Source organism: Aegilops tauschii, chromosome 6 (genome assembly GCF_002575655.3).
Source record: "Aegilops tauschii subsp. strangulata cultivar AL8/78 chromosome 6, Aet v6.0, whole genome shotgun sequence".
NCBI lineage: Eukaryota > Viridiplantae > Streptophyta > Magnoliopsida > Poales > Poaceae > Aegilops > Aegilops tauschii.
In genome coordinates, this window is record NC_053040.3 from 89188749 (window position 1) to 89260837 (window position 72089).

Below are 72089 nucleotides of genomic sequence, written 5' to 3' on the forward strand. Positions count from 1 at the left end.
GAACAAAGTATGGACTTTGATTGACTTGCCCAATGATCGGCGAGCCATTGAAATTAAATGGATCTTCAAAAGGAAGACGGACGCTGATAGTAGTGTTACTATCTACAAAGCTAGAACTGTCACAAAAAGTTTTCGACAAGTTCAAGGTGTTGACTACGATGAGAGTTAATCACTCGTATCTATGCTTAAGTCTGTCCGAATCATGTTAGCAACTGCCGCATTTTATGAAATCTGGCAAATGGATAAACAAAACTGCATTCCTTAATGGATTTATTAAAGAAGAGTTGTATATGATGCAACCAGAAGGTTTTGTCAATCCTAAAGGTGCTAACAAAATATGCAAGCTCCAGCGATCCATCTATGGACTGGTGCAAGCATCTCGGAGTTGGAATATACGCTTTGATAAGTTGATCAAAGCATATAGTTTTATACAGACTTGCGGTGAAGCCTGTATTTACAAGAAAGTGAGTGGGAGCACTACAGCATTTCTGATAAGTATATGTGAATGACATATTGTTGATCGGAAATAATGTAGAATTATTCTGCAAAGCATAAAGGAGTATTTGAAAGGAGTTTTTCAAAGAAGTACCTCGGTGAAGCTGCTTACATATTGAGCATCAAGATCTATAGAGATAGATCAAGACGCTTGATAAGTTTTTTCAATGAGTACCTACCTTGAAAAGATTTTGAAGTAGTTCAAAATGGAACAGTCAAAGAAAGAGTTTCTTGCCTGTGTTACAAGGTGTGAAATTGAGTAAGACTCAAAGCCCGACCACGACAGAAGATAAAAAGAGAATGAAAGTCATTCCCTATGCCTCGGCCATAGGTTCTATAAAGTATGCCATGCTGTGTACCAGATCTATTGCATACCCTACCACTGAGTTTGGCAAGGGAGTACAATAGTGATCTAGGAGTAGATCACTGGACAACGGTCAAAATTATCCTTAGTGGAATAAGGATATGTTTCTCGATTATGGAAGTGACAAAAGGTTCGTCGTAAAGGGTTACGTCGATGCAAGTTTTGACAGTAATCTAGATAACTCTAAGTCTCGGTCTAGATACATATTGAAAGTCAGAGCAATTAGCTAGAGTAGCTCCGTGCAGAGCATTGTAGACATAGAAATTTGCAAAATACTTATGGATCTGAATTTGGCAGACCCATTGACTAAACTTCTCTCACAAGCAAAACATGATCACACCTTAGTACTCTTTGGGTGTTAAATCACATAAACGATGTGAACTAGATTACTGACTCTAGTAAACCCTTTGAGTGTTGGTCACATAGCGATGTGAACTATGGGTGTTAATCACATGGTGATGTGAACTATTGTTGTTAAATCACATGGCGATGTGAGCTAGATTATTGACTCTAGTGCAAGTGGGAGACTGAAGGAAATATGCCCTAGAGGCAATAATAAAGTTATTATTTATTTCCTTATTTCATGATAAATGTTTATTATTCATGCTAGAATTGTATTAACCGGAAACATAATACATGTGTGAATACATAGACAAACATAGTGTCACTAGTATGCCTCTACTTGACTAGCTCGTTGAATCAAAGATGGTTAAGTTTCCTAGCCATAGACATGAGTTGTCATTTGATTAACGGGATCACATCATTAGAGAATGATGTGATTGACTTGACCCATTCCGTTAGCTTAGCACTCGATCGTTTAGTATGTTGCTATTGCTTTCTTCATGACTTATACATGTTCCTATGACTATGAGATTATGCAACTCCCGTTTACCGGAGGAACACTTTGTGTGCTACCAAACGTCACAACGTAACTGGGTGATTATAAAGGTGCTCTACAGGTGTCTCCGAAGGTACTTGTTGGGTTGGCGTATTTCGAGATTAGGATTTGTCAATCCGATTGTCGGAGAGGTATCTCTGGGCCCACTCGGTAATGCACATCACTTAAGCCTTGCAAGCATTATAACTAATGAGTTAGTTGCGGGATGATGTATTACGGAACGAGTAAAGAGACTTGCCGGTAACGAGATTGAACTAGGTATTGAGATACCGACGATCGAATCTCGGGCAAGTAACATACCGATGACAAAGGAAACAACGTATGTTGTTATGCGGTCTGACCGATAAAGATCTTCGTAGAATATGTGGGAGCCAATATGAGCATCCAGGTTCCGCTATTGGTTGTTGACCGGAGACGTGTCTCGGTCATGTCTACATAGTTCTCGAACCCGTACGGTCCGCACGCTTAAAGTTCGATGACGGTTATATTATGAGTTTATGTGTTTTGATGTACCGAAGGAGTTCGGAGTCCCGGATGAGATCGGGGACATGACGAGGAGTCTCGAAATGGCCGAGACGTAAAGATCGATATATTGGACGACTATATTCGGACTTCGGAAAGGTTCCGAGTGATTCGGGTATTTATCGGAGTACCGAAGAGTTACGGGAATTCGCCGAGGAGAAGTATTGGGCCTTATTGGGCCATACGGGAATAGAGGAGAGAGGCCAAAAGGAAGGAGGCGCGCACCCCCCCCCCCCTCTGGTCCGAATTGGACAAGGGGTGCAGCCCCCTTTTCCTTCTTCCTCTCCCCCTCTTTCCTTCTCTCCTACTCCAACAAGGGAAGGAGGAGTCCTACTCCCGGTGGGAGTAGGACTCCCCCCTTGGCGCGCCCTCCTCCTAGGCCGGCCGCCTCCCCCCCCCCCCTTGCTCCTTTATATACGGGGGCAGGGGCACCCCATAGACACAACAATTGATCGTTTGATCTTTTAGCCGTGTGCGGTGCCCCCCTCCACCGTAGTCCACCTCGATAATACTGTAGCGGTGCTTAGGCGAAGCCCTGCGTCGGTAGAACATCATCATCGTCACCATGCCATCGTGCTGACAGAACTCTCCCTCAAAGCTCGGCTGGATCGGAGTTCGAGGGACGTCATCGAGCTGAACGTGTGTTGAACTCGGAGGTGCCGTGTGTTCAGTACTTGATCGGTCGGATCGTGAAGACGTACGACTACATCAACTGCGTCGTGCTAACGCTTCCGCTTTCGGTCTACGAGGGTACGTGGACACACTCTCCCCTGTCGTTGCTATGCATCACCATGATCTTGCGTGTGGGTAGGAAATTTTTGAAATTACTACGTTCTCCAACAGTGTTTCTTGTTTGGACAAAGATAATTACGAATGTTATTTTGGACATGGCAAATGTGCCATATGGTTGAATAATGCTTATGTGGGTGATGCTTTACTACATGATGAGCTTTATTTGTTATCACTTCGTGAAAAAGTTTATTCCGTTTGCAATGTGAAAGAACATGTTTCCGCGTCGAATAAAGAACAAAAGAAAAGAAGAAGAACATTCGACTCATCGAAATTATGGCACTGTCGTTTGGGCCATATTTCGAAAGGGAGAATAGAATTATTAGTCAAAAGTGAAATTCTACCTCCGTTAGAATTCTCAGACTTAGAACAATGCATAGATTGTGTTAAAGGAAAGTACGTAAAACAAATCAAAAAGGTGCAATCCATAGCACAGGCACACTAGAAATCGTCCACACTGATATTTGTGGACCATTTTCGGTGAAAAGTGTGGATGGATATGACTCGTTCATAACATTCACAGATGACTACTCTCGCTATGGATATATTTATCCAATCAAAGAGAGATCTGAAGCGTTGGATAAATTTAAAATATTCAAAGCTGAAGTTGAAAATCAGCATGATAAAAGAATAAAGATAGTAAGGTCCGACTGTGGGGGAGAGAGAGATCTGAAGCGTTGGATAAATTTAAAATATTCAAAGCTGAAGTTGAAAATCAGCATGATAAAAGAATAAAGATAGTAAGGTCCGACTGTGGGGGAAAGTACTACGGTTCGGTACACTCCATATGGCCAAGTCCCTGGACCTTTTGCAAAGTTCTTGCAGGAGAGTGGCATAGTAGCCCAGTATTCAATGCCGGGTGAGCCTCAGCAAAATGGAGTAGCTGAAAGGCGCAACCGTACACTTATGGATATGGTGCGCAGTATGATGAGTTATTCCAACTTGCCATTGGGATTATGGATGGAGGTGCTTAAAACCGCCATTCACATTATTAATAGAGTACCAAGCAAGTCGGTGCCCAAAACACCGTACGAGCTATGGACAGGAAGGCTGCCATCCCTACAACACTTTAGGGTGTGGGGGTGCCCTGCTGAGGCCAAAATGTTTAATCCAAACATTGCAAAGTTAGATCCCAAAACAGTGAGTTGCCACTTCATTGGCTATCCAGACAGATCAAAGGGTTTTCGTTTCTACTGCCCAGACAGATATACAAAGTTTGTAGAAACAAGACATGCAATCTTCTTAAAGGACGAAATGATGAGGGGGAGCTTGGTAGCTCAGAAAATTGATCTTGAAGAGAAGAGGGTACATGCACCTAATCCGATGATTCAGGAGCCATTTTTCTCACTACTTGTTGCAACTCCACTCATGACAACTATGGGGGTAGACCCGGAACCTATCCATCAGGAGCCGACTGAACCCGTTGTTGAGCATGAAAGGGAGGTGCAGCAGCAAATTTTAGAAGAAGTGCCAGAAGTTGAGGCACAGAATGTGCCAAAAATTGAGGCCCTTAGAAGGTCTACAAGACACAAAAAGTCAGCTATTTCTACTGATTATAAAGTTTATAACACGGAAATAGTTCATACAGAAAAAGATCCCACCTCATATGAAGAAGCCATGAGAAGCCCTCATTCATCGAAGTGGATGAAGGCAATGGAAGACGAGATGAAATCGATGAGTTCCAAAGATGTTTGGGACTTAAAGGAAATTCCTAAAGGAGCCAAAACAGTAGGCTGCAAATGGGTCTGCAAAATAAAGTATGACTCTAAAAGGAATGTAGAAAGGTATAAAGCAAGACTTGTGGCAAAAGGATTTACACAAAGAGAAGGGATAGATTACAATGAGACATTTTCTCCGGTCTCATGTAAGGATTCTTTCAGAATCATAATGGCATTAGTTGCTCATTTTAATTTAGAGTTACATCAAATGGATGTAAAGACGGCATTTCTCAACGGGGATTTAAAAGAAAATGTCTACATGAAACAACCCAAAGGTTTTATCATGGAAGGCAAGGAAAATATGGGATGCCGCCTGAAGAAATCCATTTATGGATTAAAGCAAGCCTCTAGACAGTGGTATCTAAAGTTTAATCAAACGATTAAAAGTTTTGGATTTAAAGAAAATATTGAGGATAATTGCATTTATGCAAAGTTTAAAAATGGGAAATATATTTTCCTAATCTTGTATGTGGATGATATCCTGCTTGCTAGCAGTGATGTTAGTCTACTACAAGAAACAAAGAAATTCCTATCCTCAAATTTTGACATAACAGATCTTGATGAAGCATCATATGTTTTGGGCATAGAAATTCATCGAGATAGGTACAATGGAGTCTTAGGACTATCGCAGAAAGCATATTTAGAAAAGGTCCTTAAAAGGTATAATATGCATGCGAGTAAAGCCACACCTGCTCCTATAGTCAAGGGCGGTAGTTTTGGGAAATTCCAATGTCCCAAGAACCAGTACGAGATCGATCAAATGAAAGGAGTACCATATGCTTCGGCAGTTGGCAGGTTACAGTATGCACAAGTGTGCACTCGCCCTGACTTAGCTTTTATCACCGGGATACTCGATAGATATCAAGAGAATCCAGGCATAGAGCACTGGAAGATGGTAAAGAAAGCATTGCGTTATGCACAAGGCACGAAGGACTACATGCTAATATACAGGAGAAGTGATTCCCTAGAGATAAAAGGGTATTCAGACGCAGATTTTGCGGGGGACAAAGATGATAAAAAATCGACGTCAGGATATGTATTCACCCTCGCTGGGGGAGCTATTTCGTGGAAAAGCTCAAAGCAGTCGATAGTTGCATCATCCACGATGTATGCAGAATTCATAGCATGCTTCGAAGCCACGGGGCAGGCGATATGGCTAAAGAAATTTGTACCCGACTTGAAAGTGGTAGATTGTACTCACAAACCACTAAAGATGTAATGTGATAACCAACCCGCAGTATTCTATGCTCACAACAACAAGTCGAGTAATGCTGCCAAAACAATAGAGATAAGGTATTATGTTGTGAAAGATAAAATCCAGGATCAAACTATAAGTCTCGAGCATATAAGGACAAAAGACATGCTTGCGGATCCGCTAACGAAAGACTTACCCCCCCCCCCCCCCCCCAATGTGTTCAAGGAACACTTAGCCGGCATGGGTTTAAGGGAAAGCCTTATGATTCCTGCATAGGACCAAAAGGAACAGATTTTGTTTCTGAACATAACATATGTTGTAGCTGTATGATTCTATCGGCAATTAAGCTGTGACGATGAAACATGCTCTATGTACCAATATGTGACGAAACAAATAAACTAGAAAGTATAAAGTTAAAAGTAAAGTTGAGATCAAGGAGGAGAATGTTAGGTTGATCTCTCTCCCGTTCGAACCCAACGGGTCGAACGGGCCCCTGACTCGCGCCCTGGTCGGGGGCGCCCAACCAAACCATGGTTGGTGGGCCTCTGTGACCTGTGCTATATAAACAGAGGTGGGGACCGGGACACGACTTACGAGGTTAATCGCTGCCACAATCCCCACCTACAATCCCTACCGATCTAGGGTTAGCGCAGTGCTCACGGGAAGCTCCACCGCCGCCATCCGCTCTCTGCCATCACCGACCAACTTCACCATGGCCGGCACTGGATCGAGCTCATCTGGACAAGGAGAAGGTAGGTTCACCGGAATGATCTAACGGTCCCGATCCAAAGCATTCTATCATGTGCAGCACCTTGACCTCCTTGTCGTGCGAAAACCGCACCTTGACAGCCAGTATCTTCAAACTTGGCAGCATGGCGCCATCTTTCATAGTCATCCCAGCCTGCCATTGAGGCAAATTGAACATCAGAAAATGATTTGGTTGCACAATCACGTAACGAATTTAGGTGCAGATCACGAAAGTTGCAAGATGCAGTTACCCTGATGACAGTGCCGCCAATCTCGAGCGTGTGGAGCTGGAAGTCTAAGAACCCGAGCACCTCCAGCTTGGATGCGTGGACAATCTTGACAGGCCTCCTCCGCCCGGAAAAGCTTTCGAAGAGCAGGCGCTCCAGGCAGGGGGCATCGTCAACAATGATTATATCAAAGGTGCATACCCATTCCAACACCACACGGAGGCTGCGGGACTTGATGCGGAGGCATGAAGGGTAGTTGTACGAGAGGGCAAAGGAGAGGATCTTCAGTTCAGGGCAGTGTGTGAGCAAGGCGTTGAACTTCTTGTCTTCGACCATGGAGTGGAAAAGGCCGAGCTCGTGGCGGTTTGGGAAGGCGGGCCGGCGAGCGATGGGAATGTCCGGGAAGTTCCAGACGCCTATGTAGAGGCGGCTGAGGGAGGCACATCTGAGGATATCTTCAGGGAGCGGCATGTTGATCGGCCAGGGGCGGTTGTAGAGGATGAGGTCCTCGATCTTCTTGGCGGCGAGGCTGGCGACCAGGCGCTGGAGTGCGTACTCCTGCTCGTAGAAGGAGGTGCGGGTGACGCGCACCGCTCGGATGGGGCCAGGGTGAGCGGCCACGCAGAGCGAGATGCCGCGCACGGCATCGAAGACGCTGTGCCCTTCGGCGGCCTTGAAGTGGGCGTCGTCGCCGCCCACACGCAGCGGCAGCGCCAGCGGGTCGAGAGGACCATGGTGCGCGCGGCTTCCTTGGTGGGGAGGCGGGACATGATGTTGGAGAGCAGGTTGCGCGGGAGGCGGCTGAAGTGGTCCTGGCCATCACCATCCTGCGCTGCTGGAAAGACAGTAGGCCCGTCGGCGCCATCGTCCTCTGAGTCGGAGGAGGTGAGGGAGAAGTGGTCGTCATCGGAGTCGGAGGAGTCGTCGGCCTCGGGCGCGGGGACCAAGGGTGGGGGAGGCAGGAGATGATCAGGCTGACGATGCAGCCCATGCCGTCCTGCGCGGACGGACCCTCCAGTGCCATGTTGTTGAACTGCTCCTCGATGTCGGCGTAGTTCATAAATTCTCCTCCTCCTCCACGTGCGGCAGCGGCCATGGTGGACGTGGCGGCAACCGGCAGAGACCGGCTAGGATTTTGTCAGGGTTCTGCGAGGCGAGCAAGCCTGAAGAAATGGGACTGGTTATCTAAACCAATTTGCTAACAAGATAGTACTCCATCAAGATAATTTTGCATAGATTCTGCAGGGCCAAAGAAAATCTCAAGTGCAGAAACTTAGATTCTGCAGGGCACAAGAGATTCAGAATCTGCAAGCCGTTCTGCATGGCTAAGGGAAGGGATGACCTGAACTTCTCTTCCCTGAATGTAGCACCTGAACATGCCCAAATCTACCTGGCCATCTGGGCCTTTTAAGCTTACCAAAGAGAAAGAAAATATATCCATCTAAGACTTCCATTTGCACAGAACAAAAAGCGCACTCCCAATCCTCAGAAGTTCGACAAAGTAAAACATGACATTAGATTTTACTCTGGTAGCAATCTGAAAACACAAAAGAAGGTAAAGAAACAGAAGAAGAAAAGTGGTTATGTCACAGCAGATACTATGCTAGAGAGAGTTCCGAAGTGAGGACGAGTTAGCATGGTTCTTTTAGTTTCGTGTACCATGTCTTAAGCTGCCACTATTCGACATGCTCAGTGCAGTTTACTGAACAAGATGTTTAATATCAATCTGAGAATTAGACATTTAATATACAAAACTTGGAAGAGATGGTAACACATCCCAAACTCCAAAGCAGAAAAGTTTCTTTCACCAAAATTAAGCTTGGGCATGAATCAATGTAAAATGCTTGCTTCTTTTGAGTACTCCCTCCAACTGTACACACAAGGTAAAAATACGTTTTCTATGCAACTACCATCAACATTTGCAAAATTTTATTTATACCATCCATTATTACAAGTAACAGCTTTGTGACCAAGATAATACAAGAACAGAGGCTACAAAGGAAAGCTGGCCAGGATATAAACTTCACCTCAACAAAGGACATGTGGTAGTATATACTTTACCTTGGCATGCACTACTGCTACTAAGATATATCAAACAGACTAGACATTGATGTTTTTTTTTAACAGAAACAAGAAACAAATTCTAGTTAGCTACTTCCTTGAGAGCACATTAGTACAGGCAAAAGAGGCACACTTCAGGGCCATCAAAGGGCACAGCCTGTTTGATGCACAACCCATCAAACTCTTAACTTCTATACCATAGAAACTGAGAGAGAATGAGTTTAGGCTGCTGTTGCATGCTCTCTGCAACAGAACTAGTAGTAGCAACTAAAACAAAGTCATTAGTGAAAAAATAGCACATCTTTAGCATGAACTGAAAGTAGTGAGTGTTAGTTTCGTTCTAGGCATATTAACAACATGTTCAAAGTTGTTTGAGCGGGAATATAATTGAATCTGCCTGATATTTGGCAGAACAGCAATAAATTGAAAGCTTATTAAATAAAACAATTGTAGTGTCAACAACACCAGACAATCTTTCTAAAGAGACACTGGTCCGAGTGTATTTAGCTTTTGAAGGACAATTTTTTTGAAAAAAGTATCCGATCCTCCAGTATCTAGAACTAATTAAATTACGGCCCTTAAAGATAGAACAGAACAGCAACGCTTATTTGCACCACATGTTAATATTAGAACATGGTATCTTCTATCAATAATACACAGTTGCTGCATATCGATCGCTAGGTTATCTACCATGGACAGTTCAGTGTACAAAGGCTTGAGCACAAAGTTCAATGCCGAAACAGACTAAAGTTTTATAATAAAGTAATGAGGTTCAATTCAACACAAGTCAAAGGACTGACCACTAGATTTTGTTTTTGAACCAAAGACCGTAGAACAATCGTTCTACGGTAAGACCACTAGATTCATGTGAGCACACAATTTTAAAATCAGCACAACTGCAAAACCTACACATCGACAGCCACCAGTGAATCACATTGTGAATTCAATGAACTTGCAGTTGAAAAAAAGAAAGATTGGCTGCCTAGGAGTAGTTTTTCCTGCAGGTCGTTAGTGTTACTAAAATTGCAGCCCGCTCCGGCAGCCTAGATGCAGCGACGAAGGGAGCAGGAGCATGGGTAGAAGCTGAGGTCGGGAGGATAGAACTTGGGAGGAGCCCAGGAGCTCGTCGGTGTCGGTGCAGCGTCGTGCTCGCGGGAGGCAGCCATGGTGGGAGGAGGCAAGAAAACCTAGGGGAAAGGAGGGGAGGGGAGGAACCCCCTGGGGGGGGGGGGGGGGGGGAGGCAGGCAGCCGTAGGAGGACGCCTGTTAGGGAACTAGATGTCTCTCTCGATTACAAGCCCGAATTACAGTAGCTAGCCCTGGTTACAAGCACGAACTGGGATACAGGAAGAGGGAAGCGAGAGGAAGAAGAAGAGAGCCGCCGCCGCCGGGTTCGTGATCCTCTGCGGATGCCTCGTCTGTCCCTTGGCCCTCGTACTTGTAGTCGTTGTTGTAACGGGCCGGCTGGGCCCAGCCCTTCACTAACAGCCCAACATAGCAAGGGGGCTGACATCCCCTCCCCCTTAACAGCCGGCCCGACAGATGTTGGACACTCGAAGAACGATACGTTTAAATATCTTCGGGACCGAGTCTGGGAAAAGATCAAAGGATGGATGGAGAAGTTACTGTCTTCTGCTGGCAAGGAAGTTTTAATTAAATCCATAGCACAAGTGATCCCCGTGTATTCGATGCCGTGTTTCAGATTGCCAAGGGGTCTTTCTGACAGTATCACTTCGATTATTCGACAGTTTTGGTGGGGTTCTAAGCAAGGGAAGAGGAAACCTAGCTGGGTAGCATGGGATATCTTAACCATGCCGAAGCAATTGGGAGGCCTGGGTTTCCGAGACTTGGAAATTTTCAACCTTGCATTGTTAGCAAGGCAGGCGTGGCGCACACTCACAGATGACACATCTCTCAGCGCTCGAATCCTCAAGGCGGTGTACTTCCCGGAATGCTCTCTACTTCAAGCTGAACTTGGAGCACACCCTTCTCAGATATGGAGGGCGATATTGGATGGGCGCGATATCCTAGCACAAGGTGTGGTGCGCAGAATAGGAGATGGTGAATCAACGGAAATATGGCAACACAACTGGCTTCCTCGGGACAGTTTCAAGCGCCCTATAACATCTCTGGTCCCAAATCCTCCTGAGAGACTGGCACAGCTCATCGATGGTACTTCTGCTTGCTGGAACGAGGGCTTGGTTCGAATGGTGTTCACTCATTTTGACGCCGAGGCAATTCTGAAAATCCCGCTGTGTACGCGCCGAGTCGAGGATTTCTAGGCGTGGCATCATGATCCTAGAGGAAGATTCAGTGTTCGGTCTGCCTATCACATGATCCTCAAGACAAAGCACAGCAGAGAGGCATGGCTAAATGAGGAGGGCGGGACTTCACATGAGTTCAGCGAATCCAACAACTAGTCTATGATCTGGCACATCCAAGTCTCCTCAAAGCTTAAGATGTTTCTATGGCGTTTAGCCAGGCAGTCAATGCCAACAGGAACTGTTTTGGAGCACCGTCACATGGCAACAGAAAATACTTGCCTACTCTGCGGAGCCGTGGACACATGGAAGCATGCTCTGATCTCATGTCCCATGTCTGCAAGTGTATGGGCGCTGGCCCCCGAAGAGTTGGTGTATCATATGCTAGAGCGGGGAGAGGAGAACCCGAAGGATTGGCTGTTTGCAATTCATGAAATATTATCTAAGGAGCTATTTGATCGCTTGGTGGTCTCACTATGGGCGATATGGGGAGTCAGGAGGAAGGCCATACATGAGAACATCTATCAATCACCCCATTCGGTGAGTAGTTTCATATCTTGTTACTTGGGTGAGCTGCAGCTGGTAAATGCCAAGAACCCTGGCGTGATGGTGCATAGAACCGAGAACCCAAAGAGGTGGATACCCCCGACTGGGGGCAATGCTAAGATGAATGTTGACGCAGCTGTGTCTAGGCAGGGATACGGGTCGATTGGGGTGATATGCAGAGACCAAACAGGTATGTTCATCGGTGCCTCCACTTTTGGTTTCAGACACATTATAGACCCACCGACTCTCGAAGCTCTAGCAATCAGAGAAGCACTGGCACTGGCGGATGATCTATATTTGCGGCGGATTGAAGTGGCATCGGATTGCAAAGTGGTAGTGGAGGATCTGCAGAAGGATAATTCGGCGAGCTACGGTGCAATTGTACATGAAATAATAGCCCATTCCTCATCTTTTGATTTTTGTAGTTTTAGACATGATTTTAGGAGCTCCAACTATGAAGCTCACAACTTAGCGAGGCATGCTTTATCTCTCGGTGGTGGCCACCGTGTTTGGTTAGGCCATCCCGGGAACCTACCTTCCGTCCCTGTAAACATTGTGACGAATTAATAAAGCCTCGCGACGTTGTCTAAAAAAACAGCCGGCTTGCCCTCAAGCCGGTAGCGGGTATCTGGGGACGGGAGAGCGTGCACGATGCATGCATCGTGTGTTGCTTCTTCGCCGACTCAAGGACCCTGCATGATCCAGTTGCCGACATCCCTCCCTCCGTGAGACTCGGCTTGACCCCAAGCCGACATCGCCGAGGATCGCCTGGGTCCCATGGTGCTCGATGTTCCTGGGCTTGGTTGGAGCCGCGACGGTAGCCGAAGTCAAGGTAGACTGCAATGATGGGGAGGTAGTACTTGCGGCCGATGAAAATCCCGTCGAAGAACGTGGTGATGGCGTAGTCGTGGCTAACACCGCCGCGGTCGAAGCCGAGGTAGCACTTGTGGTGGGTGGAGCTTTGCGCAAAGATGGCAGCGACGGTGATGACACCCGTCCCTTCTTGAAAATGCCCTTGAGTCGATTGGAGTCCAAGCAGTCGATGCAGTGAAATGCTGCTCATGTGGATGAGGAAACAGACAACTAAGATGATGATACACATCCCTCCTGCAAAGACCTCCCGACGAGCCAATTCCAGTGACAAACGCAATGCGAGCCCTCCAGGATCCCAAGAACCGCCCCGTTGGTGGAGCGGAGAAGCTGAATAGAGTTTAAACAGGAAGCAGATGTTGTTGTAGGCATCAAGTTGCATGTTGAAAATGTCCAGCAGACACGCCAGGAATAGCACAAGCTCATACGACACATGCTGTACTGGAAGTTCTCTAGTTAGACTATTGCTGGTAGCATTGCAGTCTGCTACTCCGAATCGACCATCCGGTCCAGATGCTTGCCAAACAACCTTGCTGTTTTTACTGCTCCCATACTTCTCTAACCATTTGCCAAATAAGCCCGAGGTAGTGCACACACACTTGCACTGAGTGTTACCAATCTGTACGCTTGCATAAGTGGGAATCACCCAGGGCTGCACTGAAGCATCTACAGATATAGCAGGAGTACCTAGACTTGCCATTTGTCCAAAATACGCACCAGGTGGTCTCTGATTGAAAGAGAGTAGCAAACCTCGGTCGTGATAAGTTCTCTGCTCACACTTGTGAACAACAACAGCATAAGTTTCATCCAATTTCCTATATGCTCGAGCATCTTGGAAAAGTGCCCATACTAATGGATTTTTGTCCTTTGATGCTCTCTTTTCTGTAGGTAGCCCGATCAATAGTATCCAATCTGGTGTACGTTTGAAGAAGCAGCACTGAAAATTGGTCAGTATGGCAAGCTGAAGTTTGGTTCTTGAACCACCATCTAATTGTTCAGGTTTGCATTCTCTAGCAAAACGCCCACTCCCCTTCAATTGCTCTTGGCTAAAAAATTGCCAGTGCATTGGCACGCTCATTACCCTTGGATAGAGCTGACCACACATGCAGTGCTCGAACCCCACATGTACTGTTCGGCAATTGCATGAAAAAGATGCCCATTTTATCTTCAGCTGGGTGGTGTCTTGATTGAACTCGAACAGTGGCCATGGTTTTGGTCGTAGCTTGGTTCCATGATAACTCTGCAGCTCAGTTGAAACAAGGAACCTACGGGTACAAGAAGTTTGTCGAGCTTGAGCATGAAACTCATAGTATGACTGCAAAGAATATATAACTGGCACCCGTTCTGCATCAGTGAATTTCACAGTGTCTTTTTGTTGCATGAGCTGCTGACTCGGAGTAGGAAGAGATCTTGGCACCAGAGGGATCCAACAAATAACCTTCTCTAAAAGAAATGTTCTCTGCTGCGCACTTTGCAGACACCACCAGGATTCTCTCATGATATGTAGATCACTAGAACCAGGAGCACTAAATTTAAATTCCCCTTTTGGTAGTTCAAACAAGACCTGTACTGCTCTGTAGTTGCCTGAACATGTATTGAAGGTTCCACTGCTGTCTTGCTTAAACTCTTCGGACTAGTTGATGGCCACATGAGCAACCTTGGATCATCAGGTATATGGTGCCAAATTTCATCAGCTTGCAAATTGAAAGTCTCTTCTATGGAAATCAGCTCACAAGAAACTGAATATGGCTCATGCGGATAGCCTGCATCCAAATCTGACTTGAACGACGGCCACGGTCTAGGCCTGAACAGGAGTGCCATGTGTTTGACCCTCACTCGTGTAGGTGACGGCCATGGTTGCCATTGTAGTTCATCCGCTTGCAATTCTTCTATGGGCAACACATATGCGATGATGTCCTTGGTGCCATTGCCCAACATAGATGGCTGGTCGGGGAAGGTGTTGACAATGGCCGTGGGCGATGAAGGAGTAACGGCTAGGTGGAGCACTGACTTGAAATGGTTGGTGTCGCGAGGGAAGCATTTCATCGAACACCCGGTCAGCGTCGGTGCAGCAAGGTCGTTGGGGACGATGAGGGCGACGCGGTGGTCCACCTTGTTCGTCGCTCGGGTGGAGGTGTTGACAGAGAGGGCATTGAGCTCCTGCACGCCGGCCTTGGGGTCGATGTCGGTGGTGGTCTTCACGGGAGAAACGACCTCGGCACTAGAGGGAGTGTTGGTGCCGATGGGGGCCGTTGCCTGCACCGGAGCGAGCTGCTTGACTGCTTGGTGGATGGGGTCGACCGTTGGCTCGAGGTGCACGGCGGTGGCGACGCCATGGACCTCACCGACACTGTTGGTGGTGTCGACCTTGGTCGAGCACTCCGTCGAACATGTGATGGGCACCATCGCGATGCACACCGGGGCTGCATCATGGGCGACCGGGGGGATCTCCTGGGCCTTGGTGGTGGAGCTGGGGACGTCGGGGGCGGGCGCCGACGAGGCATGCGTCGTGGTTGAGGCCGCCGGATCGACAAGCGGGCTGGCCATGGGAGGGTCACCCACCCGTGCAAGCCCCAACACTGAGCTCACCTCCTCCGCCTGAGCGCATAATCGCTTGAGATACCACAACAGCTGCTCATTGGCAGACATTGCATCCCACTCTGGTGGTTTGACAGACGGCATGGCGTCGTCGCCGGTGGAATTGAGAGAAAAATTGAGGGAAATTGAGTGGGAAGGGTGGTGCCTGGCTCTGTATACCAGATGTTAAGGAAACTAGATGTCTCTCGATTACAAGCCCGAATTACAGTAGCTAGCCATGGTTACAAGCACGAACTGGGATACAGGAAGAGGAAAGCGAGAGGAAGAAGAAGAGAGCCGCCGCCGCCGGGTTCGTGATCCTCCGCGGATGCCTCGTCTGTCCCTTGGCCCTCGTACTTGTAGTCGCTGTTGTAACGGGCCGGCTGGGCCCAGCCCTTCACTAACAGCCCAACATAGCAAGGGGGCTGACAACGCCGGCGTCGAGGAGGCTGCCGGCGGCGGCGCGTTCTTCCTCCGTCTCTTGCTTCCCCGAGCTCGACGGGCCCTCCTAAACGAGAGCTCATGTTCGACGCTCGTTAGCGTCAAACAGGGGAGTTTTCGCTGAAGGTTTCGCGCAAGCGGGCCGGCCCATTCCTAGGAGTCGAGGGAACATAATAAAAACGGAAAAAATACCATCGTATGATGGAGTCGAGCTGTCGACCTCACCCTGGATAACAGCGTTGCCAACCACTGCATCAAGGGACTGGGCAAGTCTTTAATAACGGCGCCACCCTTGAAGTGCTATCTGCACCAGCATATCGATTTTTAATCTTCCTTAAAAAATAATAATGTTTTTTTGAACAAATTTCAATACTAGAATTTAAAACGTATTTTTTAAAAACGTGAAAATTATTCAAACATGAATACAATTATGAATTCAAACATTTATTGCTTCTTTTATGTACGATAAACAAATTTTAGCTATATATTGAACTTTTTGTAATATACGCTGAACAAATTTTAACTGCACATTGAACATTTTTGTCATAAACACCGAACAATACTTTAAACGCATTGAACTTTTTTGTGATATATGATGAACAACTTTTAAAAATACATTGAACATTTTGTGTAATATACGCTGAACAATTTGAACTACACATTGAAAATTTTTGTGATCTACGCTAAACAAAATGTAAATATATGTTGAATAATTTTGTGATATACGATGAACAATTTTTTGAATTGTGAACAATTTTTTAAAAAGTGAACCAAATTTGAAACTATGAACAATTTTTGAAATCATGAGCAAAATGAAAATGTTTTTGAAAACAAAGGATAAAATAAAAACGAAAAAGGATAAATAAAAGGAAAGAAATAGAAGCAGAAACAGAAAAAAAACACAACAAAAAAGAAAAAAGGAAAACGGAGAAAACCAGAAAACCGGCAAAAAGGAAGAAAAAAAATTGGTTGAAGGATCCTTCTAGAAGGTTCCCAACACCATTTTGCCTGCTTTGACGCTGGAATTGGGCCGGCCCGTTTCGCGGTGCGCTCTCGAGCGCTTCAGCGGAAGTGCAGTATCTGGACGCTCGCGGGCGTCAAATAGGAAACGCCCTCCTAAACGCGCACCCCCGCACCTCCCGCACGCGATTTTAGCCAAGCCCATGTGCGAGCTGGGGTGCCCCTCTTTGTTTTCATTTCTTCTTCTTTTTTTTGCTTTTATTTTTTGCTTCTTTATAAAAAATTCGGGATTGCAAAAAATATTCACGAATTTAGATAAAATGTCATGTATTTAAAAAACTCAGGTTTCAAAAAATGTTCATGAATTTGAAAAATGCTCCCGGATTTCAAAAACATTGAAAATGGTCCGAATTTCAAAATAAATTCACATTTGAAAAATATTCATGAATTCAAAAAATGTTTCACGTACACAAAAAAGTTCTCTGAATGAAAAATATTCACGAATTGAAAAAATGTTCATGAACTTCAAAAAATTGTTCCCAGATTTCAAAGAATGTTTATCGATTCAATAACTGTTCATCAATTTAAAAAATTCTCACGAATTTCAATTTTCCCCCTAATTTAAAAAATGTTCGTAATTTAAAATATATTCATCTACTTCAAAAAATTATTAATTTAAAAAAATTCTCCCGAAATTTAAAACTGTCCATGAGTTCAAAAAATATTTCGGATTCCAAAATTATTCTCCAATCTAAAAAATATTCCGACTTTAAAATGAAAAATAAAATAGAAGAAAAACAAAAGCGAAAGGAAAACATATAAAAAAGAAAAAGAGTGAGAGAAAGGCACGTGATTTCGGCAAACCCATGTGCGAGCTGGGGCGCCCCTGCTTTTTTTTCTTTCTTCTTGTTTTTTCTGCTTTTGTTTTTTCGCTTCTTTAACAAAATTGGGATTGCCAAAAAAATCACGAATTTAGGTAAAATTTCATATATTTCAACATAATGTTACAAATTTCGGAAAAACTCACAAATTTTAGAAAGAAAATCAGGTTTCGAAAAAATTCATGAATTTGAATAATGCTCCCAGATTTCAAAAACATTAACAAATAGTTCAAAATTTTAAAATTGGTCCGAATTACAAAAAATATTCACATTTGAAAAATATTCATGAATTCAAAAATTATTTCACGTATGCCAAAAAATGTTCTCTGATTAAAAAATATTCACGAATCGAGAAAATGTTCGTGAATTTAAAAATATTGTTCCAATATTTTAAAGGATGTTTGTCAATTCAAAAATTGTTCACCAATTTGAGAAATTGCTGACGAATTTCGAAATTTCCCCCAAATTTCAAAAATGTTCGTCGATTAAAAATATATTCATGTATATAAAAAAATTCATAAATTTCTCCCAAAATTAAAAAAAATCATGAATTCAAACAATATTTGGAATTCCAAAATTATTCCCCAATCTAGAAAACGAATTTTAAATGAAATAGAAGAAAAAACAAAAGCGAAAAAAACCGAAAGGAAAAATATATAAAAAAGAAAAAAGGCGAGAGAAAGGCGTGTGAAAACCCGAATATGGGTCGGCCCATATCTGCGCAGCTAGGGGGTGCGCATTTGTAGGGTATTCCCTGACCTACTCGGGAAATAGGAGCCACCCTCCTCGAGGGTTGTGACTCGCGTGGATTGAAAAGGATTCACGCGGATCACGGGGCTAGGTCGTCTAATCCCTGCGTACCAAATGGGTTGACGAGGTTTTCATGGGTTTCTGGGCCACGCGGGGGTTCTCATCATATTGTTGTGAACTTGTTGACAAAGGGTTTTTTCAACAAAAAAACTTGTGGATCCCTTAAAAAAACTTGTGGACAAAGGGAAAAACAATTCCCCATGAAGTTACCCTCTCGTTTGTACTCCAAAGGCAATCACCATCATAGTGAGGGTTTCTAATCATTTCCACCATATGACTTCGTCGGTGATCTGCAGGAGAATAACTTCGAGATGGCATCGCAGAGCTCCTCCTCCGGGGGAGTGAGGGGAGAGGTCTCCCTTGAGGATATGCTACACATTTGGATCTCCTAGATGGAACTAGATGACGTCGTCGTGAGAGAAGAAACGACGGGATTTGCAGAAGCAATACAATGGCTAGAAATTGGTGAGGTTGTCACAAAGAAATCTTTCAAGCCCGCGGCGTTGTTTGAGACGCTCGAGTTTGTAGGGAGGCAGGGGACAACGTGTTCATCTTCTAGATGTTCCGCTTGGGGCCAAATCCGCAGACCACGATTCTAGTTCCTGTTGGTTTAACGATTGTCCTGATATGATCAGGTCCATTAACTGTAAGAATGAATGAGAAGGAGCTGCCCATTTCTTAAAACAACACGACGATGCCACCGCTTGACAAATCATCTTCGATTGACCAATATGTACGAAAGAACTAGGGATTGTGCAAGTGAAGAATAAAGAATGGAAGACACATGAACTAACACTCAAAAACTGTTGAATTTGTACTCACGATTGCAGAATGACACATAGCAACCAGTCAGTCCCGAAAGATGGTATGATTAACAGGTTTTTCATCACCGGACAAACATGAACACAAACATCCAGGTCTCTAAAATTTCAACATAGGTCAAATATAAGCCATACAATGTAAAACTTTTATATTTTGAAGGAAATCTGGAGGGCATGGTGTCTGAATTACAGATTAGACATCATGGCACATAGGAGACACCAATCAATCCCGAAAGATGGTGTGTTTTGTTCTTTCTTTTGATCACTTTCCAGCCAATTAACTAGACATAATATTGAGGAAAAACATAAAACAACATTATTCAAGAACAAAAGGAAAGCAGATGAGAACCAAAGACCAAAACATAAAGAGAAAGAAGATGAGACTCATATATGCCCCGAGACATCCAAGGAAGGATCAAACAACATTAGCTCTCAAGCCTGGCTGGGCGAAGCAAATGCAAATGTTTTGAGAAACAAGCCCTAAATAATCATCACAGGGCACACATTGCAAATGGAACTAAAGCAAATATATATATGTCCAGGATTGGATCAGGCATCCAAGGAATGATCAAACAACATTAGCTCTCAAGCCCGGCTGCGCGAAAGCTCTTAGGCGGCAACTACGAATGTTCGAGAAACAAACCTTGATTTTATCATCATTCGTAATGCAGGAGCATATTGAACATAGTATGTTTAGAGTGCTGGAGCTCATTGAGAAACACAATATTGACCGGGAAAGATAACAAGGCTCAGATATCCAAGGAAGGAATTAGCAACATCAGCTCTCAAGCCTGGCAAGGCGAAAGCTCTTAGACGACAACTACAAATGTTTTGAGAAACTAGCCTTAAATTTATCAACATTGCCATACTTTTCCGGTAGCAAATTGACTAACTCGGATGAAGTCCTAGGTTCCTATCAATGCGTAAATGCTAATTTTTGGCCCACCTATAGATCCCCTGGTAAATGCTTGTAGCTACCAGAGAAGGACCATCAGACCCAACACTACAAAAAAAGACACATCCGTGACACTTTGGGCTGAACGAATTTTTTTCCGGTCATGCTTATGACACTTCTATGACGATAATTGTGACAAAACCCGGTATCATCATAGGTGTGGTGGGCTCCTACTTCTTTGACAAAAAATCATGACAGAGAATGGGCTTTTTGTCGTGAGCGGGCCGGAGACGCAGTTGCATGACATTCTTTGGGCTGTCCATGATGGAAAAACCATGGTAGAAGTGAGGGCAAAAAAAATATTGGGGAGTTCCCTGTTACGGTGGGTGGTTGGGGCCGAGCGATGCGCATTTCTCTCGTACACGTACGCGTGTGGGTGCGAGTGTTGGGCTCTAGCTGAACTCGAGCGAGGCGTTCGCCTACTGAACTCGAGCGGTTGCACTGCAGGCTACGCGTTACTTAACCCGAGCGATCGATCGATCTGGCTGTTAACTGAACCCGATCGAGCGATTCCTTCGCTACTGCTGCTAACTGAAGCCGATTGAACCTGCTGCCTCTTGATGAACAGTGAGCGTTGTTGGGGATTGGATGAACAGTTCTCGATGGGGGTTGGATGAACAGGATCCCGTGGTAGTAGAGGTTGTTGCCGCTGGATGAACAGGACCCCGATTGAGCCGGTTGGGGGTGGATGAACAGGACCCCGTGGAGGGCTGGATGGACAGGACCCCCGTGGAGGACTGGTTGAACAGTAGCCGGTGGAGGGCTGGATGAATAGTAGCCCGTGGAGGGGTGGTTGAACAGGACCCCGTGGAGAGGGCTGGTTGAACAGTAGCCGGTGGAGGAGCGGTGGAGGCTGGATGAACATGAGCCCGTGGATGAACAGTAGCTGGTGGAGGCACGAGGGGAGACGCCGTGGATGAATAGTCGCAGGTGGAGGCTGGAGGAGGTCGACGGTAGATGAACAGTAGCCCGTGGAGTCCCGTTTTGCGGTACGCCACACCCCTCCCGATGAACAGGACCCCGTTTCGACCGTAGCGCTCCAACACAAGTTCGTTTCCTCCATTTTGCGGTACGCCACACCCCTCACGATTAACAGGACCCCGTTTCGACTGTAGGAGGTTGAAGAGAAGTCCGTTTTCTCCGTTTTACGGTACGCCACACCCCTCCCGGTGAACAAGATCCCGTTTTGACCATAGGCGGTCGAACACAAGGCCGTTTCCTCTGTTCTGCGGTACGCCAGGCCTCGTTTCGGCTGTTCTGTCCAAGCCGGTTGGCTCCCGATGAACACGACACATTCAGTTGCCTCCCGACAAACACGACGACGCAGTTTCTCTGTTCCGACCCAGCCATGTACACGAGCCCTGGCCGTACGTCTGTGCGAGTAGGCGTTCGAGACCCCGCCCGTATGTACGTACGTGGTCGTATTTACTTTCTTGCACCCTGGTTGTACGTATGTGTACATGCTACATGCGCGCCTCTACTACGACACGTGCCCTTCCTTACTCGGCCACGGTTAATCGTTGCAGCCCGCAGACAGACCGATCGATCAATATGTATGTACACGTTCGCGACCAAAATGACAATGCTACGTACGCTTCGACCAGATGGGTCCCGACTGCCAGGGAGGAGAAGGAGTCACTTCCTTGCGTGCGAAGATGTAGCTGGTGGGTTCTAGCAGTCAGGGGGGAAACATTTTTTTCACGAAATACGGTGGCCCGTCCGGTGGGTCCCTACTGTCAGGTGGAGGAATCATTATTTTTCGCGTAATAAGGTGGCACTTCCTTGCTGCGCCCGTGGACCCAGCTGTCAGCCTCTCCACGTATAGTACTTTTCCGATGGAAGTCGTTCCTTGAACACATTGACCACGCCATGCCGAGAGCACCAGGGCAGTGGATGACGGCGAGGCCTAGGAATGGGACGACGCGGAGCCGGGAAAGACGCGGCAGTGGATACCCACACAGAGGGGAGTACGAGGGTTCACTGGTTCGGCTGCGGTGTGATGCTGTCGTCGCCGCAGAATAACAGGGGTGTGCACTACTGCAGGATGCTGCTAACGCGACACTACGATCAGAGACCCTTTGATGAAACTGTGTGCGATGCCGTAATCGCAAACAGTAGTGTAAAAAAACGTCAAAAAAGGTGCAAAACGTTTGCGATGGAGGATGCATCAAACACGTTTCAGGTTTTAGTTGCTTGTGTGATTCAGGGCATACGGTTCAGTTAAATTAACCATTTTCGATGAGGAGAAACAAAAGAAACGGACAGCCAGATGAAGGTGTGTGCGATGTACAGCATACGGTTCATTCGGATGAACTGTTTGTGATTAGGCAACACAAAAGAAACGGTCAGATGAAGGTATGTGCGATATACGACACGCGGTTCACTCGAGCGAATTGTTTACGTTGACACAAGAGAACAGAAATGATTCAACTTATCAAGACGTGTGTGTTGTGCGATGGGATTGCATACAGAACAACAACATATAGAATAATCGCAGCGCCCCCTTATATAGGGCCCGATGGATGTTGCCGAACCGGCCCAATGAGGAGAAAGAAATGCCGCGCCGCACCTTATCCCCAACTTCCCCGATCTCGCCGCCGGCCCGCCCTGCCCAGCACGCCGCCCGCTTGCCGTCCCCGACGCGCCGCCGCCCGTGCACCTTCCCCGGCGCGCCGCCGGCCCGCCTTCCCCAGCTCGCCGCTGTCCCCACCTCCCTCCGGCGGCAGAAGCGCTGCCGCCCCCATCTCCCTCCCCGGCAGACGCACCTCCGCCCTCAGCTCCCTCCCCGACAGACGCGCCGTCGTGACTCCACCTCCTGGCTGGGCCGCCGCGAGCCTCCACCTCCCGGCTTCCCGGCGCCGCCCCGTTTGCCTCCTCCCGTGGCCCCGCTCAATCCAGCCCCGCCGGCTTCCCCGTGCGAGCCAACCAGGCCAGACGGCCACCCCCGCAAGCACTTGGCCTCGGTGTTTGCTTGGTGGAGACTAGGAGCAGCGACAGAGACGCCGCCCCGAGGCGGAATCCCTGCGTCCGCTTGGTTCCGTCCACGGCAGCACATCACCTCTCCCCGTCATCCACCTGCCAAGTTCATGTCGACAGGTGACCTCTCTCCGAACGCGCACTGACCTTCCTCCTCCTGTCGCTTCCAACTCCCATCTTAGATGATTGAACTCTGTCGCATGGAGTAGTAGAACTGCCGGCGTGTCCTGCTCCCATTCCATATTTGTGCGCCTTGGCTTCTAGCGGTGCCACGATGAGAACCAACTCATCATATTTTGCAGGGTACTGGTGAAGTTCAGAATGAATGTGGATTAAGGTTCAGGATGTGCAGTATTTGTTTAGTACATTCAGAGTGTTTTTTCCCTGTTTTTCATTTCTTAGCTTCTTCATAGATTATTAGAAAATTTCCGTGACCAACATTCCATCATCTGAAGCTTATAGTCTCATGTGCGTACTAAAAAAACACATTTTGATCAGTATACTCTGCATCCGTGTGAAATTATATGAAAAGGGATGAACGGTTTGGCTGTATTACCGGTTCAAGTTGATTTCTCCCTGCAGATACTTCAATTTGTTTTCCCAAGTATTCAGTTCTCTACATATTTTTTATGATGATGCATCTCCCTGGATCAGTGCCAGACTTTACAAACACGGATGCTTTCAAAAATAACAAATAACATGTTTTGATATAGCATGGTGTCAGTTTCTTAGACAGCCATCTCAATTTCTCTGGCAGTACACCCCTCCCCCTGCACCTACAGCCTCTGCTGCTACTTCTTCACCTTCGTTATAGCTAGCTTATGGTGCTTTGTTTCCTTCCCCCGCAACTTCCATTTCAACCGTTGAAGCTGCAGATGGTGCACGACATGCAGCAGTGTCGCCCCAACAGGCATGCAACACCGACGACGGCAGGGTGTGGCGTGCGTCTGTCCGGCATGCTGGGCGTGGTGCCGAGGGGGCTGCAGTTTGAATTGGGTGGGGGTTAAAGTTCAGGTAATGCTATTGTCTGGTGGCAAAGGACCATGCATGCTGTTTTGTTACTGAAAAAACGCGTGACGAAAAGGAACAAGATTTTTTCAATGAACTTCTACTCTTATTCTTTTCCCCTTCGGCTTTCTCTGGCATGGTTGTGTGCATGCGTGTTATGTGCGTGAGTACGCTACAACAATTTTCGTAAAAGAAGCATTTTCAATTGGGCAAAAATAGTTGATGGTAGTCGAAGTTCAGACATTTGTATTGGCGACGTTCAGTAATTATAGAATGAGAAGTAGTGCCCTTCTTGAGGAGCAGTGTAGTGCTCGACAATGGCCATGAAGAGCTAAGTGTTGACTCTGTGCAGATATCTATATGGGGCGCATACCCTGTGTTTGCTAAAATGCCACCATGAACAAGAATACTGCTTCCATCAGTTTCGAGTACGTGTGGTCCTCTGTTTTTTATTCTAACGAGAAATTCTTGATGTGTTCTATTTGCAATGTATTTCCTTAGTTCACTACTCGTTTCTTGTAGTGGGGCGTCCACTTATGATGTTCCACGAAAACATTTCTAAAGCTATCTACTAGTGCACCTCCTTCCCCCATCCTGTTAGCTGCTACTGCACATTGAACCTGCTTGACATCGCGGCTCCTTGCTAGCTGCTGTTGGTGTGTGTGAAACGTACAAAAATGTTTGGTGTTATGCTTTGGTAGAAACCTTTCTAATCAGTCAAGTTTAGCACAGATTTCAGGTCAAGGGAGAGTTTGTAAGACAGTATGAGCCATTTTCAGTTTAATTAGAAGTACAACACCGCAGAATTTTAGTTCAACGAGTTGTTGGATTTTGCCCTTTTGGGGTCTTCGCACTACACTTGGCCACTTAAAAATTCATACATATGTGGGCAAAGTTATATATTCCTATCATGTGTACGTGGTGCAAACAGTAGTTAAACTAGGATATATCCTGCTGATGTACTTCATAGTTTGTGCCAGAAAACTATAAATTTTATGTTTTCTGGTTGGAAAAGGGGCGCTCTCTGTGTGCTTGGAAAAGGGGCGCTTTCAGATTTTCCCGTATACTAAAGAATAAAGTCAAGAAGTTCAATTTAAAAACCGGAGTAGTTCAATGTATATAATGAAACTCAGGTTCTCTCGTGAACAGAGAATAAAACCAAGAAGTTCAATTTGAGAAATGGAGCAGTTTGATTTTTTTTTTGAAAAATCGTATTTTTCTGGTTACTAGAGAATAAAACTAATAAGTTCAATTCGAAATAATGAAGAAGTTTGATGTTTCTAACGAAACACCATTTTTCACATTTCTAAAAAATACACAAAGAAGTTCTAATAAAACAGTAAGAGCGGTTCGATGTCTATAAAAACTCGGATTTTTTTCCATTACTAAAGCGAAACAGAGAGAAGTTCAAATTGATAACCGCCGGAAGTTCACGTACTGCATGGTCTGCATTTTCGTATCAGAAAAGAAGAATAAAAGGCAAATTCTAACTATTTTGTTGCTCGAAGTTCAAGTGACCTACCCGAGAAAGTTCAAAAATTCTTGTGAGAGAGGTTCACCATGTCTTTGCATGTTCAAAAACACACACAAAAATGTTGTTTTGGTGTCTTAAAATAACCAATTTTTAAAAGTTAGATTTTCCTCGTTTCTAAAAAATAAGAGAGAAGGCCAACTCAAAATAACACAGTAGTTCAAAAAAAGTATATAAAAAAGGATTTTTAAAAAAAACTACAAATTTTGAAATAACCGACAAGGTCAAAAAAACATAGAAGTTCAAATTTGAAAACCCTAGAAGTTCAATTTGAAATAACCGAGAAGATCAAAAAACCTAGAAGTTCAAATTTTAAAAACCTAGAAAATTGCTTGCTTATTTAAAACCATATTTTTTCTAAGAAGTTCAAAGTAAAAAAGAGAGGTTCAAAGGTTAAAAACTTAGATGTTTTCTCATTACTAAATAATAAAATGAAGAAGTTAAAATTAAAAAATAAGGAAAAACTAAAAAAGTTTTAAAAGACTTAGTAGTTCAAAAAATTATTTAAAGAAAACATTTTCCATGTTTCCAAAAGAAATTAGAGGTTCAAATTTCACAAACATAGAGGTTCAATATTTATTACAGAACCAAGAAAATCAAATTAAAATTACAAAGAACTTCAACTTTTTAATAATAAAGGGGTTATATAAAATCCTAGAGGTTTGAATTTAAATAACCGAGAAGTTCAATTTTTAGTACAAAACCAAGATGCAAGTTAAAAAATCTAAAAATAAGAAGTTCAAATTAAAAAGATGAAGAAGTTCAATGCTTGTTACAAACCCAAAAGGTCATTAAAAAAAGCATCTCAAAGAATTTTATAAAAAAAGATTTTCTCTATTAAAATAAACCTAGAAGCTCAAATTTAAAAACGGAGCGGCTCAAGGTCTATCAAAAAGTAGGATTTTTTCCGTCACTAAAAGAAATAAACCAGGAAGTCCATATTAAAAAGATGGAGAAGTTCGATGATTATAGAAAACTCAGATTTTCCTCGTTATTAAAGAATGGAAACAAGAAGTTCAAAAATAAAATAACAAGAAGTTCAACTATTAAAAATAGAGCGCTTCAAAATTCATAAAAAAGATTAAGAAAATCAGATTAAAAATTGATAAAAAAAACTCAAAATATTTTCACGTAACCGAGAGAAGATCTGGTTGATAACTGCCAGAAGTTCATGTACTACACGGTGTGCTTTTTGTATTAAAAAAGAATAAAAAAGGCAAAGGCTAAAAGTTTTGTTGTTATAAGTTCAAGTCCTTCGTCGGAGAAAGTTAAAAAAATATTGTGAGAGATGTTTGTACAAAAGGAATATCATTTGTGTAACACTGACGAATGGATGAGAAAATTACAAATGAAAATACGTCACAGAAGTTCAACTGAAAATAATAGGAAGTTCAACTACTACAGTGGATGAATTTCAGATGAAAAACTATTAAAATCATCGCGGGTATGAAAAAATGATCAACACGGGAAAGTTGCGTTTTCACAGCAGCTTTCCATTGGTATATCACTTGCTCAATTCCGGTGAGTGTTCCAGTGACTGGATGGAGAGCTACGGGCAAAAAAAACACATGAAAAACAGAGGGAAGTTCAAGTAGACATGCCGAGAAGTTCAGGTTCTTCACGCGGTGCATTTTTTAAGAATCTGTTTCGCGATAAAGGCAAAACAAAGGATCCCGTCATTTTTGAAATTCCTTGGAAACGTCTATGAATCAGAGGAAACCATCAACATGAAAAAGTTTCGTATTTTCCTTAGATTTTCAACGGTATATTATTTGCCCCATTCGATAAAGTTTGTAGAAATTACGGCGAAAATACGTTTTTAGCCATTTTAAAATTGACTTAAAACCATAAAGGATTGGGAGAAATAATAGATACAAAAAAGTTTCACATTTCCTCAAGCTTTCCAACGCCACATCGTTTGCTGCATTCGGACATACGGTTAAAAAATTCGCTCGAAAATACAAATTTGCTAGAACTTGTATTGTTTTCCAAATTTCTTTTAAACCATTTAAAATTAGAAAAAACTTTCAACATGAAAAAGTAGTGCATTTTCATAAGCTTTCCAACGCCATATCATTTGCCTCAATTGGATTAGCGGTTTAGAAATGCCATCGAAAATACGAACTCGGATGTTCGGTTTGCGAAATTTTACGATTTTCCAAATTACTCTTTAACCATAAGGAATTAGAGAAAACTTTCAACATGTGGAAGGAGCGGTTTTGCAGCAGCTTTCCAACGCTATATTATTTGCGTCATTCCGATAAACGGTTTAGAAATGCGATAAAAAATACGATTCACATTTTTTGTATGAAGGAAAAACGGTTTTCAAAACTGCTCTTAAACCGCTTACATTTTGCCAAAAATTCAACTTGGGTCATGATACTGGTGTCCATAGCTTTTCAACGATATATCGCAAGCCCCATTTGGACACGTTTTAGCTGAAGTTCAACCTTGTACTCGGGGAAGGTCAGACGCGTTACTCGGGAAGTTCATGTTGTGATCAGAAAATTATTCTGATCCCGTGATCCGAATAGTGTTTATATATATATATATATAATATAAACACTATATATATATATATATATATATATATATATATATATATATATATAATATTCTGATCACAACCTGAACTGCGTGAGTAACGCGCTTGAACGAATCCGACCTTCGGGCTATCTTCGCAACCGTGTCTCCCCGCGCGAATTATTCTAGTTAGTTGTGTTCTATATGATGTTAGTGTAATCTAGAAATGTTTTTTAGCAACTAAATATCCGTTTTAAATAAAAATCTCGCTCGTTGACGGATTTTGCTCTCTGGTTGTGATGAAATTGCGTTTTTTGCAATTTTACTACCTGAGTTGTTCGACCTGAACTTCTCCCAGTGCTAGGTTGAACTTCCGCCAACATTGCCTAAATGGGGCTTGCGATATACCGTTGGACAGCTATGGACACCAGTATCATGACCCAAGTTAATTTTTTGGCAAAATGTAAGCGGTTTAAGAGCAGTTTTGAAAACCGTTTTTTCTTCATACAAAAAACGTGAATCGTATTTTCGATCGCATTTCTAAACTGTTCATCGGAATGAGGAAAATAATATGGCATTGAAAAGCTGCTGTAAAACCGCTCCTTCCACATGTTGAAAGTTTTCTCTAATTCCTTATGCTTAAAGAGTAAGGTGGAAAATCGTAAACTTTCGCAAACCGAACAGCTGAGTTAGTATTTTTGATGGCATTTCTAAACGGCTAATCCAATTGAGGCAAATGATATGGCGTTGGAAAGCTTATGAAAATGCGCTACTTTCTCTTGTTGAAAGTTTTTTCTAATTTTGAACAGTTTAAAAGTAATGTAGAAAACGGTACAAGTTCCACCGAGTTCATATTTTCGAGCTAATTTTTTAACTTTACGTCCGAATGCAGCAAATGATATGGCGTTGGAAAGCTTGTGGAGATGCAAAACTTTTTGGTATATATTATTTCTCTCAATTCATTACGGTTTTATGTCAATTTTGAAAATGGCTAAAAACGTATTTTCGCTGTAGTTTTTACAACTTTTATCGGAATGGGGCAAGCAATATATCGTTGAAAAGCTACGGAAAATGCGAAACTTTTTCAATTTTGATAGTTTTCTCTGGTTCCTGGCCGTTTTCAAGTAATTTCGAAAACGGCTGGATCATTCATTCTGCCTTTATTGTGAAACAGATTCGTCGAAAATGCATCGCGTGAAGAACCTGAACTTCTCGGCATGTTTACTTGAACTTCACTCTATTTTTCACGTGCATTTTTTGCTCGTAGCTCTCGATCCACTGCTCGTAGCTCTCCATCCACTCACCGGAATTGAGCAAGTGATATACCGATGGAAAGCTGCTATAAACACGCAACTTTCCCGTGTTGATCATTTTTTCATACTCGTGATGATTTTAAAAGTTTTTTATTTGAAATTCATTCATCGTAGTAGTTGAACTTCCTGCTGTTTTCACGTTGAACTTCTGTGACGTATTCTCGTTTGTAATTTTCTCATCCATTCGTTAGTGTTACACAAATGATATTCCTTTTGTAGAAACCTCTCTCACAATAATTTTTTTAACTTTCTCCGACCGAGGACTTGAACTTACACAAATGATATTCCTGCCGTTTTGAAGTAAATTAGAAAATGACGAGATCATGATTTCCGCCTTCATCGTGAATGGAAAAGCACTGCGTGAAGTAGTTGAACTTCTCGGGCATGTCTATTTGAACTTCACTCTGTTTTTGACGTGTTGTTTTTTGCACTGCTTGAAGTAGTTGAACTTCTGGGGCATGTCTGTTTGAACTTCACTCTGTTTCACTTTCTTGTATTTTTCTTATATGAAATACACACCATGTAGTACGTGAACTTCCGGTTGTTATCACTTTGAACTTCTCTCTGGTTTGAGATAGTTATTTTAAAACACAAAAGAACATATTTTTATGTATTTTGGACATCTAAATACACGGTAAACCTCTCTCACAAGAATTTTTTGGACTTTTCCTCGCCGAGCACTTGAACTTCTAGCAACTTTTTTTTCATTTATGGGTTGTTGTTTTTTTCGTTTATGGGTTGTTTTTAAAAGTGCAAACAATGGTGTTGTGTTTTTTTATTTTTTGAACAGGTAAATCCTAGGTTTTAATAAACTCCGAACTTCTCTGTTATTTCATTTTGAACTTCACCTTTTTATATTTTGAGTAAAGAATAGTATTTGATTTTTATACAGAAATACAAGGTGAACCTCTCTCGTAAGATTTTTTGAACTTCTCCGGACATAGCACTTGAATTTCTGTCACGTATTTTTGTTCAACATCTCTCACAAGAATTTTTGAACTTTCTCGGGCCGAGCACTTGAACTTCTAGCAACAAAACTTTTAGCCTTTGCTTTTCCATTCTTTTTTTTCATACAAATGCACACCGTGTAGTACTTGAACTTCTGGCAGTTATCAATCTGAACTTCTCTCGGTTATGCGAAAATATCTAAGTTTTTTATAGACATTGAACCACACTACCTTTTTTATTTGAACTTCATTGTGTATTTTTTTAGAAATTTCAAAATTGGAGGTTTTTTAGCAACATCGAACTTCTTCGTTATTTGGAATTGAACTTATTGGTTTTATTCTTTAGTAACTAGAAAAATCCAATTTTTCAAATAAACATCTAACCGCTCACTTTTTTAAATTTGAATATCTGAATATTTAAAAAAAGGGGGAAATCCATGTTTACAAACTTTTTATACTGCTCGATTTTTTTAATTTGACTTTCTTGGTTTTGGAATAAACATTTTGTGAACTTCTATGTTATTTAAATTTGAACTTCTCTATTTTTTAGTAAAATATAGAAACACCATTTTTTATAAACTTTTTGAAGTGCTCGATTTTTTATTTTTGAACTTCTCGGATTATTCTATTGTAACGGGGAAAATCACAAGGTTGTAATAAACATCAAACCACTCTGTTATTTAATTTGAACTTCTATTTTTTTAGGAACCGGGAAAATTTGTTATTTAGTTTTTCCGAACTGGTTAGTTATTTTAATTTTAACTTCTTTGTTATTTTTTTCAATAATAACAGAAAAACATTTCTTATAAACATCGAACCGTTCTGCTTTTTTATGTGAACTTCTAGGTTTCTTTGAAATGTGAATAATCTGATTATTTTAAAAAGAATATCAAACCAGTTTGTTATTTTAACTTGAACTTCTAGATTTTTTTAAACAGGAAAACCAAATTATTTAGCACTTGATCCCCTTTTTTGTCACTAGCAAAGTGTTCATTTAGATACTATTGTCTTGTAGGTATTAACACAAGCACCTTGTGTACTGTGAAGGACATCCATGCACAAGGCACTCGAATCAGAATAGTAATAAAATAATTTGGATGCAAATCAAGTGAAAAAATAAATGGTTGATAGATAAGGTCATGCGTCCATTACCCACAATGAAATAGTACTAATGAGTACAAAGTAATTTCACAAATCTGTACCATAGCATGGATCTCCCGTGGATATGTTTAGTGGTAGTACTCAGTGAAGAATGCATAACAAAAACTGTAAAAAGAGATTAACAGTGGTTAAGTGACAAAGATGCAAGCTTTTTCCATGATTGCACTGCATGTTCAGAGATTTTTCACCAGCAGTGTGCTGCTGTTGAACCTTTGGCATTCCTTATATAAATGAGCTTGAACCCCTGGAAACTTGTGAGATATGAACGCATCTCTCGAAATCCATCGACTGGTTAAGAACAATTCCTGGGATCCTCCCACATGGTGCATAAAAGTTGGCCTTCAATCTCAATAATAATATTATAGGAATCCTTCTTCAATCACCATCAACATGGTTAGCCCTGTAGGTCACCTACCAATTTAAGATTCTGAACATACTAGCTTAGGCAATATGTGCACGAGCTACTGAAGAAACTGAAGATTGTTGGCAAACAACATAAGGCAGTAAAGGTTGTTCTTGAACTTCTCGGTTTTTTTATTCTGAACTTGCGATTTATTTACTTTTTGCAGGGTGCAGTGCGACTGCGGGTGCTAGGAGGCCGGGCTTCGCTCCCTCAGGTAGCTGCGTCCTCCACTGCTTAGGACAGCAAGCAGGGGAGGAAGGAGGGACGGACCTGAAGCAAGCACCAGTAAGTTTTTGAATATAGTGGACATCCTACTTATAAGCTCAGGAAAAAAAACATCAGACTATGTACGTCACAGTGCAAAGCAAAGGAAAATCAAAGTGAACGCTTAGTTACAAAAGTTTCCTTACAAGCATTAACGCCAAAGCGAGGAAATAGCTACAGACTCACGTAGCAAAAGGGCAAAACACACGGGAACATAAGCAGTTTACACTGACCTTTTGTATGTTCACTATGTGCAAAAAGAACAGAAAAATTAAAGTAAGTTCTCATAAGCATAAAACAAACAGGTAGAGGGCACACTATCAATTGGGGAAATTTCTGAATCTTCTGTACACAATCTTGAACAAAGAATGAATTACTGATTTTTATAGTACAAACTTCTGAATCTTATTCTGGCACATTAGCACCTGTACATACTTGAGATTTAGGAGAGAACGAACGAGTTGAACAAAGAATTAATTTTCACGTACAAATTTCCATATCTTCTGTATATACTTGAACAAACAAGACAGCAAAAAGACAGAGAGCATAACACCAGCATTTATATGTGAGATTTAGGAAAATGAACTAGAAAAAGACAGAGGCAGATTACAGACGCGGTGACAGAGGGCTGCTGGATGGCATATAAGGCGGAAGAGGATGTGCATGCCTCTAGCTCCCGCCGGCCGGGACGTCGCGTTGACTGTGGTGCAAAAGCTCGGCCTCCTCATGCCGTCTTTAGTAAATACATGAACCTGCGTGGCAATTATATTTGAACTTCTTTGCACAGATTTGTTGCTTCTTTGAACATGCACATAGTTTCAAAAACCAAAACCATAACAGAGTGAGAGAAAAAGATAGTACGGTCCATCAGGAACTAGTATAAACATGTACATACATTTATAATGAAAAGTGCATCGCTATCTGAACAAGAAAATTCCGAATTTATATAGAAAAAATCTCTGAACTTTTCTTCCTTAGTTATGTCTGAACTTCAATTCCAAAAAAAGAACATAACAAGACAATTGGATCCATGCGGGCAGGCGTATGTGCTCTTCAATTTTTGTAGTAGGCTGCCAGCGAACGGCCTACTGATGCAACGTAGAACGGTTGCGGGTGGTGTTGGCAAACTGATCGGTCAGAATGAAAATGAGATGGGGAGACGAGCGAGGGAGGGGTCGGGGCACTGACCTGGAGTTGCCGGCGCGGGAGCCCACCTTGGCCTTCATCATGCCGCAGTCAACTAGCAGCAACAACCACCGATTCAAATGATAAGGACCCCGAGAAGCGCTTCATGGTCAGCTACAGGATTTGGCACACGACATGGGGCTAAGTTGGGATGACGACGACAGGTGCTGGGGCCTACAGGTACACAAACTGGACAGGAAGAAGTATAGCTGAACTTCAGACATCAAAATCACTTAGAGAACAATAAAACACTGGAAAGGGTGAACAAATCGATGTTTTGATTTGGATACAGTTTTAGGACAGGGGGAGGAAACAATTTCAGACATCAAACGAGGTCACCTGTGCATGGCTCCTCGAAGCGGAGAAAGTTGCAAGGTGTGGCAGGCGCTCACACAGGCGGACGTGCACGGCCTGAGGCGGAGAAGTTGAACGGCCTGGATGCTACGGCGCCGGCGGTGGGTGGTGGCGCCGGCAATAGGGGCAAGGAATCCGGCGAGCTCACGACCCCTGCCATGGCGTCCATCAGGCGTAGAGGAAGATGGAAGGAGATGGGGGAGGCCGGCGCTCGGTGGCTGCGGCGGGGCCGTCGCCAGGGCTGATCGAGGGGGACGGCGACGACCGGTAGGTGGTGCCGTCGTGCGCGGCAGCGTGTGCAGGACGATGGCGCCCAGATTTGGAGAAGAGTTGCGGCCGCTTTTCTGGTTGGAGGCGGGGGTGCAGCGCGTCGCCGCCGGTTGGGCGCGGGGAGCGGCGGCAGCGCCGGTTGGGCGCGGGGAGCGGCCGCGTCGCCGGTTGGATCGGGGTGTGGGTTTTTTTTCGGGAGGATCTGTATATAGGCGTGTGTGTGTCTCTCTATATATGTGTGTAAAATGTTTGGGGCACCTAGCTGGTTTTTCATTAATGCCTCGTGGATTCAAACTCATTAAATTTTGCATGCAAGATTTTCCATATGTGATACTAGCATGCATGCATTTGTTTCCAAACAATACATCCATCCATAACTTCCCTTGCATGCATGATCGTCCTTTGATTCTGTCCAAAATAAATATATATACCTTAATAGAGACGACATGCTTGATATAACCAAGGTATGGTAGATGGAAATGATATACCAAAGAAATATACAAAATCAAAGGGCATACGTATGGAGAACTGATGGAGATACATGGTACATTGGGCTCAAAGGATATACGTAGGTGTGACATACTCTCCACTATCTATGAAGAACTGATGGAGATATACATGATGTTGGGCTCGATGAAAAAAAATACCTACATATGTCTGGTCTCATACTGTGGGTATATAATACCTGTAATTTTCTTAAATGTCTTAAACATCTGTGGGTATATGATACCTTCAATTTTAAAAATATTTACATTGAGTCACAAGTTTTTGTATGGACGTTATATTCTATTCCCGCAAAAAATGGACGTTATATCCTAATTACTAGATAGCCATTTTTGTATGATATATTCATCGTACGTATCACATACTCTCTACTGTGTATAAAGAACTGATGGTCATATCATTTTTTATTTATTGTGTTGTTTAATAATTTCTAGGCATGTCGATAGTTTTGCTAGTTTTCTTGTTATATCATTTTTTTTATATTTTAAATATGGCAACTGTTCTTTATATATTTTAAATATGTCACACTTATTTACTTTTATAATGTAAAATGCATTGGATATGACATACCCACAATATTTTAAAATATTTGTGGGTATTCGATTCCTTGGAATGCTTTTCTAAAGTGACAAAAAAACGCATTGCATTTTTATACCATAGTTTTCTAATAGGTATCTGATAATAAAAGCGGAAATGTTTCAGCCACGAGACAACTGTGGGTATGTGAAATTTATGGATATGCATGAGATATTTGGTCTAATATGTGAACTATGAATTATTCTCCTTAAACACATCATTACCATTTTGTTTAAATTAGATAGTATTGAAAAAATACATCCCACATAACGGTACCATATACCTCCTATTAATACACGCACGAAAAAAAATCCATATACCTAAGAACATGAATGTATACAAATCATGAGGCATTTATTTTTGATTTCTCTCTCCTATTTCTATTAATGACTCCAAATATGCAACGTCACCATGCATGTTATTCTCTTTTCTTTTTCAATTGTTCTCATGCATGGTGTGCATGAGCCTTATTTATGGTATCCAATTAACGATTAATGCATTAATACACATAGCCGTTGCAATAGCACACATCTAAATGCAATCGAACGGTGGAAAGGCAAGGAGCCTGGGCACCTAGGTGTCCCAAACTGCCGTCTTATATATATATATATATATATATATATATATATATATATATATATATATATATATATATATATATATATATATATATAAATGCATCCTACTACCGGGTGTAGTTACACCATTTCTTATATACTACTATGTGGTAGTATATACTCTACTTTATTATTTTTAGTATATTTATATATTATATTTAAGATACTTCAAAGTAAATTATATGGAAAAATTGCAAGTGAACCCATAGTTTTATTGTATTTGTGAAATATGTACATATTTGTACGCGAAATGGAGTATGCACAAAATATGGTACATACTACCAAAAAAGTAGTATGTATACTACCTAAGCATTCTTATATACTACATACTACGCGTACATACTCTTCGATGTGATAGATACTACCTAGAACGTATGAAACAGAAGTGGGTGTAACTACACCCGGTAGTAGAAAAGATTTGTCCTATATATCTATATATATACACACACACCCACTTATAAAGACATGTTTGCATAACCAAATTAAACATCCACTTACATAGGTGGCTACTACAACCATGGCATTTGCAAACACCAAAGTAAACTATTACATGCATAATTACAAAGGTGGCTATTACACACATGACATTCCCACACACCAATAAAGTAAATTATATGTTACATGCATGATTAACTAGCATAAATGATCATCTGATCATCATCTTCTTCTCGTGACACTTGCTCTGCTTGTGGCTCGATCCGGGCTCGTCGATTTGGGTAACGAGGCACTTCCTCATGTCAACGATCCGCCTGTGCATCTCGTAGCATGTGTACACGCTCTTGGCCACAAACATGAGGTGAGGTTCATCCAGTTGCCGCATCCAGGCCCTGTGCCAGGATACTGGACTTGTTCTCTGGGCATCCTGCTTCATCTTTTCGTAGTAGGGGTCGATGACGGCCGAGGTGAGTTCAACCAGGGAGTCCTTCTTAGTGCTACCCCAGACTGTGTAGTGGTCACGGATTTCGACAAGGTTCTTGCAGGCCAAGCCCGTAACACTGAGCGCTTTTACATCGTTGGTGGTATCCACCGTGGCGAACTTGTAGTCAGTGCTGTTGACAAACCAGTTGAAACGGTCGCAAGGCTCTGTGGCCATGCAGTACTGGTAGATGAGGACATGATGGCGCACGCACAATTGAGCGACGGCAACCTTCTAATCTATGCCGGGACGACCGGCGGTGTACTGAAGGTCGATGCCGACCACCTTGTACTTGTCTCCAGCAAGCAACTGCTCAATGCGGTTGATGTAGTCATCCACCATGGCCGAGTCGATGGTGTACAGAAAAAATGAAAATGTTTTTGAAAACAAAGGATAAAATAAAAACGAAAAAGGATAAATAAAAGGAAAGAAATAGAAGCAGAAACAGAAAAAAGCACAACAAAAAAGAAAAAGGAAAACGGAGAAAACCAGAAAACCGGCAAAAGGAAAAAAATAAAAAAAATCGGTTGAGGGATCCTTCTAGAAGGTTCCCAAAACCATTTTGCCTACTTTGACGCTGGAATATGGCCGGCCCGTTTCGCGATGCGCTCTCGAGCACTTCAGCGGAAGTGCAGTATCTGGACGCTCGTGGGCGTCAAATAGGAAACTCCCTCCTAAACGCGCACCCCCGCACCTCCCGCACGCGATGTTGGCCAAGCCCATGTGCGAGCTGGGGTGCCCCTCTTTGTTTTCATTTCTTCTTGTTTTTTTCTGCTTTTCTTTTTTGCTTCTTTATAAAAAATTTGGGATTGCAAAAAATATTCACGAATTTAGATAAAATGTCATGTATTTAAAAAACTCAGGTTCAAAAAATGTTCATGAATTTGAAAAATGCTCCCGGATTTCAAAAACATTAAAAATAGTTCAAAATTTTGAAAAATGGTTCGAATTTCAAAATAAATTCACATTTGAAAAATATTCATGAATTCAAAAAATGTTTCACGTACACAAAAAAGTTCTCTGAATGAAAAATATTCACGAATTGAAAAAATGTTCATGAATTTCAAATTTTTTTCCCCAGATTTCAAAGAATGTTTGTCGATTCAATAACTGTTCATCAATTTAAAAAATGCTCATGAATTTCAATTTCCCCCCTAACTTAAAAAATGTTCGTCTATTTCAAAAAATCATTAATTTTAAAAAATTCTCCCGAAATTTAAAACTGTCCATGAGTTCAAAAAATATTTCGGATGCCAAAATTATTCTCCAATCTAAAAAATATTTGGACTTTAAAATGAAAAATAAAATAGAAGAAAAAACAAAAGCGAAAGGAAAAACATATAAAACAGAAAAAGAGTGAGAGAAAGGCAAGTGATTTCGGCAAACCAATGTGCGAGCTGGGGTGCCCCTGTTTTTTTTTCATTTCTTCTTGTTTTTTCTGCTTTTGTTTTTTTCGCTTCTTTAAAAAATTTGGGATTGCCAAGTGCAAAATATTGTTCAGCTGGAGACATTAACAAATAGTTCAAAATTTTAAAATTGGTCCAAATTACAAAAAATATTCACATTTGAAAAATATTCATGAATTCAAAAATTGTTTCACGTATGCCAAAAAATGTTCTCTGATTAAAAAATATTCACGAATTGAGAAAATGTTCGTGAATTTCAAAATATTGTTCCAATATTTCAAAGGATGTTTGTCAATTCAAAAAATGTTCACCACTTTTAGAAAATGCTGACGAATTTCGAAATTCCCCCAAATTTCAAAAACGTTCGCCGATTAAAAATATATTCATGTATATAAAAAAATTCATAAATTTCTCCCAAAATTAAAAAAATCATGAATTTGAAAAATATTTGGAATTCCAAAATTATTCCCCAATCTAGAAAACGAATTTTAAATGAATAAGGAAATAGAAGAAAAAACAAAAGCGAAAAAAACAAAAGGAAAAACACATAAAAAGGAAAAAATCCGAGAGAAAGGCGTGTGAAAACCCGAATATGGGTCGGCCCATATCTGCGCAGCTAGGGGGTGTGCATTTGTAGGGTATTCCCTGACCTACTCGGGAAATAGGAGCCACCCTCCTTGAGGGTTGTGACTCGCGTGGATTGAAAAGGATTCACGCGGATCACGGGGCTAGGTCGTCTAATCCCTGCGTACCAAATGGGCTGACGAGGTTTTCATGGGTTTCTGGGCCACGCGGGGGTTCTCATCATATTGTTGTGAACTTGTTGACAAAGGGTTTTTTCAACAAAAAAACTTGTGGATCCCTTAAAAAAACTTGTGGACAAAGGGAAAAACAATTCCCCGTGAAGTTACCCTCTCGTTTGTACTCCAAGGGCGATCACCATCATAGTGAGGGTTTCTGATCATTTCCACCATATGACTTCATCGGCGATCTGCAGGAGAATAACTTTGAGATGGCGTCGCAGAGCTCCTCCTTCGGGGGAGTGAGGGGAGAGGTCTCCCTTGAGGATATGCTACACATTTGGATCTCCTAGATGGAACTAGATGACGTCGTCGTGAGAGAAGAAACGAAGGGATTTGCAGAAGCAACACAATGGCTAAAAATTGGCGAGGTTGTCACAAAGAAATCTTTCAAGCCCGCGGCGTTGTTTGAGACGCTCGAGTTTGTAGGGAGGCAGGGGACAACGTGTTCATCTTCTAGATGTTCCGCTTGGGGCCAAATCCGCAGACCACGATTCTAGTTCCTGTTGGTTTAACGATTGTCCTGATATGATCAGGTCCATTATCTGTAATGAATGAATGAGAAGGAGCTGCCCATTTCTTAAAAAAACACGACGATGCCACCGCTTGACACATCATCTTCGATTGACCAATATGTACGAAAGAACTAGGGATTGTGCAAGTGAAGAATAAAGAATGGAAGACACGTGAACTAACACTCAAAAACTGTTGAATTTGTACTCAGGATTGTAGAATGACAGATAGCAACCAGTCAGTCCCGAAAGATGGTATGATTAACAGGTTTTTCATCACCGGACAAACATGAACACAAACATCCAGGTCTCTAAATTTTTTTCAACATAGATCAAATCTAAGCCATACAATGTAAAACTTTTATATTTTGAAGGAAATCTGGAGGGCATGGCGTCTGAATTGCAGATTAGACATCATGGCACATACGAGCACAACAATCAATCCCGAAAGATGGTGTGTTTTGTTCTTTCTTTTGATCACTTTCCAGCCAATTAACTAGAGATAATATTGAGGAAAAACATAAAACAACATTATTCAAGAAGAAAAGGAAAGCAGATGAGAACCGAAGACCAAAACATAAAGAGAAAGAAGATGAGACTCATATATGCCCGAAGACATCCAAGGATGGATCAAACAACATTAGCTCTCAAGCCTGGCTGGGCGAAGCAAATGCAAATGTTTTGAGAAACAAGCCTTAAATAATCATCACAGGGCACACATTGCAAATGGAACTAAAGCAAATATATATGTCGAGCATTGGATCAGGCATCCAAGGAATGATCAAACAACATTAGCTCTCAAGCCCGGCTGCGCGAAAGCTCTTAGGCGGCAACTACGAATGTTCGAGAAACAAACCTTGATTTTATCATCATTCGTAATGCAGGAGCATATTGAACATAATATGTTTAGAGTGCTGGAGCTCATTGAGAAACACAATATTGACTGGGAAAGATAACAAGGCTCAGATATCCAAGGAAGGAATTAGCAACATCAGCTCTCAAGCCTGGCAAGGCGAAAGCTCTTAGGCGGCAACTACAAATGTTTTGAGAAACTAGCCTTAAATTTATCAACATTGCCATACTTTTTCAGTAGCAAATTGACTAACTCGGATGAAGTCCTAGGTTCCTATCAATGCGTAAATGATGATTTTTGGCCCACTTATAGATCCCCTAGTAAATGCTTGTAGCTACCAGAGAAGGACCATCAGACCCAACACTACAAAAAAAGACACATTCATGACACTTTGGGCTGAACGAATTTTTTTCCGGTCATGCTTATGACACTTCTATGACGATAATTGTGACAAAACCCGGTATCATCATAGGTGTGATGGGCTCCTACTTCTTTGACAAAAAATCATGACAGAAAATGGGCTTTTCATCGTGGGCGGGCCGGAGACGCAGCTACATGACATTCTTTGGGCTGTCCATGATGGAAAAAACATGGTAGAAGCGAGGGCGAAGAAAATATTGGGGAGTTCCCTGTTACGGTGGGTGGTTGGGGCCGAGCGATGCGCGTTTCTCTCATACACGTACACGCGTGGGTGCGAGCGCTGGGCTCTAGTTGAACTCGAGCGAGGCGTTCGTCTACTGAACCCGAGCGATTGCATTGCAGGCTACGCGTTACTGAACCCGAGCGATCGATCGATCTGGCTGTTAACTGAACTCGATCGAGCGATTCCTTCGCTACTGCTGCTAACTGAAGCCGATTGAATCTGCTGCCTCTTGATGAACAGTGAGCGTTGTTGGGGGTTGGATGAACAGTTCTCGGTGGGGGTTGGGTGAACAGGACCCCGTGGTAGTAGAGGCTGTTGCCGCTGGATGAACAGGACCCCGATCGAGCCGGTTGGGGGTGGATGAACAGGACCCCGTGGAGGGCTGGATGAACAGGACCCCGTGGAGGGCTGGTTGAACAGTAGCCGGTGGAGGGTTGGATGAACAGTAGCCCGTGGAGGGGTGGTTGAATAGGACCTCGTGGAGAGGGCTGGTTGAACAGTAGCCGGTGGAGGAGCGGTGGAGGCTGGATGAACAGGAGCCCGTGGATGAACAGTAGATGGTGGAGGCACTAGGGGAGACGCCGTGGATGAACAGTCGCAGGTGGAGGCTGGAGGAGGTCGACGGTGGATGAACAGTAGCCCGTGGAGTCCCGTTTTGCGGTACGCCACACCCCTCCCGATGAACAGGACCCCGGTTTCGACCGTAACGCTCCAACACAAGTCCGTTTCCTCCATTTTGCGGTACGCCACACCCCTCCTGATCAACAGGACCCTGTTTCGACCGTAGGAGGTCGAAGAGAAGTATGTTTCCTCCGTTTTGCGGTACGCCACACCCCTCCCGGTGAACAAGATCCCGTTTCAACCATAGGCGGTCGAACACAAGGCCGTTTCCTCCGTTCTGCGGTACGCCAGGCCTCGTTTCGCTGTTCCGTCCAAGCCGGTTGGCTCCCGATGAACACGACGCATTCAGTTGCCTCCCGATGAACACGACGACGCTGTTTCTCCGTTCTGACCCAGCCATGTACACGAGCTCTGGCCGTACGTCTGTGCGAGTAGGCGTTCGAGACCCCGCCCGTATGTACGTACGTGGCCGTATTTATTTTGTTGCACCCTGGTTGTACGTACGTGTACATGCTACGTGCGCGCCTCTACTACGACACGTGCCCTTCCTTACTCGGCCACGGTTCATCGTTGCAGCCTGCAGACAGACCGATCGATCAATATGTACGTACACATTCGCGAGCAGAATGACAATGTTACGTACGCTTCGACCAGGTGGGCCCCGACTGTCAGGGAGGAGAAGGAGGCAATTCCTTGCGTGCGAAGATGTAGCTGGTGGGTCCTAGCAGTCAGGGGGGAAACATTTTTTTCGCGAAATACGGTGGCCCGTCCGGTGGGTCCCTACTGTCAGGTGGAGGAATCATTATTTTGCTCGTAATAAGGTGGCACTTCCTTGCTGCGGCCGTGGACCCAGCTGTCAGCCTCTCCACATACAGTACTCTTCCGATGGAAGTCGTTCCTTGAACACATTGACCACGCCGTGCCGAGAGCACCAGGGCGGTGGATGACGGCGAGGCCTAGGAATGGGACGACGCGGAGCCGGGGAAGACGCGGCAGTGGATGCCCACACGGAGGGGAGTACGACGGTTCACTGGTTCGGCTGCGGTGTGAGGCTGTCGTCGCCGTAGAATAACAGGGGGTGTGCACTACTGCAGGATGCTGCTAACACGACACTACGATCAGAGATCCTTTGACGAAACTGTGTGCGATGCCATAATCGCAAACAGTGGTGTAAAAAAACGTCAAAAAAGGTGCAAAATGTTTGCGATGGAGGATGCATCAAACACGGTTCAGATTTTAGTTGCGTGTGTGATCCAGGGCATACAGTTCAGTTAAATTAACCATTTTTGATGAGGAGGAACAAAAGAAACGGGCAGCCAGATGAAGGTGTGTGCGATGTACAGCATACGATTCACTCGGATGAACTGTTTGTGATTAGGCAACACAAAAGAAATGGTCAACCAGATGAAGGTGTGTGCGATATACGACACGCGGTTCACTCGGGCGAACTGTTTGCATTGACACAAGAGAACAGAAACGGTTCAACTTAACAAGACGTGTGTGTTGTGCGATGGGATTTCATACAGAACAACAACAACACACACACACACACACACACACTTATAAGGACATGCTTGCATAACCAAATTAAACATCCACTTACATAGGTGGCTACTACAACCATGGCATTTGCACACACCAAAGTAAACTATTACATGCATAATTACATAGGTGGCTACTACACACATGACATTTCCACACACCAATAAAGTAAATTATATATTACATGTATGATTAACTAGCATAAACGATCATCTGATCATCATCTACTTCTTGTGACACTTGCTCTGCTTGTGGCTTGAGCCGGGCTCGTCGATTTGGGTAACGAGGCACTTCCTCATGTCAACGATCCGCCTGTGCATCTCGTAGCATGTGTACACGCTCTTGGCCGCAAACCTGGGGTGTGGTTCATCCAGTTGCCGCATCCAGGCCCTGTGCCAGGATACATGACTTGTTCTCTGGGCATCCTGCTTCATCTTTTCGTAGTAGGGGTCGATGATGGCCGAGGCGAGTTCGACCAGGGAGTCCTTCTTCGTGCTACCCCAGACAGTGTAGTGGTCACGGATTTCGACAAGGTTCTTGCAGGCCAAGCCCGTAACACTGAGCGCTTTTACATCGTTGGTGGTATCCACTGTGGCGAACTTGTAGTCAGTGCTGTTGACAAACCAGTTGAAACGGTCGCAAGGCTTTGTGGCCATGCAGTAGTGGTAGATGAGGACATGATGGCGCATGCACAATTGGGCGACGACAACCTTCTGATCTATGCCGGGACGACCGGCGGTGTACTGGAGGTCGATGCCGACCACCTTGTACTTGTCTCCAGCAAGCAACTGCTCAAAGCACTAAATATGGACTTGACTCTGAGATAGTCGCTACTTTATGTGAATCCTTTGCTACTCATGTTGATCTCCCTAAGGTGAAGTGGTTTAAATATAATCCTCCCATTGAAGTAAAAGTAGTTGCACCTATTAAAGTTGAAGAAAAGACTATCACTTATAATGATCCTGTCGTTCCTACTGCTTACATTGAGAAACCACCTTTCCCTGTTAGAATAAAGGATCATGCTAAAGCTTCAACTGTGGTCAACAAAAGCAATATTAGTACACCCAAACCCCCTGAGCAAATTAAAGTTGAACCTATAGTATTGCTATGGTTAAAGATCTCTTAGCTGATAATATTGATGGGCATGTTATTTACTTCTGGAATGAAGCTCCTAGAATTGCTAGACCTGATGCTAAAAATAAACATAGACCTGTTGTAGGCATGCCTGCTATTTCTGTTAAAATAGGAGATCATTGTTATCATGGCTTATGTGATATGGGTGCTAGTGCAAGTGCAATACCTCATTCCTTATACAAAGAAATTATGCATGATATTGCACCTGCTGAGTTAGAGGAAATTGATGTTACAATTAAGCTTGACAATAGAGACACTATTTCAGATGTTGAAGTCTTGTGTGGGAAAGTTAAATATCCTGCTGATTTTCTTGTTCTTGGTTCCCCACAAGATGACTTCTGTCCCATCATATTTGGTAGACCCTTCTTGAATACTGTCAATGCTAGGATAGACTGTGAAAAGGATGTTGTTACTATTGGTTTGGGGGATATGTCTCATGAGTTTAACTTTGCTAAATTTCGTAGACAACCTCGTGATGAGGAATTGCCTAGTAAAGATGAAATTATTGGTCTTGCCTCTATTGCCGTGCCTCCTAATGATCCTTTAGAACAATATTTGCTCGACCATGAAAATGATATGTTTATGAATGAAAGGAGGAAAATAGATGAAGTATTCTTTAAACAGGGGCCTATTTTGAAACACAACTTGCCTGTTGAAATCCTAGGGGATCCTCCTCCACCCAAGGGTGATCCCGTGTTTGAGCTTAAACCATTACCTGATACTCTTAAATATGCTTAACTTGATGAGAAAAAGATATATCCTATTATTATTAGTGCTAACCTTTCAGAGCATGAAGAAAAGAAATTATTGAAAACTCTGAAGAAGCACCGTGCTTCTATTGGATATACTCTTGATGATATTAAGGGCATTAGTCCCACTCTATGCCAACACAAAATAAAATTGGAGAAAGACGCTAAACCAGTTGTTGATCACCAACGACGGTTAAATCCTAAGATGAAAGAAGTGGTAAGGAAAGAAATACTAAAGCTTCTGGAGGCAGGTATAATTTATCCCGTTGCTGATAGTCAGTGGGTAAGTCCTGTTGTAACACCCCAAAATTTTTATTTGGTTTTATTAATTTTCTGTTTATGGGAAGGAGGTTATTTTTTTTAAACCTCTCCTTCTCAAAAACCTTTAAGGCAAGTATTTTATGTTTCTTTCTCAACTTTTACTTTGGTCTTGAGGGCTTTTTCATTTTTGTGTTGACTCAACACAACTATTTTCTTTGGGAAAGTTTTTGAAATCCTTTCTTTTCAAAATAACCCTATGGCTTATGGATTGATCCTTCCCCTTTCAAAAATTATCTCTTGCCATGACCTAGGTTGTAATCTCCCTCCCAAGAGCCATATTACCACTTTGTGTCAAGTCTAGCTTCAAATCCAGCAAGTTAAACTCCCCCTTGGATTTATTTCCATTTATTTCAAATCAAAAATCTTTTCTGTCTTCTATTTTGGCCCTTAGAGATTTACAAAGGAACCACTAGAATTCCTTTGAGTTTTGATTCCAAACAAGTTTCCCTGGCTAGTCCTTAGAACCCTCAACCAAGATCCATGAAGATCCACTGGTCCACAGTTCAAAATTTGCTTGCTGCAAGTTTGGACCAGATTTGTGATTTTTGGTGAAATTCATTATCTTTCTTCTCCAAAAATTCCGAGAAAAATCATGAGGCCTCCATATGCATCAAGAGACCTCTCCACCAAAGATCAACTCCAGAAAAATTTCCCACATGCCAGAATCATTTCGTCGAACAACTGGCGTGCACTGTTACTGTCAAGTTCAGAGTTTCAGTGATCAGTTTCAGTCGTAAGTGTCGTTTTCTTCAGAACCTCACGTCGATCTCGCCAGTAACTGCAGTGGAGCCTTGCTCCCTGTTCCCCCTTCTTATCCACCACGCCGCACGGTCGCCTGGACGGTTGCGAGCGTCGGCGGTGAGCTGGCAGAGGTGCATCACCTCCGTGAGCGGCGGCAGCAGCACTTGCTACGGCTGCCAGAGAGGCGCAGCGAGGGACGGCGCCGTCCAGCACCGCCCAAACCACCAGAAGCCTCCGCGTGGCCGTCCCCTTCCCTGTGCGTGCTGAAAAGCCGTCGTCGTAGCCTGAGTGGCGCAGGGCGCGCCCACTGTCGCCGACGAGCCCGTGAGGCCGTTCCGTCGAGGGCTGGAGTATCGCCCAAGTCCGACCGAGATTAATTGTGAAACAGAGTCAGTGAACCAATCCGCTGCTGCCTCGTCCCCTTAAACCCTGGTCCGACCACTGCCCCGCCGTAATCGCCCGCCGGAGATATCATGTTCACGGCAACCGCCTCGAATCGGCTATAAAAGGAGGCCCTGAGCTCGACCTCGACCAAGCACCATCACTCCACCTCACCAGAACCACGCCCAGCCACTGGGGAGACCTCGGGGAGGCCTTCTTCCCCGACTCCGGCAGCCCTGACCCGCTTCGGGACCCGGCAAGATTTGCTCAAGTGCGTGCACCCCCGCCTCTCTAAGCATGCCAGTAGCCTCCTAGTGCAACCACTTCTCTAACCCGCGCCCTAATTTGAAGGTTGCAGCTCCCGTCGGAGAGTATCATCCTCGCCCGAACCACCGTCCGCCGGAGTTGAGGCCACCGTCGACGTGGTGCTCGCCGACGACCAAGTCCACCACCCACCGACGCGGAAGGACACCGTGAACCCTTAGGTACCCTCCGATCCCCTTGCCTCGCCGTGGATCAACGCCGGCGACCACCGCGAGCCTCGGCGCCGGCGAGCTCTGTTTCAAAGTTTGAACCTGACGGGTGGGACCCCCTCGTCAGCCCATCTCTTCTTATTCGAACCGTTTTCTGAAAGCGCCTTCGGGCAAAGTACGTTTTCCTTCTGGGCTGGCGTATTTCTAAGCGAAACGTTTCTGTTTTTATAAACTAGCCCCTGGAAACTTTCTGTTTCATTACAGATGAGTCCCTGGACTAAAACCTTAATAACTTTTAAACAAAAGATAATTTTGAGTTGATTCTTTTTCTGTCATCTTTGTTTTTCTGTCTAGTTTTTTTAATATTTATTTGAAAAATATTTGGAACAACTTTTATGCACACTCGGTATTTACGTTAATATGCGATTTCTTTATACCGTAGATACCGGAGCAGGTGACGGAACCGCGAACTTCGCCGAGCTAGACTCCAACTACTCCGAACCAGGCAAGCATGTTTGAACCTTTGATATGATGAGTGTTTTGCATGTTGCTTGTATAGTTAGTGCATGGCATGTTTATATGAGCATCATTGAGTGTTATATTGCATGCAAGGCAACTACCAGTATGATTCGAATCTTGATGTGATCTTTTGATGGGTGATAACACAATCATGTGGTGACATGAAAGGTGTTAAGATGGTATTGTTGAAGCATGCCAGTCTTATGTCAATCGTTAGGCTCCCGTGTTAATGTGGATCAAGCCACATTACCGTCTGTTCCCTTTTGTGCTACCACATGTTTTCTGCAAAGAATACGGTTTAGTAAGCTGCAAACCTCTTTCCTCGTACACACCAAAGAGAGGGGCCGGGATGAGGGTTCCATGGCCTTGGATTAAAGCCAGTCATCCGGTCAGGGGGCATGGGTGTTTCCGGTTGGGACCGAGAGGGGGGCACCCCTTAGAGCGCGCGATATAATTTTGATCCCATGCTACGCGAGGTTGTAGCCTCCCCGTCTTAAGGTTTTTCTTGAACGTTGCCTAGGGTGATTCCTGGCAACGGGATGTGGAGTGGGTGTGTACTGGTTAGATGTGTTTCTCCTAAAATACCGTAAACGGAACTAGTCCCTTGTGACTACTGAAATCCGTTGGCTGTGGTTAAAAGTACAACTCTGCAGAGTCAAAACCTTCCGAGTAATCGTGTCCATGGTCAAGGATCTTGGTCAACATATCCATATCAGTATCAGTATCAGTCTCAACGTCTGTCTCAGCGTCAGTCTCTGGGTCAGTCTCAGTGAAAATCTCCGGCAAACAAACATGAGTGGTAAACCAGGTTGAATGTTATTCCTGTGGATAGACTAACCAGTTTATTATTACGTACATGTGTACTTCCTTGAGATGATTTAAATTCATGAGCTACTTGAATTCGAATAATGAAACATAAGCCCTTTATGTGATGTCGCTCAGACGTCCGACTGTGGCACCCTTGTTATTTACTTTTGATATAAGCCCTTTATGTGATGTCGCTCAGACGTCCGACTGTGGCACCCTTGTTATTTACTTTTGATATAAGCCCTTTATGTGATGTCTCTCAGACGTCCGACTGTGGCACCCTTGTTATTTACTTTTGATATAAGCCCTTTATGTGATGTCGCTCAGACGTCCGATTGTGGCACTCTTGTTATTTACTTTTGATATAAGCCCTTTATGTGATGTCGCTCAGACGTCCGACTGTGGCACTCTTGTTATTTACTTTTGATATGAGCCCTTTATGTGATGTCGCTCAGACGTCCGACTGTGGCACTCTTGTTATTTACTTTTGATATAAGCCCTTTATGTGATGTCGCTCAGACGTCCGACTATGGCACTCTTGTTATTTACTTTTGATATAAGCCCTTTATGTGATGTCGCTCAGACGTCCGACTGTGGCACTCTTGTTATTTACTTTTGATATAAGCCCTTTATGTGACGTCGCTCAGACGTCCGACTGTGGCACACACTGTCATTTATATTCCAATATAAGCCCTTTATGTGGTGTCGCCCTGACGCCCGACTGCGGCATTGTTAATTTATTTCTACCCTTCGAGGCATCGCTTCAGACACCCAATCGGTTTTCAGTTATTTCATTGGGATTTCGGGAGGACTACCGCCTGACTTCCTTTTTCCTTATCATGCAGTGCAATTTTATTATCTGAGTGCGCATCACTAATCTGCTCATGTGCATCATGTTTGCATTTGTTATATCTCATGTCCAAACTGTCTTGCGAGTACTTTCATAGTACTCACCTGGCTTGTTGATTTGGCCAGATGTTGACGAAGGCGATCTCATGGATGAAGAGTTCGATAGCGAGTCCGACGCCTAGAGGAGTCCCAGTCAGTCCCGTGCGATCCTGAAATTGGTCACTTGTATTATATACGCTTCCGCTACCCAGAATAAAAGTCCTCGAGCCTCACTCCGACGCTCGATGAGTTGTAAGATTTAGGAGTCATGTCACCCACTTCACTGTGACATATCCACCACCACCTTTATTACGAGTCAGTAGTTATGCCACCATACCCTTGTGTCATATCCGCCTTTATGTATAATATCGGCATGCTTGTAATAAATTGTTGAGCAGCCTCAGCTCAACCCTGTATAATATCTAGTACTTCTGGATTTCTGTATCAAGGATTTGTCTACCAGTAAGAAGGATTCTTCTATACTGGTCCGATAAAAGGGTCAGTTTCTCAATAAATGTTTTATTGGAAAACCGGTCCTGACAAACTTGGTATCAGAGCCAGGCTGACTGTAGGAAGCCACTAGGTGCGATCGCTAATCGGTTATTAGCGTTTTTGGTGCTTTTCAACTTTTTGCAAGTGTAGCGATTTTCTGTTAGTCATCATAAATTTATGACTTGACTATCCAGAATTTTTGTCTACTTTTATAGATGGCTGGCGACGACTGCGAGTCACAGGTGTTCGCCAATGTGCCTGAGGGGTTTATCAAGCTTCTCGTCTCCATCACCAAGCTCGCGATCGGGCCATCGACTCGTCCAGAGTTCACACTCTACCAGCACAAGATCAGCGACAACGTGTCTATGCACTAGACCGTGGTGCAATTCAAGGGAGGACGTTCTGCGTCTCGCCACTTCCGTTTTGTGGGAAGGGCCGTGCCTACGGAGAGGCATGCCATGCAGATGGCTGCCCGTGAGGCGATAGCTCGTCTTCGGGATGTTCTTCCTACGATGAAGACTCGTCGCTACCGCTACCTCCCATGCCATGTGCCATATACTTGTCACTATGCATTCGCTTGACCTAGGAGAGAGAGAGATGAGGCTATTGAGATGCTTGTTGAATATCTCAAAGCTCTTGAGGCAGCTTTTGACAACCTCGTGGACGACCTTGTGGCTGCCCGTATGGACTCAGTTCAGGGCTGTTCCACCAACAGGAGGGAGCTTCTCCATACGGCACCACCACTGACTTTCGTCTCGTCCTCAGCATCCTATGCACCTACCATTTTAGCCACCGCTCGCCGCCTGCCTACTACTGAGGAGTTTGACCAAGTCATTGCTCCTACTCCAATCAGAGCTGCACCACCTGCCGCACCCGCACCAACTCCTCAACACAGTGCTTCGCTCCTGGAGCCTATTAGTGAGGAGGAGGTTGAGTCTCCTGCACCACTGGGTCTTACCCTCGGCAAGTCGAAGGAAATTTTCACCATCTCCGACTGAGTGTGACTGGCAGCCGTGCGATGTCCCAGCTTGTATGATATGTTTATATGTATATAGGTTTGGTGAGAAGTAGTTTGCGTGCGCATCATGTAGGAACTCGGAGAAGTGCACTAGCCTAAATAACATGTCAGGAATGTGTACGCGCATCCTGAGTGATGTATTGTATAATTACGACTCGCGTGTAAGATATGTACTGAGCAGTCCTTCTCCATGCGCAAACAAGTATTTTTCTTGAAAATTCTGGGAGTCTTTTAAATTCTGCCTTTACAAAATTATTCTTTTTGCCACTTGATTTTTCTCATGAGTTTTTGCAAAAATACCCCAGAGTGGAAAATGCCTCGTCCCTGGACTCGTTCCATGCCTAGTCCGCCGGAAGAAAATTATGGTACCCAGACGAGCAACAACTTCACACAGGGGCAGTCAAGTCAGGAAGGCAGTGAAGCAGCATTTTATCAAGTATGCCGCCTTTATGAGCAAAGCCAGCAGCAGCACCAAGAAATGATGAATCATGTTATCAATATGGGAAATCACCGTGAACCATACCAGCCGCATTCCAAATTATCTGAACTACAAAAGACACATCGCCCAACGTTCGCCCACACTGATAGGCCGCTTGAGGCCGATGATTGGCTTCGAGACATTGAAAGGAAATTAATTATTGCACAGTGCTCGGACCGTGAGAAGGTACTCTATGCACCTCACTACCTCACTGGAGCAGCTGCATCATGGTGGGAGAATTTTCTACACATGCACCCCAATGAAAATAACATCACCTGGGAAGAATTTAAAGAAGGTTTTCGTGGGGCGCACATTCCCAGAAGCATTATGAAGATCAAGAAAAGGGAGTTTGATGACCTCAAGCAGAGAAGCATGACAGTGACTGAGTACAATAGTCAGTTTACTCAATTATCTCGTTATGCCAACGAAGAACATATGACTGAAAATAAAAAGATGGAAATTTTTTTTGGACGGTCTAGCACCAGCACTTAAATGCCAGCTGGTCGTACACACCTTTCCAGATTTCAAAAAACTTGTGGACAAGGCTATTACATTGGAAAATGAACGCCGCAGCTTGGAGGATATTCGCAAGCGCAAAAGGGACAAGACTACTCATGCTCGCAACAACCGGAGCAAGACTGATTTTCAGAAAAATGGAGCGAACAAATCCACGACCAATGTCCCAAGCCCAACCAAATATTTTCATGCAAGGGACAAGGATTTTACGTATCGCCCAGGTGTTACTTGCTATGCTTGTGGAGAGGGAGGACACTCTGCCAAACAGTGCCCAAAACCAAGGAACTCGGCCCCAAGCCGAACCACGGTGGAAATAATCCAGCTCCCAAGCGTAATAACTTCAACCCCAATAACAATCACAAGAAGGGTCACCTGAACCATGTGACCAAGGAGGAAGCACAGAATGCCCCAGATATCGTACTCGGTACGTTCCTTGTCAACACAATACCTGCCACGGTTTTGTTTGATTCTGGAGCTTCTCACTCGTTCATTTCAAAGAGTATTGTTTTGCAACATGATTTTTCGATACTTCCTTTGGAAAAATCCATGATCATCAAGTCCCCCGGGAATAAGCAAATCACTCAGAGTTACTGCCAAGGTGTGATTATAGAGTTTGAAAGACTAGAGTTCCAGGCGAATCTCATCGTGTTGGAAAATAAAGGACTGGATGTTATCCTAGGAATGGACTGGTTAACCACCAACAAGGGATTTATCGACTGCTTCAATCGAAATGTAATTCTCACTCATCATCACGGCAAGACAATAAAAGTTGCAGCTCAAGAAAGACCAAGGTCACGACAACCAAAGTTGAACAAGGTGGACATTTCAGAGTTAAGAAAAGTTCCAGTGGTGTGCGAGTTCCCTGACGTATTTCCCGAAGAACTACCAGGCATGCCACCAGACCGGGAAATAGAGTTCAGCATTGAACTGGCACCTAGAACCACCCCCATTTACAAGAAACCTTATAGAATGGCACCCTCCGAGTTGGTAGAATTAAAGAAGCAAATAAAAGAATTACTGGACAAAGGATTTATACGAGCCAGCTCCTCACCTTGGGGTTCACCAGTATTATTTGCAAAGAAAAAGGATGGGACACTAAGATTATGTATTGACTATCGAGCACTCAACATGGTCACCATCAAAAACAAATATCCGATGCCACGGATTAATGATTTATTTGACCAGCTCGCACAAGCCAAGGTTTTCTCAAAAATTGATTTAAGATCGGGGTATCATCAATTAAAGGTACGAACAGAAGATATCCCTAAGACAGCATTCACCTCCAGATACGGATTATATGAGTTCACTGTAATGCCGTTTGGACTGACAAACGCCCCCGCATATTTTGTCCACCTCATGAACAAAGTGTTTATGAAATTTATGGACAAATTTGTTGTGGTGTTCATTGATGATATTCTGGTATACTCTAAGACACCAGAAGAACATACTGAACATCTCCGAATTGTACTGGGAGAATTAAGGAAACATAAATTATACGCCAAATTCAGCAAATGTGAATTTTGGTTAAGACAGGTAGGTTTCCTAGGCCATGTATTGACCCAAGAAGGTGTTGCCGTGGACCCGGGAAAGGTCAAGGCCGTACTTGGCTGGAAACCACCGGCCAACGTAACAGATGTACGAAGTTTCCTAGGAATGGCTGGATATTACCGAAGGTTTATTGAGGGATTCTCCACCATAGCAAAACCAATGACACAATTGCTCAAGAAGGACAAGAAATTTGTATGGACTGAAGTGTGCGAGAAAAGTTTCCAAGAGCTCAAAAGGAAATTAACAACAGCACCGGTATTGGTTGTGCCGGACATACACAAAAGTTTTGAAGTGTATTGTGACGCATCCCGGAAAGGCCTCGGGTGCGTATTGATGCAGGACGGCAAAGTCGTCACATATGCTTCCAGGCAACTACGAAAGCACAAAGAAAATTATCCTACTCATGACTTGGAGTTGGCAGCAGTCATCCATGCACTCAAGGAGTGGAGGCACTTTTTGCTTGGGAATCATTGTGAAATATATACAGATCATAAAAGCCTCAAATATATTTTCACACAACCAGAACTCAATTTACGGCAACGACGCTGGTTGGAATTAGTCAAAGATTATGATGTCGGCATTCACTACCATCCAGGAAAAGCAAATGTAGTGGCAAATGCTCTTAGTCGAAACCCCAGCTCGGGCAACGACAGTCTACATAACTTGAGGCCTGAATTTCAGCAGGAGTTTGCCAAACTCAACTTGGTGATGGTCACTGAGGGCAACGTGTCAAATCTAGAAATACAACCCACCCTAATCGAGCAGATTAAGAAAGCTCAGCATGGACATCCCAGCATCAAAGGCATAAAGAGGAAAGTGAGTCTGGGCAAAGCTTTAGAATTCGTCGTAGACGATGAGGGAATATTATGGTACGGAGACAGACTTTGTGTACCAAATATAGAGGACCTCAGACAGCAAATTCTAGCCGAAGGCCACACCGCTCCATATTCAATCCACCCTGGAGGAACCAAAATGTATAAGGACATTCAGGAAAATTTTTGGTGGCACGGTATGAAGAGAGATATAGCCACATTCGTTGCATGTTGTGATTCGTGTCAGCGCATTAAAGCTGAGCACCAAAAGCCAGCAGGGCTATTACAGCCAAACAAGATACCTGAGTGGAAATGGGACGAAATTGGAATGGATTTTATTGTCAGGCTACCTCGGTCACAACATGGGAATGATGCCATATGGGTCATCACAGATAGATTAACCAAGGTAGCACATTTCATTCCCGTAAAGACAACCTACTCCACTCAGAAGCTTGCCAAACTTTATCTCTCCCGTATAGTTTGTCTGCATGGAGTCCCAAGGACTATAATATCCGACCGGGGCACTCAATTCGTCTCTAGATTTTGGGATCAGTTACAACAAGCTCTGGGAGCCCAACTAGCATTCAGTACAGCGTACCACCCCCAGACTGATGGACAAACTGAACGCGTGAACCAAATCCTAGAGGACATGCTGAGAGCATGTGTTCTCACCTATGGAACCAGTTGGGAAGAAAGCTTGCCATATGCCGAGTTCGCTTACAACAACAGCTACCAAGCCAGTCTACAAATGGCACCTTTTGAAGATTTGTACGGGCGGAGATGTCGTACCCCATTAAATTGGTCAGAAACAGGTGACAGTCGTATCTTCGGCCCAGACATGCTCAAGGAAGCCGAGGAGAAAGTTAGACAAATCAGGGACCGACTCAAGACAGCCCAAAGCCGACAAAAGAGCTATTACGATCGAAAACATCGTGGAGTCAGCTTTGAACCCGGTGAATATGTGTATCTACGAGTATCTCCTATGAGGGGCCTGCAACGGTTCAAAGTCAAAGGAAAGCTAGCCCCAAGATTTATTGGACCCTTCTGTGTGGTTGCACGAAGAGGCACAGTAGCCTACCAGCTAGACCTACCCAAAGAGCTGTCAGACGTCCACGACGTGTTCCATGTCTCACAATTAAGGAAATGTGTAAGCAACCCGGAGAAGCATGTATCTCATGAGAGCATTGACGTGCAACCAGACCTCACCTACAGGGAGCGGCCAATAAAAATATTGGAGGAGTCCGAAAGGAGGACCTGTCAGAAAACAATTAAGTTTTTCAAGGTTCAGTGGAGCAATCACGCCGAGGATGAAGCAACATGGGAAAGAGAGGATTTTCTTCAAGCAGAGTACCCACACCTATTTGAGGATCAGCTGAAATCTCGGGGACGAGATTTTTCCTAAGGGGGTAGGTGTTGTAACACCCCAAAAAATTTATTTGGTTTTATTAATTGTCTGTTTATGGGAAGGAGGTTATTTAATTTTTTTTAAACCTCTCCTTCTCAAAAACCTTTAAGGCAAGTATTTTATGTTTCTTTCTCAACTTTTACTTTGGTCTTGAGGGCTTTTTCATTTTTGTGTTGACTCAACACAACTATTTTCTTTGGGAAAGTTTTTGAAATCCTTTCTTTTAAAAATAACCCTATGGCTTATGGATTGATCCTTCCCCTTTCAAAAATTATCTCTTGCCATGACCTAGGTTGTAATCTCCCTCCCAAGAGCCATCTTACCACTTTGTGTCAAGTCTAGCTTCAAATCCAGCAAGTTAAACTCCCCCTTGGATTTATTTCCATTTATTTCAAATCAAAAATCTTTTCTGTCTTCTATTTTGGCCCTTAGAGATTTACAAAGGAACCACTAGAATTCCTTTGAGTTTTGATTCCAAACAAGTTTCCCTGGCTAGTCCTTAGAACCCTCAACCAAGATCCATGAAGATCCACTGGTCCACAGTTCAAAATTTGCTTGCTGCAAGTTTGGACCAGATTTGTGATTTTTGGTGAAATTCATTATCTTTCTTCTCCAAAAATTCCGAGAAAAATCATGAGGCCTCCAGATGCATCAAGAGACCTCTCCACCAAAGATCAACTCCAGAAAAATTTCCCACATGCCAGAATCATTTCGTCGAACAACTGGCGTGCACTGTTACTGTCAAGTTCAGAGTTTCAGTGATCAGTTTCAGTCGTAAGTGTCGTTTTCTTCAGAACCTCACGTCGATCTCGCCAGTAACTGCAGTGGCGCCTTGCTCCCTGTTCCCCCTTCTTATCCACTGTGCCGCACGGTCGCCTGGACGGTTGCGAGCGTCGGCGATGAGCTGGCAGAGGTGCATCACCTCCGTGAGCGGCGGCAGCAGCACTTGCTACGGCTGCCAGAGAGGCGCAGCGAGGGATGACGCCGTCCAGCACCACCCAAACCACCAGAAGCCTCCGCGTGGCCGTCCCCTTCCCTGTGCGTGCGGCAGAGCCGTCGCCGTAGCCTGAGTGGCGCAGAGCGCGCCCACTGTCGCCGACGAGCCCGTGAGGCCATTCCGTCGAGGGCTGGAGTATCGCCCAAGTCCGACCGAGATTAATTGTGAAACGGAGTCAGTGAACCAATCTGCTGCTGCCCCCCTTAAACCCTGGTCCGACCACTGCCCCGCCGTAATTGCCCGCCGGAGATATCACGTTCACGGCAACCGCCTCGAATCGGCTATAAAAGGAGGCCCCGAGCTCGACCTCGACCAAGCACCATCACTCCACCTCACCAGAACCACGCCCAGCCACTGGGCAGACCTCGGGGAGGCCTTCTTCCCCGACTCCGGCCGCCCTGACCCGCTTCGGGACCCGGCAAGATTTGCTCAAGTGCGTGCACCCCCGCCTCTCTAAGCATGCTAGTAGCCTCCTAGTGCAACCACTTCTCTAACCCGCGCCCTAATTTGAAGGTTGCAGCTCCTGTCGGAGAGTATCATCCTCGCCCGAACCACCGTCCGCCGGAGTTGAGGCCACCGTCGACGTGGTGCTCGCCGACGACCAAGTCCACCACCCACCGACGTGGAAGGACACCGTGAACCCGTAGGTACCCTCCGATCCCCCTGCCTCGCCGTGGATCAACGCCGGCGACCACCGCGAGCCTCGGCGCCGGCGAGCTCTGTTTCAATGTTTGAACCTGACGGGTGGGACCCCCTCGTCAGCCTCTTCTCTTCTTATTTGAATCGTTTTCTGAAAGCGCCTTCGGGCAAAGTACGTTTTCCTTCTGGGCTGGCGTATTTCTAACCGAAACGTTTCTGTTTTTATAAACTAGCCCCTGGAAACTTTCTGTTTCATTACAAATGAGTCCCTGGACTAAAACCTTAATAACTTTTAAACAAAAGATAATTTTGAGTTGATTCTTTTTCTGTCATCTTTGTTTTTCTGTCTAGGTTTTTTAATATTTATTTGAAAAATATTTGGAACAACTTTTATGCACACTCGGTATTTACGTTAGTATGCGATTTCTTTATACCGTAGATACCGGAGGAGGTGACGGAACCGCGAACTTCGCCGAGCTAGACTCCGACTACTCCGAACCAGGCAAGCATGTTTGAACCTTTGATATGATGAGTGTTTTGCATGTTGCTTGTATAGTTAGTGCATGGCATGTTTATATGAGCATCAGTGAGTGTTATATTGCATGCAAGGCAACTACCAGTATGATTCGAATCTTGATGTGATCTTTTGATGGGTGATAACACAATCATGTGGTGACATGAAAGGTGTTAAGATGGTATTGTTGAAGCATGCCAGTCTTATGTCAATCATTAGGCTCCCGTGTTAATGTGGATCAAGCCACGTTACCGTCTGTTCCCTTTTGTGCTACCACATGTTTTCTGCAAAGAATACAGTTTAGTAAGCTGCAAACCTCTTTCCTCGTACACACCAAAGAGAGGGGCCGGGATGAGGGTTCCATGGCCCTGGATTAAAGCCAGTCATCCGGTCAGGGGGCATGGGTGTTTTCGGTTGGGACCGAGAGGGGGGCACCCCTTAGAGCGCGCGATATAAATTTGATCCCATGCTACGCGAGGTTGTAGCCTCCCCGTCTTAAGGTTTTTCTTGAATGTTGCCTAGGGTGATTCCTGGCAACGGGATGTGGAATGGGTGTGTACTGGTTAGATGTGTTTCTCCTAAAATACCGTAAATGGAACTAGTCCCTTGTGACTACTGAAATCCGTTGGCTGTGGTTAAAAGTACAACTCTGCAGAGTCAAAACCTTCCGACTAATCGTGTCCATGGTCAAGGATCTTGGTCAACATATCCATATCAGTATCAGTATCAGTCTCAACGTCTGTCTCAGCGTCAGTCTCTGTGTCAGTCTCAGTGAAAATCTCCGGGGAACAAACATGAGTGGTAAACCAGGTTGAATGTTATTCCTGTGGATAGACTAACCAGTTTATTATTACGTACATGTGTACTTCCTTGAGATGATTTAAATTCATGAGCTACTTGAATTCGAATAATGAAACATAAGCCCTTTATGTGATGTCGCTCAGACGTCCGACTGTGGCACCCTTGTTATTTACTTTTGATATAAGCCCTTTATGTGATGTCGCTCAGACGTCCGACTGTGGCACCCTTGTTATTTACTTTTGATATAAGCCCTTTATGTGATGTCGCTCAGACGTCCGACTGTGGCACCCTTGTTATTTACTTTTGATATAAGCCCTTTATGTGATGTCGCTCAGACGTCCGACTGTGGCACTCTTGTTATTTACTTTTGATATAAGCCCTTTATGTGATGTCACTCAAACGTCCGACTGTGGCACTCTTGTTATTTACTTTTGATATGAGCCCTTTATGTGATGTCGCTCAGACGTCCGACTGTGGCACTCTTGTTATTTACTTTTGATATAAGCCCTTTATGTGATGTCGCTCAGACGTCCGACTATGGCACTCTTGTTATTTACTTTTGATATAAGCCCTTTATGTGATGTCGCTCAGACGTCCGACTGTGGCACTCTTGTTATTTACTTTTGATATAAGCCCTTTATGTGACGTTGCTCAGACGTCCGACTGTGGCACGCACTGTCATTTATATTCCAATATAAGCCCTTTATGTGGTGTCGCCCTGACACCCGACTGCAGCATTGTTAATTTATTTCTACCCTTTGAGGCGTCGCTTCAGACACCCGATCGGTTTTCAGTTATTTCATTGGGATTTCGGGAGGACTACCGCCTGACTTCCTTTTTCCTTATCATGCAGTGCAATTTTATTATCTGAGTGCGCATCACTAATCTGCTCATGTGCATCATGTTTGCATTTGTTATATCTCATGTCCAAACTGTCTTGCGAGTACTTTCATAGTACTCACCTGGCTTGTTGATTTGGCCAGATGTTGACGAAGGCGATCTCATGGATGAAGAGTTCGATAGCGAGTCCGACGCCTAGAGGAGTCCCAGTCAGTCCCGTGCGATCCTGGAACTGGTCACTTGTATTATATACGCTTCCGCTACCCAGAATAAAAGTCCTCGAGCCTCACTCCGACGCTCGATGAGTTGTAAGATTTAGGAGTCATGTCACCCACTTCACTGTGACATGTCCACCACCACCTTTATTATGAGTCAGTAGTTATGCCACCATACCCTTGTGTCATATCCGCCTTTATGTATAATATCGGCGTGCTTGTAATAAATTGTTGAGCAGCCTCAGCTCAACCCTGTATAATATCTAGTACTTCTGGATTTCTGTATCAAGGATTTGTCTACCAGTAAGAAGGATTCTTCTATACTGGTCCGATAAAAGGGTCGGTTTCTCAATAAATGTTTTATTGGAAAACCGGTCCTGACACCTGTCCATTGTGTCCCTAAGAAGGGAGGTATTACCGTTGTTCCTAATGATAAAGATGAATTGATCCCATAGAGAATTGTTACAGGTTATAGAATGGTAATTGATTTCCGTAAATTAAATAAAGCTACTAAAAAGGATCATTACCCTTTACCTTTTATCGATCAAATGCTAGAAAGATTATCCAAACATACGCATTTTTGCTTTCTAGATGGTTATTCTGGTTACTCTCAAATACCTGAGTCAAAAGAGGATCAAGAAAAGACCACTTTTACTTGCCCTTTCGGTACCTTTGCTTATAGACGTATGCCTTTTGGTTTATGTAACGCACCCGCTACCTTTCAAAGATGCATGATGGCTATACTCTCTGATTTTTGTGAAAAGATTGTTGAGGTTTTCATGGATGATTTCTCCATATATGGAACTTCTTTTGATGATTGCTTGAGCAACCTTGATCGAGTTTTGCAGAGATGTGAAGAAACTAACCTTGTCTTGAATTGGGAGAAGTGCCACTTTATGGTTAATGAAGGTATTGTTTTGGGGCATAAAATTTCTGAAATAGGTATTGAAAGTTGACAAAGCTAAAGTTGATGCTATTGAAAAGATGCCGTGTCCCAAGGACATTAAAGGTATAAGAAGTTTCCTTGGTCATGCCGGTTTTTATAGGAGGTTCATTAATGACTTCTCTAAAATCTCCAGGCCTCTGACTAATCTCTTACAAAAAGATATTCCTTTTGTCTTTGATGATGATTGTGTAGAAGCATTTGAAATACTTAAGAAAGCATTGATTTCTGCACCTATTGTTCAGCCACCTGATTGGAATTTACCCTTTGAAATTATGTGTGATGCTAGTGATTATGCTGTAGGTGCTATTCTAGGACAAAGAGTTGATAAGAAATTAAATGTTATCCAATATGCTAGTAAAACTCTAGACAATGCCCAGAGAAATTATGCTACTACCGAAAAAGAATTTTTAGCAGTTGTATTTGCTTGTGATAAGTTCAGACCTTATATTGTTGATTCTAAAGTAACTGTTCACACTGATCATGCTGCTATTAAATACCTTATGGAAAAGAAAGATGCTAGACCTAGACTTATTAGATGGGTTCTCTTGCTACAAGAATTTGATTTGCATATTATCGATAGAAAGGGAGCTGAGAACCCCGTTGCAGACAACTTGTCTAGGTTAGAGAATGTTCTTGATGACCCACTACCTATTGATGACAGCTTTCCTGATGAACAATTAGCTATCATAAATGCTTCTTGCACTGCTCCATGGTATGCTGATTATGCTAATTATATTGTTGCTAAATTTATACCACCTAGTTTCACATGCCAGCAAAAGAAAAAGTTTTTCTATGATTTAAGACATTACTTCTGGGATGACCCACACCTTTATAAAGAAGGAGTAGATGGTGTTATGAGACATTGTATACCTGAGCATGAACAGGAACAGATCCTATGCAAGTGTCACTCTGAAGCTTATGGAGGACACCACGCTGGAGATAGAACTGCGCATTGATACGTCTCCAACGTATCTATAATTTATGAAGTATTCATGCTATTATGTTATCCATCTTGGATGTTTTATGGGCTTTACTATGCACTTTTATATTACTTTTGGGACTAACCTATTAACCGGAGGCCCAGCCCATATTGCTGTTTTATTGCCTGTTTCAGTATTTCGAAGAAAAGGAATATCAAACGGAGTCGAAACGGAACGAAATCAACTAGAGAAGTTATTTTTGGAAGGACAGCTATCGGAAAAGCTTGGAGTGCACGTTAGGAAAGAAGGGAGGTGCCCACGAGTGTGGGGGCGCGCCCACCCCCTAGGGCACGCCCCCTGCCTCGTGGCCCCCCCTTCGGTCCACCGACGTACTTCTTTCACCCATATATACCTACGTATCCTAAAACTTCCAGAACGGAGAATAGATTTGGAGTTCCGCCGCCGCAAGCCTCTGTAGCCACCAAAAACCTCTCGGGACCCTGTTCCAGCACCCTGCCGGAGGGGGAACCCTCACCGGTGGCCGTCTTCATCATCCCGGCGCTCTCCATGACGAGGAGGGAGTAGTTCACCCTCGGGGGTGAGGTATGTACTAGTAGCTATGTGTTTGATCTCTCTCTCTCTCTCTCTCTCTCTCGTGTTCTTGATTTGGCACGATCTTGATGTATCGCGAGCTTTGCTATTATAGTTGGATCTTATGTTTCTTCTCCCCCTCTACTCTCTTGTAATGGATTGAGTTTTCCCCTTGAAGTAATCTTATCAGATTGAGTCTTTAAAGATTTGAGAACACTTGATGTATGTCTTGTCGTGCGTATCTGTGATGACAATGGGATATCATGTGATTCACTTGATGTATGTTTTGGTGATCAACTTGCGGGTTCCGCCCATGAACCTATGCATAGGGGTTGGCACACGTTTTCGTCGTGATTCTCCGGTAGAAACTTTGGGGCACTCTTTGAGGTTCTATGTGTTGGTTGAATAGATGAATCTGAGATTGTGTGATGCATATCGTACAATCATACCCACGGATACTTGAGGTGACATTGGAGTATCTAGGTGACATTAGGGTTTTGGTTGATTTGTGTCTTAAGGTGTTATTCTAGTACGAACTCTAGGGCTGTTTGTGACACTTATAGGAATAGCCCAACGGATTGATTGGAAAGAATAACTTTGAGGTGGTTTCGTACCCTACCATAATCTCTTCGTTTGTTCTCCGCTATTAGTGACTTTGGAGTGACTCTTTGTTGCATGTTGAGGGATAGTTATATGATCCAACTATGTTATTATTGTTGAGAGAACTTGCACTAGTGAAAGTATGAACCCTAGGCCTTGTTTCCTATCATTGCAATACCGTTTACGCTCACTTTTATTATTAGTTACCTTGCTGTTTTTATAATTTCAGATTACAAAAACCTTATTCTACTATCCATATTGCACTTGTATCACCATCTCTTCGCCGAACTAGTGCACCTATACAATTTACCATTGTATTGGGTGTGTTGGGGACACAAGAGACTCTTTGTTATTTGGTTGCAGGGTTGTTTGAGAGAGACCATCTTCATCCTACGCCTCCCACGGATTGATAAACCTTAGGTCATCCACTTGAGGGAAATTTGCTACTGTCCTACAAACCTGTGCACTTGCAGGTCCAACAACGTCTACAAGAAGAAGGTTGCGTAGTAGACATCAAGCTCTTTTCTGGCGCCGTTGCCGGGGAGGCTAGGTAAGTGAAGGTATGATCTTGCAATCGAATCTTTTTGTTTCTTGTTTTAGCACTAGTTTAGTTTATAAAAGAAAACTACACAAAAAAATGGAGTTAAGTTTGTCTCATACGCTTCGTCTTTTTAATATCTTTCATGAGTATGATGGAAAGGAAAATTGTGCCAAAGTACTAGAAGAAGAATTACATAGAATGCTTGGCATAAAATATGTGAATTATGAGCATGATTGCAATGTTGTTAGTATGAATTCTTTGAATAACCATGATGCTAATGATATTCAAAGCCACAAGCTTGCGGATGCTATGTTTGATGAATATGATATTTTTAGTCCCCCAAGTTTTGATGTGCAATATTATTATGATGAAAGCATGCCTCCTATCTATGATGATTATTGTGATGACACGTATGCTATAAAGAATAATGATAACCATGAGACTTGTCATGTTGATCTTAATTGTTTTGTTGAGTTTGCTCCCACTACTATTGATGAGAATAAATTTGCTTATGTGGAGAGTAATAAAAATTATATGCTTGTAGATCATGAAAAGAATGCTTTAGGTGCTGGTTATATTGTTGAATTCATTCATGATGATACTGAAAATTATTATGAGGGAGGAACATATGCTTGTAGGAATTGCAATAATATCAAGTTTCCTCTCTATGTGCTTAAAGTTTTGAAGTTATGCTTGTTTTGCCTTCCTATGCTAGTTGATTATTGTTCCCATAAGTTGTTTGCTCACAAAATCCCTATGCATAGTAAGTGGGTTAGACTTAAATGTGCTAGTAATATTCTTCATGATGCTCTCTTTATGTTTCAATTCTTATCTTTAATGTGAGCATCATTGAAATCATAATGCCTAGCTAGGGGCGTTAAACGATAGCGCTTGTTGGGAGGCAACCCAATTTTATTTTAGTTTCTTGCTTTTTGCTTCTGTTTGGGAATAAATAATCCATCTAGCTTCTGTTTAGATGTGGTTTTATGTTTTAATTAGTGTTTGTGCCAAGTAGAACCTTTGGGAAGACTTGGGTGAAGTCTTTATGATCATGCTGTAAAAAACAGAAACTTTAGCGCTCACGAGATTAGCTTCAACTTTTTACTGGAGAGTGCTATTTAGTTGATTCTTTTTGCAGATGATTACTAGACAAATTCCTCAGGTCCACCAATTTATTTTAGAATTTTTGGAGTTCCAGAAGTTTGCGTTAGTTACAGATTACTACAGACTGTTCTGTTTTTGACAGATTCTGTTTTTCTTGTGTTGTTTGCTTATTTTGATGAATCTATGGCTAGTAAAATAGTTTATAAACCATAGAGAAGTTGGAACACAGTAGGTTTAACACCAATATAAATAAAGAATGAGTTCATTACAGTTCCATGAAGTGGTGTTTTGTTTTCTTTCGCTAACGGAGCTCACGAGTTTTCTGTTGAGTTTTGTGTTGTGAAGTTTTCAAGTTTTGGGTAAAGATTCGATGGACTATGGAATAAGGAGTGGCAAGAGCCTAAGCTTGGGGATGCCCCGGATGGCATCCCCTCTTTCGTCTTCGTCCATCGGTAACTTTACTTGGAGCTATATTTTTATTCACCACATGATATGTGTTTTGCTTGGAGCGTCATTTCTTTTGTTAATATTTGCTTGCTGTTATTTAGAATAATTTTTTGCATATTTATTTTCAATAAAAATGTCAAGGATAGCCTTTACCATGCTTATTTTGCTAGTATACATGTTGCTGTTTGAAAACAGAAAGTTTACCGCTGTTGCAAAAATTCCTTACAAAAGTCAGAATGTGATAAAATGTTGAAACTTTTTGCATTTTGAGCTCTGATAAATCTTCTACAGCGTAGTATTTTTCTCATAATTTTTGGAGTTAGGGAAGTATGATGAATCTTGCATTCTTTACAGACTGTACTGTTTTGGCAGATTGCTGTTATGTTTGCATTGTTTGCATAAGTTTGCTTGTTTAATGATTCTATTTGAGGATAGGAGTATTAAATATGCAGAGGCCTTTAGTATGCAATGTTGAATAATAATCTTAGTGATTTGTTACAGTAGAAAATGATAAGGTTTTGCATTGGTTTATACTAACCTATCTCACGAGTTCTTGTTGAGTTTGGTGTGGATGAAGCTTTTGATAAAAAGAGAAACCATGATATGAGAGGAATTAAGGAGACACAAAAGCTCAAGCTTGGGGATGCCCAAGGCACCCCAAGATAATATTTCAAGAAGTCTCAAGCATCTAAGCTTGGGGATGCCCCGGTAGGCATCCCACCTTTCTTCTTCAACAATTATCGGTTAGTATCGGTTGAGCCTAAGTTTTTGCTTCTTCACATGCGTCGTGCTATCCTTGCAATGTCATTTTATTTTGGTTTGCTTGCTGTTTGAATAAAATATCAAGATCTGAAATTCTTAAATGAGAGAGAGTCTTCACATAGTCACATAATTATTTAGCTACTCATTGATCTTCACTTATATCTTTTTGGAGTAGTTTGTCATTTACTCGTGTGCTTCACTTATATCCTATGGGTAAATTGTTGAATGAGTTGATTGTCATAAATCTGAAATTAGATATGTCTCATTTGCTTATCCCATGGGAGTAATTACTTTACATCTAAGAAGTAGAGGTTGTAAATTTATTGAAGGTTAGCAAGCATTGTATTGGTCATTTGAACAATTCATGAAAGAATATTGAAGGAAGAGAGATTTCATATATAAATATACTATCTTGGACATCTTTTATAATTGTGAGCACTCATTAAGTATGACATGCTAAAGAGTAGATGTTGGACAAGGAAGACAATGTAATGGGTTATGTTTTCTCACATCTCAGTTAAAGTATATTGTCATGGATCATTCAAACATGTTGAGCTTGCCTTTCCCCCTCATGCTAGCCAAATTCCTTGCACCAAGTAGAGATACTACTTGTGCTTCCAAATATCCTTAAACCCAGTTTTGCCACCAGAGTTCACCATACCTACCTATATGCGGTATTTACCTGCCGTTCCAAGTAAATTTGCATGTGCCAAACTCTAAACCTTCAAATAATAATCTGTTTTGTATGCCCGAATCGCTCATGTAGCGACTAGGGGCTGTCAGTATCTTCCATGCTATGTGGGTTATTCTCAAGAGGAGTGGACTCCGCTCCTCATTCACGAGAAAGGGCCGGTAACCGGGATGCCCAGTCCCATGATCAAAAGATCAAAATCAAATCAATATAATTAAACAAAACTCCCCCAGGGCTGTTGTTAGTTGGAGGCACTCGTTGTTTCGAGCAAGCCATGGATTGATGCTTGTTGGTGGTGGGGGAGTAAAAACTTTTACCATTCTGTTTGGGAACCGCCTATAATGTATGTAGTATGGAATATATTGGGAACTCTTGGTTGTTATGTTGACAATGAGATCATACCTCTCAAAATTATTTTCATCTCTATTTTAAAATCGAGCTCTGGCACCTCTGCAAATCCATGCTTCCCTCTGCGAAGGGCCTATCTTTTACTTTTATGCAAGAGTCAAGGTGATCTTCACCTTTCCCTTTTTCATTTTATCCTTTGGCAAGCACCTCGTGTTGGAAAGATCCTGATATATATATCCAATTGGATGTAAGTTAGCATGAACTATTATTGTTGACATCACCCAAAGGTGAATACGTTGGGAGGCAACATTATAAGCCCCTATCTTTCTCAGTGTTCGATTGAAACTCCATAACCATTAGTATTGCGTGGGTGTTAGCAATTGTAGAAGACTATATGATAGTTGAGTATGTGGAGTTTTCAATTCCTGAAAATAAGATGAATTGCAATTGTTTAATGACCGAGAATGAAGTTTGCTAGTTTTCAAGAAAGTTTCTGGTCTATGCTTTGACGTGTGAATTGCTTGTTACTTATTAGTGAGAAGTTTTATGAGATGAACTACTGTTCTGACATATAATTATGCTAGAAAAGGTGATTGAAATTATCATTGATCAAACTTGTGCACCTACTAGCATTCACACTTCATAAATTCTTTCTTTTATCATTTACCTACTCGAGGACGAGCAGGAATTAAGCTTGGGGATGCTGATACGTCTCCAACGTATCTATAATTTATGAAGTATTCATGCTATTATATTATCCATCTTGGATGTTTTATGGGCTTTACTATGCACTTTTATATTACTTTTGGGACTAACCTATTAACCGGAGGCCCAACCCATATTGCTGTTTTATTGCCTGTTTCAGTATTTCGAAGAAGAGGAATATCAAACGGAGTCGAAACGGAACGAAATCAACTGGAGAAGTTATTTTTGGAAGGAAAGCTATCGGAAAAGCTTGGAGTGCACGTCAGGAAAGAAGGGAGGTGCCCACGAGTGTGGGGGGCGCGCCCACCCCCCTAGGGCGCGCCCCCTGCCTCGTGGCCCCCCCTTCGGTCCACCGACGTACTTCTTTCACCCATATATACCTACGTATCCTAAAACTTCCAGAACGGAGAATAGATTTGGAGTTCCGCCGCCGCAAGCCTCTGTAGCCACCAAAAACCTCTCGGGACCCTGTTCCGGCACCCTGCCGGAGGGGGAACCCTCACCGGTGGCCGTCTTCATCATCCCGGCGCTCTCCATGACGAGGAGGGAGTAGTTCACCCTCGGGGGTGAGGGTATGTACTAGTAGCTATGTGTTTGATCTCTCTCTCTCTCGTGTTCTTGATTTGGCACGATCTTGATGTATCGCGAGCTTTGCTATTATAGTTGGATCTTATGTTTCTTCTCCCCCTCTACTCTCTTGTAATGGATTGAGTTTTCCCCTTGAAGTAATCTTATCAGATTGAGTCTTTAAAGATTTGAGAACACTTGATGTATGTCTTGTCGTGCGTATCTGTGGTGACAATGGGATATCACGTGATTCACTTGATGTATGTTTTGGTGATCAACTTGCGGGTTCCGCCCATGAACCTATGCATAGGGGTTGGCACACGTTTTCGTCGTGATTCTCCGGTAGAAACTTTGGGGCACTCTTTGAGGTTCTATGTGTTGGTTGAATAGATGAATCTGAGATTGTGTGATGCATATCGTACAATCATACCCACGGATACTTGAGGTGACATTGGAGTATCTAGGTGACATTAGGGTTTTGGTTGATTTGTGTCTTAAGGTGTTATTCTAGTACGAACTCTAGGGCTGTTTGTGACACTTATAGGAATAGCCCAACGGATTGATTGGAAAGAATAACTTTGAGGTGGTTTCGTACCCTACCATAATCTCTTCGTTTGTTCTCCGCTATTAGTGACTTTGGAGTGACTCTTTGTTGCATGTTGAGGGATAGTTATATGATCCAACTATGTTATTATTGTTGAGAGAACTTGCACTAGTGAAAGTATGAACCCTAGGCCTTGTTTCCTATCATTGCAATACCGTTTACGCTCACTTTTATTATTAGTTACCTTGCTATTTTTATAATTTCAGATTACAAAAACCTTATTCTACTATCCATATTGCACTTGTATCACCATCTCTTCGCCGAACTAGTGCACCTATACAATATACCATTGTATTGGGTGTGTTGGGGACACAAGAGACTCTTTGTTATTTGGTTGCAGGGTTGTTTGAGAGAGACCATCTTCATCCTATGCCTCCCACGGATTGATAAACCTTAGGTCATCCACTTGAGGGAAATTTGCTGCTGTCCTACAAACCTGTGCACTTGCAGGCCCAAAAACATCTACAAGAAGAAGGTTGTGTAGTAGACATCACGCATAAGGTATTGCAATCCGGTTTTTATTGGCCTACTCTCTTCAAAGATGCTCGTAAGTTTGTCTTATCTTGTGATGAATGTTAAGGAATTGGTAATATTAGTAGACGTCAAGAAATGCCTATGAATTATTCACTTGTTATTGAACCATTTGATGTTTGGGGCTTTGATTATATGGGACCGTTTCCTTCCTCTAATGGGTATACACATATTTTAGTTGCTGTTGATTACGCTACTAAGTGGGTAGAAGCTATTCCAACTAGTAGTGCTGATCATAACACCTCTATTAAGATGCTTAAAGAAGTTATTTTTCCGAGGTTTGGAGTCCCTAGATATTTAATAATTAATGGTGGTTCACATTTTATTCATGGTGCTTTTCGTAAAATGCTTGCTAAGTATGATGTTAATCATAGAATTGCATCTCCATATCACCCACAGTCTAGTGGTCAAGTAGAATTGAGTAATAGAGAGCTCAAATTAATTTTGCAAAAGACTGTTAATAGATCTAGAAAGAATTGGTCCAAGAAACTTGATGATGCATTATGGGCCTATAGAACTGCATATAAAAATCCTATGGGTATGTCTCCGTATAAAATGGTTTATGGAAAAGCATGTCACTTACCTCTCAAACTAGAACATAAGGCATATTGGGCCATTAAAGAGCTCAATTATGATTTCAAACTTGTCGGTGAGAAGAGGCTATTTGACATTAGCTCACTTGATGAATGGAGAACTCAAGCCTATGAGAATGCCAAACTATTTAAAGAAAAATTTAAAAGATGGCATGACAAAAGGATACAAAAGCGTGAGTTTAATGTAGGTGATCATGTGTTGCTATTCAACTCTTGTTTAAGATTTTTTGCAGGAAAACTTCTCTCCAAATGGGAAGGTTCTTACGTTATCGAGGAGGTCTATCGTTCCGGTGCCATAAAAATCAACAACTTTGAAGGCACAAATCCGAAGGTGGTGAACGGTCAAAGAATCAAACATTATATCTCAGGTAATCCTATAAATGTTGAAACTAATGTTATTGAAACCGTAACCCCGGAGGAATACATAAGGGACACTTTCCAGAACGTTTCAGATTCCGAAAAGGAATAGGTATGTGGTACGGTAATTAAACCGACTCCAAAACAGTTGTAATGGCAATTTTTCTCCGTTTTGGAATATTTAAGAAAATAGGAAAATAAGAAGTAGTCCGGGAAGGACACGAGGCTTCCACGAGGGTGGAGGGCGCGCCCCCTGCCTCGTGGGCACCTCGTGTTCCCTCGGACTCTGTTTTCTTGCACGATACTTCTTTTGGTCGGTAAAAGTTCATTATATAATCTCCCGAAGGTTTTGACTACCGTACCACGCAAATATCCTTTGTTTTTGTTTCGAGCTGTTTCTGCCGCAGATTAGAGCAAGATGTCTTCTCTAGAATCAGTCGGGGAGAGCCGGGTGTCTAATCCGACACCGGGACCAAGAGAAAATAGTGATGCTGACCACTTTGGGCCATCAATGGAGGAAGAGATGGAGGCTGACTTGAAAAGAATAGATGCCATGGAGGAGGATCAAGAAGTTACTTCCAGTTTTGAGCCGGATTCACGATGGGGGAACTACAAAGCTCAGCCATTCCAACCTCGGTCATCCCTTCCAATGTTAAATTTCTCTCTTATGAAAATATGAAAAAGAGTGTTACTTGTTCTCCCGCAGCTATGCAACATCCATGGGTTAAAGGAGCTTTAACCGTCACGGGTAAGCTCCGTAAGGAAATAATATCCTGAGGGGCATCATCGCCAAGAATATCACATCACCACCTCCGAAGAAAGAGACATAATCACATGGGTATGGGCACTCCCCTTGGCAACTGCCAAGCTTGGGGGAGGTGCCCCGATATCGTATCGCCATCACACTCCTATCTTTACCGTTTTCTTAGTTCGATCCTTTTTGCATTATCTTGATCTAGTAGAATAAAGTTTCAGTATGATTTATCTTTGAGTTTTGCTTTATGATCCTTCTATGTAATCGAGTCCGTGAGCTATATATATAATAAAGATTAGTGTTGAGTCAAGGGCTTGATTATCTTGGTGTGATCTTGAGAGAAAAGAGAAAGAATAAATAGAAGTAAAGAGATCATATTGATCTTATGGAGAGTAATGACTTCACATATAAATAGTATGATGAATAAAAGTTGTTGAGAGTTGACAAACATAGTATTGGCCATCGTTGCAATTAATAGGAAGTAATAAAGAAAGAGAGGTTTTCACATATAAATATATATCTTGGACATCTTTTATGATTGTGAGCACTCATTAAAATATGACATGCTAAAGAGTTGATGTTGGACAAGGAAGACAACGTAATGGGTTATGTTTTCTTATATCTGAAATAAAGTATATTGTCATGGATCATCCAACCTGTTGAGCTTGCCTTTCCCTCTCATGCTAGCCAATTTTTTTGCACCAAGTAGAGATACTACTTGTGCTTCCGAATACCCTTAAAACCAGTTTTGCCATGAGTGTCCACCATATCTACCTATGGATTGAGTAAGATCCTTCAAGTAAGTTTTCATGTGGCATGCAATAAAAATTGTTCTCTAAATATGTATGATTTATTAGTGTGGAGAAAATAAACTTTATACGATCTTGTGATATGGAAGCAATAAAAGTGATAGACTGCATAATAAAGGTCCATATCACAAGTGGCAATATAAAGTGACGTTCTTTTGCATTAAGATTTCGTGCATCCAACCATAAAAGCACATGACAACCTCTGCTCCCCTCTGCGAAGGGCCTATCTTTTACTTTTGTCTTTTACCTTATACAAGAGTCATGGTGATCTTCACCTTTCCTTTTTACATTTTATCCTTTGGCAAGCACCTTGTGTTGGAAAGATCCTGATATATATATATCCAATTGGATGTAAGTTAGCATGAATTATTATTGTTGACATTACCCTTGAGGTAAAAGGTTGGGAGGCAACACTATAAGCCCCTATCTTTCTCTGTGTCCGATTAAGACTCCATAACCATAAGTATTGCGTGAGTGTTAGCAATTGTGAAAGACTAAATGATAGTTGAGTATGTGGACTTGCTGAAAATCTCTTATATTGACTCTTTCCGATGTTATGATAAATTGCAATTGCTTCAATGACCGAGATCATAGTTTGTTAGTTCTCAATGGAGTTTCTAATTCATACTTGACATTGTGAATAGATTATTACTTGAGCATAAGAAATCATATGACAGTATCCATATACGTTGCTGTTATAAGAATGATCATGATGCCCTCATGTCCGTATTTTATTTTATCGACACCTCTATCTCTAAACATGTGGACATATTTATCGTTATCGGCTTCCGCTTGAGGACAAGCGAGGTCTAAGCTTGGGGGAGTTGATACATCCATTTTGCATCATGCTTTTATATCGATATACATT

The 72089-nt window shown here is 43.0% G+C and overlaps 1 long non-coding RNA gene, 4 other non-coding genes and 5 pseudogenes across 6 annotated transcripts; all 10 read right to left on the reverse strand.

Moving 5' to 3' along the window:
- Nucleotides 1–6714: 6714 nt before the first annotated feature.
- On the reverse strand, nucleotides 6715–8419 carry LOC109734189 (putative F-box protein At1g67390; annotated as a pseudogene).
- Nucleotides 8420–19175: 10756 nt separating this feature from the next.
- On the reverse strand, nucleotides 19176–19258 carry LOC120967543 (small nucleolar RNA SNORD96 family; annotated as a pseudogene).
- Nucleotides 19259–19358: 100 nt separating this feature from the next.
- On the reverse strand, nucleotides 19359–19455 carry LOC120967549 (small nucleolar RNA SNORD96 family; annotated as a pseudogene).
- A 273-nt stretch (nucleotides 19456–19728) lies between these two features.
- Nucleotides 19729–19848, reverse strand: LOC120967524 (small nucleolar RNA SNORD14). The gene has a single exon (XR_005761275.1). It is a non-coding gene; the product is annotated as a small nucleolar RNA SNORD14 (small nucleolar RNA).
- Nucleotides 19849–19928: 80 nt separating this feature from the next.
- LOC120967523 (small nucleolar RNA SNORD14) lies at nucleotides 19929–20049 on the reverse strand. The gene has a single exon (XR_005761274.1). It is a non-coding gene; the product is annotated as a small nucleolar RNA SNORD14 (small nucleolar RNA).
- A 12572-nt stretch (nucleotides 20050–32621) lies between these two features.
- LOC120966201 (uncharacterized) lies at nucleotides 32622–34249 on the reverse strand. 2 transcript variants are annotated; one of them, XR_012187255.1, is made up of 3 exons: nucleotides 33789–34241; nucleotides 33453–33638; nucleotides 32622–33016 (listed from the first exon to the last, which is right to left on the reverse strand). It is a non-coding gene; the product is annotated as an uncharacterized lncRNA (long non-coding RNA). The 2 variants fall into 2 exon arrangements; XR_012187254.1 differs by having other exon boundaries at nucleotides 33453–34249.
- A 5358-nt stretch (nucleotides 34250–39607) lies between these two features.
- On the reverse strand, nucleotides 39608–39690 carry LOC120967544 (small nucleolar RNA SNORD96 family; annotated as a pseudogene).
- A 103-nt stretch (nucleotides 39691–39793) lies between these two features.
- LOC120967548 (small nucleolar RNA SNORD96 family) lies at nucleotides 39794–39891 on the reverse strand (annotated as a pseudogene).
- A 271-nt stretch (nucleotides 39892–40162) lies between these two features.
- LOC120967525 (small nucleolar RNA SNORD14) lies at nucleotides 40163–40282 on the reverse strand. Its single transcript, XR_005761276.1, has one exon. It is a non-coding gene; the product is annotated as a small nucleolar RNA SNORD14 (small nucleolar RNA).
- An 80-nt stretch (nucleotides 40283–40362) lies between these two features.
- LOC120967521 (small nucleolar RNA SNORD14) lies at nucleotides 40363–40483 on the reverse strand. The gene has a single exon (XR_005761272.1). It is a non-coding gene; the product is annotated as a small nucleolar RNA SNORD14 (small nucleolar RNA).
- Nucleotides 40484–72089: the final 31606 nt, after the last annotated feature.